A 60,948-nucleotide genomic window follows, 5' to 3' on the forward strand; every position below is an offset into this window, starting at 1 on the left:
CTGAAATGCGGTGTTACTTTTATGACAGATGTAATGGGACAAACATCTTCCAAAAAGGTCTCGTCAGACCACAGAGTATTTTCCCAAAGGTCATTTTTCTGGCAAAATTGAGGCGAGCCTTAATGTTTTTTTCAGCAGTGGCTTTGGTCTTGGAACGCTGTCATGTATGCCGTTTTTGCCCTGTGTCTTTCTTATGGTGGAGTCATGAACACTGACCTTAACTGAGGCAAGTGAAGCCTGCACTTATTTGGATGTTGTTGTGGGGTCTTTTGTGACCTCTTGGATGAGTAGTTGCTGCACTCTTGGGGTAATTTTGGTTGGCCGGCACTCCTGGGAAGGTTCACCACTGTTCCATGTTTTCACCATTTGTGGATAATGGCTCTCACTGTGGTTCGCTAGAGTCCCAAAGCTTTAGGAATAGCTTTATAAGCTTTTGCAGATTGATAGATCTCAGTTAAATTATGTTTTAATGGGAGGGGTGGGGGGCAAATCACTTTTTCACACAGTGCTATGTAGGTTTTTCTCCCTTAATAAGTTTCATTTAAAACCTGCATTTTGTGTTCAGTTGTGTTGTCATTGATTATTATAATTAAATTAATATAGTAGCCCTATATATTGCATATTTATTGTATTAGTATATAACAGGAAGGGGGCGCACACTGTTTCACACCAAAGCCTCACGCAAGGAGCGCAGACATACCTTATGATGGTGGATCCCAAGATGCAAAGGCCAAGGAACTCACCGGGCCTGCATTGGATTAAGGCATTGAGAAGAGCGGCTGTAAGAGCGGTTCCTGTTCCGGTCTGTGAAGATGATGAAAGAATGGGACGCCAACAGCTCTTGATTGGCAACATCACAATTTCATCCAGCGGGTGAAAGACTCCTGCAGAAAAAAGGCGCAGGGGTGCAACGTTCAGTCGGGATTGGAGCACTCGGAGAGCACGGCCCCGACCCTAAACGGGAGAGCAGGATTAGGGTGGAGCAGAACAGGTGCAGAGGTGAAAAAGGACTTAAGATGCCAGAAGGCCAACCCGGCCCCCGACGAGCAAGCTAACAAAACCCTGGAGGATGTAAGCTTGTTCAGAGGTTCGGCTACTTTGCTGAAATTGCGAATAAAGAAACGGTAGAAGTTGGCAAAACCAAGGAACCTCTCCAAAAGCTTCCTAAATGTAGGAGTGGGCCAGTCAACCACTGCCTGGATCTTCTCCACAATAAACCCCAGGAAAGACGGAAGAAGGCCGAAAAGAACATTTTTGAGGTTTGACAAACAACCTAAGATGAACATAACTCAAGGTAAGAATTGCATTTGATAAGGTAAAAAATAGAAGAAGGAAATATAGGAATGAAGTACAACAGTGCACAATAGAGCCCAAAATGCACTGTGGGAAAGGGGAAAATACTACGCAACAAAGACAAAATAAGTACCTGAATGTCAGGCGAGCTACTGGATGAGCAAGTTGAATGACAAGGAAGCAAACAAAGACTAAAGCGCAATAATGAACTAACGGGGATGCAAAGATGTCTTGGGAGATGAGGTGGCTTGAAGTGTGGCCAGAAGCGTCCAAACAAAGGAACAGTCCAATGCCTTCCTGCCGCAGCTGCGGTGACTAAAAGGAGGTGCTGATGGAAGGCAGCTGCGCTCATCCAGTAACTCCGCCCGACTCAGGAGAACCAGCGTCTGGGAGGCACACAACAGACGAAGCAGTGGGAAGAACAAACAAGAAAAACAAGACATCCACTAATAATACTAGAAATAACAAACGGCCAACAGATGTCACAGCGGAGCGTGACATAAAAAAACAGCCATGCTGTGAATTTGTTATTGAGAGTGAACTGAAACCATATTTCATTCTTTCGTGCAAAATGTATAAATCCAATGTAAAAACGGATTAAAAAAGAGAGACACTGCACATGAGTGTATACAAGTTTTACATTATACTTTTAAAAGGGCAATTGGTTATCCATGAATAATGATTCATTGGTAAAATGTGATCAAATCATCTTATTTCATTTTGAGCGGAGACTGAAGCTCCAGTCCTCATGTCCAACGAGGCCATCGCGTTACTCAGATGATGGCGAGTCACCAGTCAACCTTTGACCTCAACCATACCCTCCAACAACTCCTGTGGTAGGTTTGTGTCAATCTTACTGATCGACACCGACAAGAGTCTCTTTTTCGTTCCCTGACTTGACTATATCCCTTGACTTGACTTGAACAATCATTTTTTTTATTAGGTCATCGGGCCCTAGGTTGTATGAGGTTGTATGGTGCAATGTTCTAACTAGTTTCATTCTAAAAGTTCACAATAAGTACTTAAACCTGTGTCTGTTGGTTATTGCTATTACTACTCTCAGCTCCTATGAACCAAGGTGGAGACGTCTACATACCTTGAAGTGGGTTACACACAGGACAGATGGCTTGATTTAACAATTGCAAAGAATAAGGGTTATTCTCCCAAAGTGGGGTGATTATTTACCTGCTGTATGCCGAGTGGAAGAAAAAAAATGGCCCTTCAATTTGGAGCCGGCTTTCAAGGTTCGTAATGGCATCAAAGGTTTCGAAGTGGGCTTGTTCCGCTGATGAGTCACTTCGACCTACAGATCCATCCAGAGCTTCAAGTTAATCCCATTTCCTTTTGTTATTCTCGTTGCACGTATTATACAATATGATGATTATCTATCATCATTTGTGACTATACAAGAGAAGAAAATTACAAAAATGAGATTTCTTTTTTTTTTTAAGTCGCCGTTTTGTGCTACCGTGGATCCACACGGTAAATTGGAACCATTTTCAATTCAGGTCAATTGTCAGGCAACTGGGAACCATCTGATATCTGTGGACCTCTGGCTCATACAGAACGGCGTCACAATAAATGAAATCTAACAGCGTCCGCGGCCCCTCACCTGTTTTTGCACATTAATATTGAAGATCACATTATTAGAGCTGACAAGATGGTGCTTTTCTCAACTGATGTATTCAATTAGTGGTTGCAGCTCAAGCTTAGAAGGATAATTGTCTTAATATTAATTACCAGGCATTTCAGCTCGTCTTCTTTTGAAGAGAGGAACCACAAGTGCCCAATAATTTCTGTGCATCTTGACTAAAATTTCTGAACGATGAAAATGATTTAATTAAGACTAATATGATGGTGCACTCAAAGAATGGCTGTAAGAGTTATCCTGGAGGCAATGTTTTTTTTTCCCTCAAATGTCCTTACTATTACCTATATTGTCTGCCTCAGACACCCCAAACACCAGTCTTCAACTAAAAACAGCCTCCGCACGGCTGCACATCTTATTGCCTAAGCACCAAATCATTCGGGCGATAATTCCGTTACTAAACCGAGCTTAACATGTAAGGGCGTTAATTCTGCCTCAAAACACACAGTACTTGCTGCATGGAAACGTGACTTCACTATTCATTACTTCCGCGGCAGGCTAAATCGCTGTGTGACATCGCTGAGGATAGGCTGACACATGTTTTTGTATTCCAGTACAAAACTGATCATGTGATCTTATTACAAAGGTTAGAAAACTGGGCGGGAATCTCTGGTACTACTCTAAACTGGTTCAAGTCCTATCTGGAGGACAGGAAATACTTTGTTGGAATTGGTAATTCTGTCTCAGACCAAATGGCTATGACCTGTGGGGCTCCCCAGGGGTCAATCCTGGGACCCCTATTGTTCAATCTGCACATGCTTCCTCTAGGCCAGCGAATACGCAGCTGCAACGTGTCCTACCGCAACTACGCAGACGACACTCAGATCTCCGTGTCACTGATGTCAGGTGAACATGGTCCTGCAGATTTACTTTGCGACGCCATTTACTGCGGTAGTTATTATTTTTTAAATGTATGAACATAAATCGTCACTAACCATACTTCGTATATGTACTATATTGGGGGGTTATTTCATTAGTAACTCTTATTAAAAGACTTCGCTAGCATGCGGGTGTTTTAACGTCTTCATTCACCAAGACTGATCTCCGTGAAAACGTACCCAATGCACGTAGCCCATGCGCAGATGCGCCACAGGTGTAAACGTCATATCTGGTTACATATACTGTAATATACATGAATAAATACAAATTCAATAAACCATTTAAAACAAAACATAAAATACCGTGATAGAGAATTCTGATTTTGTTTTTCAGTTTTTAATTTTCTAAAAGGAAAAATATCATCCATCCAACCATATCTTGATAGCAAATGTTTTGTCTGTATTTTTTCGGTGCACCTTAAAATCATTTAAGGAACCAAGAAAAGTGTCACGCGCTACGGTGACACCTGTCGCCTGTTTTAGTTTTGTGCTGCTTTCCATTATGTTGTATATTATTGCTGACCTCTCCTCTGTTTACTTGCTCAGACTGTGACACCTCCTGAGCTGGGCGGAGCTACCGGATCCCTGCAGCTGTGTTCAATCAGCTACCTTTTTAGTCTCCTCACCTGCAGCCTGCCAGTGCTGGATTATTCTCAATGGTTGTGCTTCCAGACCATGTGCTTTTCTCCTGCTACCACTTACCTTATCCTCCTGTTGCAGTTCATCTGGCTACTCCAACCAGCTCTGTCGTCCTGCTGCACCAGACCTCCGTCCAGCTCATGTGGTAGTTCCAGTACCTTTTTGTTCAGTGCTGTCCTTGTTTTTGCCCACGGTGCCCTCTTAGTTTTTTGCACCGTCGCCCTGAGTTCCTGTTTTGTGCCTCCTTTGCTTGCACATTAAATATATTTTGAACTTTTGGACTTGTACCTGTGTCTGCATCTCGGGATCCAAGTTACACGGCTCCCTGAGCCTGACAGAATAATCCAGCCATATTATGGATCCCGCAGAACAGGAGCGTCTCCAGTTTGCCCTGAAGACACAAGGCCAAGTGCTCAGTCGCCATGAGCAGACACTGGAGGACCTCTCAACGATCATAAGGGACATGCACGCCCGCTTGACAGAGCCGTCGTTGGCAGCAGCACCAGACGCTCCTTCCTCGCTGTCCTCAGGCTCACCGGCCCTCCCGTCCTCCAACCACTCCCCACGGGAGCCCAGTCTGCCACACCCTGCTAGGTATGCAGGGGACTTTGGGGGGTGCAGACTTTTCCTGCAGCACTGCCTTCTGGTTTTTAATCAGCAGCCCCAGACTTTTTCCTCAGACCCTGCCAAGGTGGCGTATATTGTGAGCTTGCTGTCAGGACGAGCCGCCAAGTGGGCCATGGTAGTTTGTGAGAGCAAACCAGAACTTCTCACCAGTCTACCTAATTTTATGGAGAAGATCAGGAGTGTATTCGACCACCCGATGAGGGAGCGGGAGGCTGGCCTACGCCTCCTGTCTTTGCGCCAGGGCTCTGGTTCAGTGGCAGAACACTCCATATCTTTCCGATCCTGGCCATGGAAAGCGGCTGGGATGAGAAAGCCCTGCGCTGTGTGTTCTTGGCCAGCCTCAGCTCCCGTATGCAGGACGAACTGGCCGCACGCGATGAGACCCGCACGCTCGAGGAGCTCATCTCCCTCTCCATAAGACTGGACAGCCGCATGCGAGAGCGCGCCCGGCAGCGGGGGGGGGGCTTCCACCTCCCGTGACGGCGCCATCACCACCACACCGCCAGGAGATGCTTCCGCTTCTGCCACCTTACTCCCCGCCTTCGTCTGGACCCTCGACGGACCTCACGGAGGAGGTGGTGCCTATGCAGCTGGGAGCCAACCGACTGTCGGCCGCAGAGAGGAGGCGTCGCATGCTGTTGCGGCTGTGCCTGTACTGTGGCGCAGCGGACCACTCCATCTCCCGCTGTCCCAACCGTCCTCGTCGATCTTCTCCAGCCAGGAGCACCACTTCAGACGGTCAGACGGCACACCCCCTCCCGGCCGTCAAGTCTACCGTGGGACGTCTACAAATTGAGGGTATGTTGTCCTGGGGAGAGGGAGGTGGTCATCACATTTGTGCCCTTATAGACTCGGGTGCGGATGAAAACTTTATTGACAGCGAGCTAGTGGAACAATGTAATATCCCTGTTGAACCTGTGGATAAGTGTAAAAATGTTCGTTCTCTTGATGGACGCCTCCTCGCTAACATTACGCATCAGACACGCACTACTTCCCTCTCTCTCTCCGGTAATCACCACGAACCTATTTCTTTTTTTGTTATGCCTTCTCGTTCGGCCCCCGTCGTGTTAGGTCTTCCCTGGCTTCAACACCACAGCCCAGTTATTAACTGGTCCACACTTAAGATCACTAGTTGGAGCACATTTTGTCATTATCATTGCCTGCGTCCGCCTCTCCCCCCGTCACTCTCACTAAGCCTTCCACACACGTTCCTCCCGACCTCTCACTCGTTCCCGAGGTATATCACTCCCTTAGTGAGGTGTTCTGTAAAGACCGCGCTATGACACTCCCCCCCCACCGCCCTTATGATTGCGCTATCGATCTTTTACCGGGTGCGCCGCTGCCCTCTGCACGGCTGTACAACATTTCCCAGCCCGAGCAGAGGTCCCTAGAGGAATACATTTCCTCCTCTCTGGCCGCGGGGCACATTAGACCTTCTTCCTCCCCTTTGGCGGCGGGTTTTTTCTTTGTTAAGAAAAAAGATGGCACCTTGCGGCCATGTATTGACTTTCGCGCACTCAATATGATCACCGTTCGAAATAAATATCCCCTCCCGCTCCTCGACGCGGCATTCACTTCTCTGCATGAAGCAGTTATTTTCACCAAATTGGACCTTCGCAGCGCATATCACCTTATTAGAGTGCGTGAAGGAGATGAATGGAAAACGGCTTTCAGTACACCTCTTGGCCATTTCGAGTATTGCGTCATGCCCTCTGGCCTCACCAATGCTCCAGCTATATTTCAGTGCCTTATTAATGACGTCCTGCGGGACATGTTAGGTAGGTTTGTTTTTGTTTACTTGGACGACATACTAATTTTTTCACCTTCGTTACAGCGCCACCGTTTGCACGTTCAGCTCGTCCTTCAGAGGTTATTAGAGAATCGTTTATTTATTAAAGCTCAAAAATGTTCCTTCCACGCGTCTTCGGTACCCTTTTTAGGCTTTATTGTGGAGAAGGGGCAGATCAGACCAGACCCTGCTAAGGTCCAAGCAGTGGTCGAATGGCCCACTCCTATATCTAGAAAGCTTTTGCAGAGGTTCCTTGGGTTTGCTAACTTTTACCGGCGCTTTATTCGGAATTTTAGTAAAGTTGCCGAACCTCTGAACAAGCTAACATCTCCTAAAGTACCTTTATCCTGGACACCCGAGGCCGACCTAGCCTTTCGGCGCCTTAAGAATTTTTTTTCTTCCGCTCCGGTCCTTACCCATCCTAACCCCTCTCCCCCTTTGGTTGTCGAGGTTGATGCGTCCGACACAGGAGTCGGGGCCGTACTCTCCCAGTGCTCCAGTTCCGACCAGAAGCTGCACCCCTGCGCCTTTTTCTCCAGGCGTCTGTCGCCCGCTGAGCGTAACTATGATGTTGGCAACAGGGAGTTGTTGGCGGTAGTCCTGGCCCTTCAGGAGTGGAGGCACTGGTTGGAAGGAGCAGCTCATCCATTCACAATCTATACAGACCACAGGAACCTGTCATACATCCGCTCCGCCCAATGCCTCAACCCTCGTCAGGCACGGTGGTCGTTGTTCCTAACTAGGTTCAATTTCACTCTCACCTATCGTCCTGGGTCGCGCAACGGGAAGCCGGACGCGCTGTCCCGGATGTTCGCCCCTACTGTGGAGGACTCCTGCCCAGAGACCATCCTTCCCCAGGCCCAGATCCTCGGTGCTATCCAATGGCAAGTGGAGAGGCGTGTGATGGAGGCTGGAAAAGATACACCCCCACCCACAGGATGCCCCGCTGGGCGACTATTTGTTCCTCGTGCCCTCCGCTCTGAGGTATTAATGTGGGCCCACAGCTCCAAGCTCGCCTGTCACCCTGGGGCTAGGCGGACGGCCTTTCTCATTTCGCAACGTTTCTGGTGGCCTACTCTTCACGCAGATTCCAAGAGCTTTGTGGCGGCCTGTTCCATTTGTGCCAGAAGCAAGTCCTCCCACCGGGCTCCGGCTGGTTTCCTGCGGCCACTTCCCATTCCGTCCCGCCCTTGGTCACACATTTCCCTGGACTTTGTTACTGGACTCCCCGCCTCCAGAGGCTTTACAGCCGTTCTTTCCATCCTAGACAGGTTCTCCAAATTTGCTCACTTCGTTCCTCTCCGCAAACTCCCTTCTGCCCTCCAGACCGCCAAGCTGTTAGTCCAACATGTGGTCCGCCCCCATGGCATTCCCAGTGACGTGGTATCCGACAGGGGTCCGCAATTTTCCTCTGCCACCTGGAAGGCATTCTGTAAGGCTCTGGGGGCCACGGCCAGTCTCTCTTCAGGGTACCACCCCCAATCCAACGGGCAAACGGAACGAGTCAATCAAGACCTGGAGGCCTCCCTTCGGTGTGTTTGTCACCAAGACCCCACCTCGTGGTCCCTCTTCCTCCCGTGGGTGGAATATGCACATAACACGCTGGTGTGTTCCTCCACTGGAATGTCCCCTTATCATGTGGTCTACGGTTTCCAGCCTCCAGTTTTTCCCTCCCAGGAACCCGAGTGCACGGTTCCTTCAGTCGCCGCCCATCTACGCCGCGTCCACCGCGTTTGGCGCAACACTCAGGCCGCCCTAACCCGCACCGCTTGCCGCAATCAGAAGCTGGCCAATCGCCATCGGACTGCCGCCCCGGACTACAAGCCAGGGCAGAAGGTGTGGTTGTCCTCCCGGGACCTGCCTCTACCAGTGGAATCAAGGAAACTCATGCCCAGATTCGTTGGCCCATATGAGGTGGAACGGATGAACCCTGTTTCGGCCCGGCTAAAGATCCCTCCCTCCCTCAAGTCCCACCCGGTTTACCATGTGTCTCGGCTTAAGCCAGTCACACCCTGTGAGCTCTGCCCTCCACCAGCGCCTCCTCCTCCTCCGCGGGTGATCGAGGGTCACCCCGCGTTTACCGCCAAGGCTATCCTGGACGTCAGGAGGCGGGGCAGGGGTGTTCAGTACCTCATTGACTGGGAGGGTTACAGTCCTGAGGACCGCTCATGGGTCTCTCGGGCTCTCATTCTCGACCCATCCCTTATCACTGAGTTTTACCATAAGTTTCCAGATAAACCAGGTAATCCGCCAGGCGGCGTTCGTTAAATTGGGAGGGGGGAATACTGTCACGCACTACGGTGACACCTGTCGCCTGTTTTAGTTTTGTGCTGCTTTCCATTATGTTGTATATTATTGCTGACCTCTCCTCTGTTTACTTGCTCAGACTGTGACACCTCCTGAGCTGGGCGGAGCTACCGGATCCCTGCAGCTGTGTTCAATCAGCTACCTTTTTAGTCTCCTCACCTGCAGCCTGCCAGTGCTGGATTATTCTCAATGGTTGTGCTTCCAGACCATGTGCTTTTCTCCTGCTACCACTTACCTTATCCTCCTGTTGCAGTTCATCTGGCTACTCCAACCAGCTCTGTCGTCCTGCTGCACCAGACCTCCGTCCAGCTCATGTGGTAGTTCCAGTACCTTTTTGTTCAGTGCTGTCCTTGTTTTTGCCCACGGTGCCCTCTTAGTTTTTTGCACCGTCGCCCTGAGTTCCTGTTTTGTGCCTCCTTTGCTTGCACATTAAATATATTTTGAACTTTTGGACTTGTACCTGTGTCTGCATCTCGGGATCCAAGTTACACGGCTCCCTGAGCCTGACAAAAAGAGGGCTTGTCATTAAAAAAAAAAAGATTATGTTGTAATTTCTCCAATCTTAACGTTTCTTGGGAGTGGGGGGGTAATGTAATTGCACACGTGTACTAGAAATTGGCTCCCCTAACATGGGACTGCCGAAAAATAGGCCGACCGGATATAGACACATTGTGCACATGCATAGAACCGATCGCGTTTCAGAAGTCCACCGTTGTTGTTGTTGTGGTTTCACATGTTGTTGTTCTTCTGGTCACGAGACGGCGACGTCATCGTTTTCAGAATGAAGCGTTTTCGTTTCTACACGAAAGCAAGCTGGCGTTTTCAGACTTTCACACTCTGGAAGCCGTTTTCACAATACCGTTTCAGGGCACCCAGAATGCCGTTTCCGTGTGGATGAGAGGCTGAATCGACAAAATACTTTGCTGTTTTGACCTGAAAACGTTCCCGTGTGGATAGCCCCTTGTGCGTGGATTTGTGGCCAGGGTGCAGGACTAAACTGCTTTACATAATTAGTAGAGCAGGTTTCCCCAATTAGTTTGCACAGGGGACCATACTTTGCCAAGCATGCTAAGCCTTGGGCTGAACGTCCGCTTTTGAAATAAATTTGACTAGTAAGCCCTTAATGAATGTGATGTTGCTTAAAAGGAGGAGTAGTCGCTCAAGATTGGATTGTGTCAATAATTCTCCTAGACCACCTTGGTTTTAGCATTATTTATGTGACTCAAGTGGCACTCGCTCACAATACCGCTATTGTAAATAGCTCATCTGAGAGTCCTCAGTGGAAACGGTGAGTTTGTTATCTATTTCATCTCTTATCAACAACAACACAGTCCTCACAACAGATGAAAACATCACATCATCAATATCACATAGACATTCAAAGGCATGACGTAAGATGCAGCGTGCAAAGTGTGCTGCATAAGAGTCTACTTATTAGTGATATTTACCTCTGCAATCCTCCCAGTCCACTCTTCTTCTGCATGCCTTGCCACTCCCCAAGGTACCACAGAAAAACTCAATGACACCCGGTGGCGTCGTTCTGCATTAATGCCTGGCTTTTTCTACTGGGCAACAGTTACGCAAACTTAATTGCACATTTTGAGTGCATTACGGTAATTAGCCAGGCATATGTGCCTCGTGGGTCACACTTGGCCCACGGGCCGCCCATTGGGGTTTACTAAGTAGCAGGATGGGAAATAATAAAACAGACAGCTTCAGTTGGAGAGGTGGGGGTCACACCAATTACACCACTGATGAAAATATTAAAATGAATATGAGAAGTATGATTGAAGTCTTGTATTATATAACAGTTGAATGAAAGATAATGCAATAAGAAATGATTTTGCTCAACCATGACGACACTGAAGTGTGTAAGTGTGCTGCTGAGCTTTTGTAAGATTTGTTCTTTGCTAAAAAAATAAAAATAAATGATAAAGTATGTATGATGCTGTTAGATTTGTATTGTATGTACTTTATTGATCCCACAGCGGGGAAATTTACTAATATAAATTAGTCTATTTTACTCTTATCGCTCCTCATAGAAAGCCTTCTTAACACACACTCACACTTAGATTTGACTCTGGAAAAATCCTGGGACAAAGGGCAAACGCACAAAAGGTGCATTGTTCTTGTCACTACGCAACACGTACCGGAAATGCGATCGTTTCTACGCATGTGCACAATGCATCTATATCTGGTCAGCCTATTTTTCAGCAGTTACGTGTCAGGCAAGCCAATTTGTAGTACGCATGTGTAATGTACGACGTACGTCATCCGTCAATCTATTTCACGGCCGTTACAGAACGTAAACGTCAGAAAACACGATGTCTAGTATGCATGTGCAGTATATGCCGCCTACCGCCGCAGGAATAGTGCGAGAGACAGATATAACGCCGAGCGTTTTGTGAGGTTTGAGTTTTTGAGAAGGCATTTTTGTGATGCAAATGTTTTAATCTTTTGAACGCACATTGCTTTTAGAAGCCAGACTCTTTACTTTACTGTCGCCAGCAACTAAGTGGAACTACGCTCTTCATCACATAAATATGACCAGAACTGGACTTAGGAGACCATGGGGGGGTAAGTCCCTGTTATTGGACTACAATGCTGATGGGGATGTCATACAACTTCATGTAAAAAAAAAAAACAAACTGTCCCTTTTAAGATTTGCCGTAACCTGGCATTTACTCACGTTACTGGGGTCGTGAGGGAAGTCCTTCCCTGCAGCCAAGTCCCCGGTTGTATACTGCTGCTGAAAAGCCAACATAATATCTGAATGCTTCGACTGACATGTCTCCTAGTCGACACGCCCCTGATATTGTTTTGTTAGTTCTTGTTGTTTTTGTTAGTGCGTAACGGAAGGCAACAGACGTCTTTCTTCTTCTATAGTTTGGTGTGACACGTGGTTCCGTCTGCATGTCTCTTCACAGGGCCACACGTAGGTGTGCCTAGTGTATTACATCGTTTTCACTCAGTGATCCGTTCCCGTCTGGATGCAACTATTTAGGAATCCGGCACAGTGTGGACACGAAAAGAAATCAAATTTCAGGAACGTTCCCATTTGGACAGGACTTGAGAGTTAAGTTGAGCAGTGGTAGACAACGAGCTAAAACCCCAAGCTGTCAACTCCAAGGCATCTCTTAAGACGGAGTGAGGTTTACCGACGTACTTTTCGCACAGCCACACCAGCCTGCATCCATTACACTTTCCTAATCAAATAACTTGTCGTGACACCAACACGTTATTTTTAAAAAAGCATTTACAATACAACACCTTGGAGAATGGTGACCAACATTTTGCAATGCATTGTTTCTCCTGCTATTTAAATTTTGACGACCATGTTGACATTGTCAGTCACTACACTAATGCAGTAGGCGTGTTATTAAGTTAAGTGCAGGTCTAGACCTCTGACTGAACAAAAAACAGTTGTAGTCTCTTTAATAAAGCAACTTACCTAACAGAAAATGCACCCTGAAAAAAACGTACTGCAGTGAGACAGCGCTGTCACAAAAGCAAAAAATATTTATGTCAAAGTGAAAGTTAAAATGTTGAAATGTATCTTTTCACAAAAAGCTGGTTTTCTGTCTTGTCTTCTGGTGAAAGACAGGAGTCTCATCTTTCTTTTGGTAGGTTCCATGTTTCTATAGCCATTATTCTGGGTACCTTGAAAGTCAGTCAAAATCATCTAAAATGGCCGGTACTGAAGTGGTCGTCTTTTGAGTTAATGAGCAACCTGTATGTAAAATAAAATTAAAAAAAAAAAAACCTCCAAAGAGTCAGCGCCTCACTAGCCATGAACCTCACCACACGTCATTGCGCTGCAGGTATAGCTGTGGTTTTATAGGCAGCTAAGATCTTACACAGTTATTATGCACCAAGCTTGTCCAACTCAGAGATAACTTAAAATGACTCATTTAAAGTTGCAGGGTTCGCATCAAAGTAAACATGCTAGCATGTGACAGGCATAAAAGGCCCATTACAGCTGCAATGTTGTCCCAACGGTGGAGTGTTGCTATTTCAAGACAAGTGTGGGTGTTTTTTGTTTTGTTTTTTTGTTCAAAGAACATTTCCATCACAGGTTTTCTTAAGTTGTTGGCAAGGACATGTGCACTAATTGCAGGCAGAGAGGGAATCACTTAATGCCTTGAAGCTGAGAAATTGATGAAGTTTGCATCATGTCAGCCGACATACCGAAAACAAAGGAAACAAGGTAAAACAACAACCTGGTTTTAGAGTCTTTAGATTGCATTTAAATGTATCACCCAATTATGTTCTGTCAGCACACATTTTCTCCTCAGAATGATGCAAGGAATAAGCGAGGAATACTTTTTTGCTACTAGGATTCTTTTAACGCCTTAAATCTGGCGAGTTTTATTACACTGATTGATGGCTCGTACAAGCACGCAAACACAATTGCATATATGCATGAAGACAAACCACAGTGGCGGGAACATTGCCTGTCAAGGTGTAGCCAGTGTATTTACGGCTGTGCGATCTATTGCATGACTGAGAAAAATGGGTGTTTGACTTAAACTGTGCCCTTAAGAAGTTGCATGCCACATGCAGCCTAAAGAATAACTGAGCCTGTGTCAAAACAGAAGCTATTGACAATGTGGAATGATTCGGGTATGAGAAAGAACAGCGTGATGCCAAAAATCCACACCTTGGGCGGCGTCCTCTACTGGATCCAGAAGGAAGTGGGTGGAGGAGGCTCGGCAAGCTGTTGCATGCCAGACACAGGGAAATGGTCCCAAGCATCTTGTTTTGCATTGTCTTTTGTGGCCATTGTTGGTTGAATGTCATGTAACAGCTTCCAGCGCTCCGTGGGGAGAGGAGGGGGAACAGGGAGCTGTTGGAACCGAGTGCTATGACAGATACTCCCATGTTCTCATGTGGACCATTTCAGCTTCTATCAGGTGCTGATAAGGGCTGGCTAAGAGGAAACTATTGTCTGCAAATTCTCAATTAAAATGTGTATAGTGCTCTCTGGTGGCTAACCGTGCGAACTGCAGTAACAGATCTCTTCTGGTCTTTTTATTAAATAATACTGTAGTGTCCATCATGACAATGAAACAATTGAGACACACTGCAGTCTGTGAAGCCCCCTTAGTTCCAAATGCATCTTACTTATTTTCGTCACGCTGTTCCCTCAATAGCACTTTATTATTTATTTATTCATTTGTATTATTCATCTGTATTAATGTCTCTTCTGTTGTTGTTGCTTAATTTATTGGTATTTATGTTTCATATGTTCTTAATCTTTTTCTTGTGTTTGTCTTTCTTTTCTTGGGAGTGTGTCTGTTTCTTTTAATTGACAAAATATAATTTAACAAGAAAATAAAAATTTAAAAATCACAGCAAAAATAGAAAAATCTGCAGTCATTTTACAAGAATAAAGATAAAATTTTAAGAAAAAAGTTGTCATCTAAAGAGAAAAAGTCGTAATTTTAATAGGATAACCTCACATTATGAGGAAAATGTCATTTTAGTAGCACAGAGTTGAAATATTAAAGAAAAATGTGATTTTAAAGTTGTAAAATGAGAAACAAAAAAAATATTTCTAACTTTTGGAAAATTAGGTTGGGGGAAAAGTTCTTATTACAAGAAAAAAGTAAAAATATTATGTGAACAAAGAAAATTTATTAGAAAAATGCTGAAATAGTTAGATGTTTAAAAAAAAACAGCCATAATTTTACAAGAATAAAACAAAAACATTAGGAGAAAAAAAACATTTTTCGACAATAAATTTGTAATGTTATTAGGAAAAATGTAATTTTAGGTGCATAGTGTTGAAACATAAAAAAAAGTATTTATGATTATTTTTTAAAGTCTTAATATGAGAAACAAAGTTGTAAATAGGTTTGAGGGGAAAAGCTATATTATTGGAATAAAGTCAGAATATTATGAGAATGAAGTCATAACATTACGAGTAGGGAATAATATTGGTGGGCCGATATTAGCGGCCCGATATTGGCATAAAAATGTAATATCGGTTGATATCAGTATCTTGTTTTTCCGTATAATGAAAACCGATCATAAAAAACTGCTGTGTACATCAGCCTATGGGCTCCCGTACTTGCCGTCATCGAGGCATCCAGTGGCGCCAATACGTGGAAATACTTCGTCACGTCCTGTGTTACTCCTCGCAGTCGGAACTGGGATTGATCGTGGGTGTGCCGCAGATAGCGCCGACGTTAGCTAACTCCTTAGCTCGTTGCGGCGCCGCCACCGTCTGGTTGCCTTTGTTGTCAGTCGACATTTTTACCCATGTCGAAGGTCACCAAATGTGGAGGTGCGATTCACGACGAGACAGGAGTCGAGGTAGGTGGCACCAATCAGTTTACTCTCCACGCAATCAATAACAAGCAAAATATTGTGGGTCACCACAATGTGTTAATTCCGTGACAGGAAATATGTGACGTGGGCCGCACGCTGGTTATCGGCAACAAAGCCAATATCGGACATTCCTAATAATTTTCGGTGGAAAAAGCTTGGACAACCCAATTTAGTGAGTACTATTGCTACCTGTACTACTATCCTACATTCTCTTAACTCATGCTTGATAATGACGGTGAAAGAGAGAGCCGTCGTCCCCTCCTTTCCTAATGCTCTGAAGACTGAAGTATGACTTCTCCAGCGTTTACACGCTTGTCTTGCTGCAGTCTTTGCTGGCGACGAGCGTATGATTTGTAAATAAGATAGTTTAGGTGCGGTGGGTCAAACTGTAATTTGACACTCGCTTCCTGCAGAATGGCCGCAGCCACATCGATTTCCCAGTAAAGTTTAGAACACATTATTACATTGTGAAACTTGTCAGGCGGAGCCTACAAACCGATAAAGGTGATTTATGTTGAAATCCATCCAGCTGCAGTGAAATCTAACTGTACAAAAGAGCACAATAATGAAAGATTCATTGTCATAATAGGGCATTCCAAGGTCCCTGCTGCCTTGTAATTCATGGCAACAGTGTCCATGAGCCTGAGGATTTCTGGCCATTTAAAGATCACATGGTGTCAGAACTGTGGCTTTGGATTGATTGAACAATGTCTCAAGTCGGCTAATGTTTTCTTTAAGTGTCTTTAATGAAGCCGTTAGAAGCGTTTGCGCTCTTCTTTTTTCACAGACTTGTGATGATAACTGCTGCAATGAGCTAATAAGCACAGAATGAGGGATGGTTTGGAATACAACATATGAACTCTGGGACCACCGCCACGAGACTTTCACGTTTGTCATTCACTTCCCTATCTCACCTTGCAGTGCAGCGGCATTTATTTAAGTCCACTCAATTATCGAGAAAGTACTTGCAAGAGTGCAAGAGGACATATTTTACTATCAAATCAATAACTGTCCCTGGAGAGATAGAGCGCCATCCTTTACTTTCAGTGCTTTTTTTTCATCTGTGCTATTATTGCAAAAAAAAAAAAAAAAGTGATCCAATGACTGACCTCTACACTGTACTTTTTAACCGCTGAGATTAAAAATAGCTTTTGGCAGTAACTGCCATTGTCTGAGACTTCATGCTATGAATCGCAATAGGAGTTTCTTCATTGGCCGTGAGAGCTGCATCGGCCTCTGTCATCGGTGCCACTACACGACAAGATGACATTGGTCCTTCAAGGTTTTTGCTCACCGTTCTAACCTGTCATGATTCTGTTTGTTTCGCTGTGCTGCTAGTCTCTTTTTTTCCCCTGCTCTACACGTTGTTTTTTTTGCAGTTCCAGCCACCCGCTGCTACCTGCTGCACACATGTATCGTGTTCCCAATCAGGCCTTTAAATAAGCCCCGTCTTCACTGCGCTCTTTTTTACCCGTGCCAATCCACGTTCCTGGTCTTTGTATTTTTGCTAGACTTTGGCCTTTTGCTCTTTTGCTCCCAGTTTTGTGCAGTAGATTGTTTGTTTTTTTTTTACTCTCTTAATTTTTGCATTTTCTAGACTGTTTTGTAACACATTTTTGTATTTTTAAATCCTCAATTATTATACTGCTGAGCCACTTTTTCCGAAATTGGACTGGCACATATTCATATACAATCATCCCTCGCGACATCGCGTCCTCACATATGCTTATATAAGCAAACTGTCTTGCAACTGTCTTGACCCAAATTAAGCATTTTCATAAAAATGGCTACATTAACAAAAATACAAATATAAGGCATTTATAAGATGTTATACAGAATGTAATATCTGTGACGTGTGCACCTTGAAAGGAAAACTGCACTTTTTAAAAAATGTTGCCCATCATCCTTATATGAGACATGCACACGTCTTTCTCTTTTCTGTGCGTTGTAAAGATATAAAAACGGCTAACTAGAGGCAGCAAAGAATGCACATTATGGGACGCAACCATTCCGCCTAAAAAGCCAAAAATCCACCACAGCTCTTGCACCATTTTACATTTGCATAATAACCAAGGTGTCCTCATGTGGTTCAAACAGGCTGGAGCCTATCCCAGCTGACTTCGGGCGACAGGCGGGGTACACCCTGGACTGGTCGCCAGCCAATCGCAGGGCACATATAGACAAACAACCATTCACACACACATTCATACCTATGGACAATTTAGAGTCACCAATTAACCTCACCTGCATGTTTTTGGAATGTGGGAGGAAGCCGGAGTACCCGGAGAAAACCAACACGCACACGGGGAGAACATGCAAACTCCACACAGAAATGCCCAAGGGAGAATCGAACCCAGGTCTTCGATCTCCAAGCTGTTACTGTGTTGGCCAACGTGCTAACCACTAGACCACCGTGCGGCCCCCCCACATCACTATTTCTCAAAAAAAAAAAAGAAAACTTGCAAACACAGTCATAATAATCCCTCACCCAAAAAATGTAACATCTTCCCCCAAGAAAAAAAAAAAAGCCAATTGGCCAAGAGATTTTCCATTCCCAAGAAGGAACCACTGCATAAGCTGCTGGTTTGAGTGACGCATATCACTTACGAATACCAAGGGATTATGATCCATGTTCCCACGTGTTCGCTTCCTTGCTTACATTGATAGACATGTCGATTTGTGATGATAATCTCTCATCGTATCGCAAATCCACTTCATGTGAGCTGTATGGAAGGCCACTGTGCACTGACGACAAACAGAAATCCATTTTTCCTCCCTCGTCCCTGTGGCACTCCCCTAGAGCAGGGGTCGGCAACCTTTGGCATCGAGAGCCATTTTGACTCCTCTTCCCGTACAGACAAATGGTCTGGAGCTGCAAAACATGACACATATTATAAACTTTTCAAAGTTTGAATCATTTTAAAATGTTACCTGTTACAACAACAGAAGTGCAGAGTGCATGTGTAGGCTTACTTTGAAATAAATGAAACATTGAACCGTGTAGGCTTGTTTGAGTTGTTCCCATATTTGTGTAAAATTAAAAGGAAATGTTTAACATTAACATAAAACGTTGAAAACGTTGACCTCACTCGACTCATCACAATTCAATATGTTTGCACTGAATCAATGTCATCAATTTGCCAACTGGTGATTTTTGTTGCCATTCTTATTGGTACTGTCCTTGACTGTCTTCGCAGGGAGGGGCATTTCTTTCATTTTCGGAATAATTTCACGTTTGTTTTTTTCATTGGGAGAATAGATGCTGTGTTTTTTTGTTTTTTTTTTAACAACTCTTTCATGTATTCTCCATCTGTGAACGGCTTCCCCCCTCTTTATTAGCTCTCCAATGCAGCAAGTCAGCTACAACGCTGGCAGCGGTAGTTCAGTGTGGAGCCGATCCACTTCTTGAAAGTATGTTTGCTCTGCTCAACCTTCCGTGTCGCTCCCTTACGCAAATCTGCAGTTGGGTACTTTTCAGAAAAAGCTGAGTGCCTGTTTTGAAAATGTGTTTCAACGTTACATTTTCAGTTGATTGCTCATTTCTCGCCACATACAAGGCACACGGGTGGGTAAGCCAGCGCCATTGGCAGTAAAGACAAAGGAATATGTCCATTCAGAATTAAACTATTTTGCTTTTTAGGGACAAATTCATAGTTATGGATCGCTTACCGCGGGGGTTGCACATTCTCAAGATGTCTTTTTCATGTGTCATTATCAGAATGGCCCTCCTCCCCCTTCCCTTGCTCACCCAATCAGCAGTCAGAACGCAGTGCAGATGCATTCACGGACTTTCGTTGAGTCAGATATTTCATACTCTTTTTGAAAAGGCACATTTCCTCCCCTTCCGTGTCAAAAAAAAAATCACAGAGCCGCAACAAGGCAATCGTCAGTGTGGCACATACAGTATCTATCATAATGAGAATGGACTGGAAGTCATTCACCAGATTCATTCAAAAACATCACAACTCAAATCAACATTTGTGTGTGTTTGCATGTGCAGCAGCACACGTAAACAAAGTTCCTCAGCTTGTTTTGTAACTGGTCAAGTCACACACTAACCTCCCCATCAGACAGACAGAATTCCATCCATCCATCCATTTTCTATGCCGCTTTTCCTCATTAGGGTCGTGTGAACATTTGTGCAAAAAGGCACTGCTGAATCACTGTTCTGTGTTCAGTATCAATTGTTTTTGCAAAGCCCTGATCCCTGCCACGAGTACAGAGTCACCACCAGCTGGAATGCCATTAAATGTTGAAAAAGCCCAAAATGTCAAGCTCTTTCTTTCAGAACCAGGTGCGAGGAAATGATGAAGCGACAACAATGGAACAGGCTTACCTGCATCTAACCTGCAATTAGTACCGACCGTCTGAAGGATAATTGCAGGTTAACAAAGTCGACAACCCCGCTGTTGCCTGTTAAAGCTTGACTGCATAATAGAGCCTGCAGGCGGTATGCATTGATTTGCTCCGGCTAGATGTTGAACCATTTGAAATCCCTGCAGGCCTTTTTTTTTGTCAACCTTTTTTTGAGCAACACATGTGAGCATTTCAACCGCCAAAACAATCAGTCGGCAAGGCCTGTTTTGACACAAATTGACTATATGAACAAATGTAATGGAAAACATGAATTACACAGCAGGTTCTATATAACTGCTTCAGCTTGATGAGATACAGTATGTTGTACAAATGTTATGCTTCCAACTCGGTTGGTGTAATGCCCAGGTATGCCCTTGCTTTTGTACATATATTTGTGCAGATATGTTTCATATGGCTAACTGTCGAGCTCGTGCAATTACTGTATTGAGACTGCAGTGACATCTGCTGGGCATTTGTAGAATGAATGAATTGTTGCATGAAATCATACAGTGAAAAACAAGAAACTCTAAGTTGGGTCAACATGATATAAAAAAGAGTTGACGCTAACTGCAATAAGTAATTTTATAGCCATAGTACAGCGCGGTGTGTGTGGATGAATCAGTGTTTGTGTAAAGGACAAAGAGGTGGTCTGGCATCGGAAGGTAAACGTTTCCAAGTTCCGAGATCCACAGGAGATGGGGAATCAGATGGGCTGCAACATTATGCCTTGTGCAAACGTCCACCCAAGGTGTCCTTGAGGTCAAACAAGGCCGGATGGATGCTGCTGAGAGCTGTATGACTTCCATTTTAAAATGCTAATACAGCTGTGTGTCATTGCGCGCGCTGTATGTGAGCAAAGTGGCAGAAAACCAGCGCACATGCTCAGCAAATATTGTCCTTGATTAAGGTTAATACAATTTCTGATCCCTTACCGGTGTGAAATGTTTCACCAATGAGAATAAATCATAATTGTCTGTATAAATTAGTTAAAAGGTCACAAGAAAGGTTTAAGACGGAAGCACAGAATGTGACTTTAATCATGTTAACTGGTAGGAAAGGTTGTGAGGAACGCAACTTGTGAATCTCTCAAACAAGCGGAGTCAAAACCAAGCTCGCTCGGGAAAGAAATCGTCACGATCAATGTGCAAATGAATATTTATTTTTGCCTTTTTATATATTTCTCAGACGGCAAGTGAGAGCACACTCTCTACCCCATTTTTCCCATCAGTGTCATCAAAACATGGTCATGGAGCCCAGGTAGGAAACATGAAATGAAGGATTTACAGAGATAATGTCTTCCCATGGAAACACAGAATGCACACCTTAAAATGTACCGGGTTTGACAACAAAGTGACATCAAGGAATACAACCAAATCTTTCTATTTACATTGAGAAGCTGTCAAAAGTGAATTAAGGGCGCTTGTTTTTTTTTTCTTTACAATTAATTGTTAATTCAATAGCAAAATTGACACAAGCTATAGTTCTATTTATTTGTATTTTTTCCAGTTCACATGTGTCTTAGTTCATTTGGTATAGGATGGAGTTTCCCCGGTTGGCAGGTGACCCAAATGCAAGTTGCCCATAACTGCAGAGGAAGGGTGAAGCGCTGACATCATGTTCTATACCTGTCCAAGGTCATCTAAGGAAGCTGAAGAAGGAGCACTTCTTACTAGAATATACAGTATATATTTTATCTTAGCAAACAATGATATAAGACTTCTATGTGGAAACATCTTGAATTGTGAAATTTCCAAAATAACAAGCATATATACGTCTATCGACAGTTTAAGTATCACATAAAAACAGCACAACCTGCTTGACGGCCAGCAATAGAAAGTCAACACTTCCCCAATTTGAGTCCATTTAAGTGCCAAATAAAATTACAGTATTTACACCCACTTTTATTGTGCAAACATACTTCGCTCCTTTTCTTTTGTCATGAAAACCGGGACAATGAAAGCAGTTGACAAGCTATACAGCACAAGTAGCATGTTCAGTGTGCAATGATGAGCTGATGTAAACAAAAATAACCTGCGGGCTCCCTTGTTTCCTCTTGTAAAAACGTCCAGAATATAACTCTTGTACGCTATAAAATACATTTCTGTACCAAAAAACTGTCAATTTATTGGAAATGATTTTCAGTTGTCACCTGCTTTCATCCACTTGCTTTGGGATTATTACATAGACACAAGTGACAGGTTGGCTCTTACAAGCAGACCTTTGGGTGGGGGCCCAAGTAACTTGCAGAAAGTAAAAGAACATATGGAATTTGAAGTTCACTTCAGGATGATACAGCATGCGGTTGCATTCACTCTTGAGGCTCCAGTCCCTCCAGGTGGTCAGGGATGGGGAGGCCCGAAAGGATTGTCAGGCATTTGTTCCACACGTTGAACACAGGGCACACAGGCTGGGCAAAGGAGACGTGGAAGGTGTGCAGGTGCTGGGAGCCCACAGCATCATAGAAGGTCAGGGAGCCGGCGTCGTAGTCCAAGAGGATGCCAACTCGGCGCAGGTGGGGTGAAGGCTCGATGGCCAGCTCCTTGCTGTTGTGGCGAGCCACCCAGGAGTTATTGCATCGGCAGAGCACCCAGGAGGCCGAGTTCTTGCCTATCCACTCGTGCTTAGGGGCTGATTTGTATGCAATTCCCACAGCGTACCTACAGGTGGGGCGAGGGATAGGGTTTGTCCTCTGGAGACTAGAGATTGTTGTTTAAAGGTGTACTGTGTTGTCAAAACAACTGAAAAACACTATAATAACACACTAATATATATATAAACACTATATATATATACATATATATACTTTTCCAATTTGATGTAAGTAAAGCAGCTGGTGGACACTAAAGGCATAATTCATGTATATTTTAGTCAAAAAGTATCATGATCACAGACGCTGTATTTGCTGTGGTCCCCCTTAACAGTTTGGATTGTAAATTAATTAATCATTCATTTGTTCCAAAAGATCCAACAAAACCAGAAATGTACAAAAAGCATTTCCCATAGGAAATAATACATTTTATAGATAATCATTGGAGTTTTACGTGCCGAAACAAGGCAAAATAATTATAAATGACGGCTCTATTGAATCTTATTGTTGATGCGTACTTCCTGTACATCCTGGCGAGTTCGAATTCAATCATGTTTTTCACCTTCTTTATCAAATTGCTGGCACTCGCAACTTTCTTTGGGCCCATGGCGGGTTATTTAGTCGTCGCACTCAATAAAAAAAAAAATGCACGGACGATGAGTCAGCAACGCATGGGGTGCTTTGTTTTGTGCTCGATTTTGAGGTATGAGCAAACAGGGCAAACGGACCAGGTTGTTAAATGCAATATAAATTTGAGACAGTGTACTGAATCCGAGGCAAAATGTTAGCAAAAATTATCTACAAAAAATTAATCATATGAAAACCAGGACTTATGAAAACTGAGGTTTGACTGTACTTGCAAGTGTCCTGACTGAACACATTCATGTCCGATTTCAACAATGTCCTTTTGAAGAAATGTAATGTTGCAACATGTGCATTTTTGTCTTGAAAGAAAACTGCACTTTTTTTTTAAATCATCCACAATTCGTATGTGAGACATGAACACATATGCCTCTCTTTTCTGCTTGTTTTAAAGATATAAAACACAAAAAAGTGACAGCTCAGTAGTGCACGTAATGGGATGCACCTATGCCGTCCACAAAGTCCGCTATTAAAACACCTCCACAAACCTCCAACAAGGTTTTATGGTTTTACATACATGCTGTGACCATGTAGTAGCAGGTACATTCATGACAACATGCAATACTTGGAGTATTTTGCCAATTTCGGCCATTCTAAGCATTACCGGAGCTTCCTTGCTCCGTGCATTGACTTCACATAGCAGCGTCATAGAAACGAAGGTCTACACCTAGCGTTAACTTTTTCAAACTCGGAAATAACAACACAGCGGCAGTAGTGGCATCTTCAATATGTAGCCTTACCATTTGATCGTATCTGTGAGCTCGATGCTGACGATCTGGTGAAGCTATTCGCTAGCTGGCTAGTAGCTAGCCAGTGTGGTTTGACTAAGTATTAATACGCCAGTAATAATAATAATAATAATAATAATAGTAAGTATGTTGCTGTAGCTTGGTTGATACGTCACATTATATGTGGATAATGGGCACATAAGGATTGTGGATGATGGGCAACATTCCCCCCCAAAGAAGGGGAGCTTACCTTTTAAAAACATCATCATCACATGCGGCCAAAAGAACTCACCATGTGCTACCCCCAATCAGTGCCTCCCAGTAGTGCCTCCCGCTGTCAATGTAGACATTCCCCACCACACCGTAGCTGCTCTGGCTAGAGAAGCGCTCCTGACTATGGCCTTTTTTAGACGTGCTCTCGTCCCGTTCCACCGTCAAGTTGTCGTGGGAGATTTTTAACTTCTTGTGAGCAGATTTGGGGTCCAGCTTGAAGGGCTGGCCTGGCAGAGGGAGAAGTGCAAATGGAGAAAACAAATTAACGCCAAAGCCGCGGCACATTGAGATTTATAGCAGGCAAGATCCCTCACATTGCACCTCATTCATTTCCAGTTAATTTAATTTCATGTTTGCCGAGGGCAAGAGAAATAAATCCATCTATAGCTAAGTGGAGAAAATGGAAATAATGAATCCAATATGTCGTGTGTATCGGGTTTCAGGAAAGGTCAAGCCTGTGTGTTAATGTGCGTTATCCTTACAGTCGGTGACTTACTGTTGGTCTTCAGTGTTCCGGGTTCACTGCTTCGACTTCCAGCTTGGTTGATTGCCTTGACAACAAAGATGTACTTGGTGCCACTCTGCAAGCCGTGCACCGTGTAGTGGTTCTGCTTGATGTTGGGCACAATCATCCAGCTCTCTAAGGAATTGCACAGACCTGCGAGGATGGATTGTTGAAATGTTTAAACAAATGACTGTACAGATACACGCAAACAGGTTAACTTTGTTTTTCATACGGCACGTGTGATTCGGTGTGCCTCGGTTTTGTAAGTATTGCACTTAACAGACTGGTCCGTTTGCCCTGTACTGGATCGTTCTGCAAATTCAAGTGCCTAAATAAAGCACCCTACTATTGAATTTGATCTCACCAGGACGTACAAGAAGTCCGCATCAACAATGACTTCCATCCATTTCACATTGTCTTTTGCATGCAAAAATTATTCGCCACAAAATGTATTTTTTTGTTAATATTTTTGGCTGTTTGATATGTTGATCGTGTCAACTGGTGTTTTGACTAATTAATTGGATTCATTTGCTTAAAATGAATTGCAGTTTTTCCTGTGGGAAATGACGAAAACTCATTTCATAACAAACAAAGCCAAATGATTACTAGAGTTGTGCAATCACCCGTCAATGTGCAACCATTTGAAGTTTAATTAGCAGGAATTCATCGTTATAGATGTCCAACTAGTGAATACCAGCGGTATAGAAAATGGACGGATGGATGTCCATTTTGTGCACATGATGGAATTATGTAATTTGCATGAATATTTGCACTTAGAAATCAAGGCAAATGGCCACCTACAGTACATGTTCGCCCTTCCAGATATTCTTCTCAAACAGGACTTACTAGCAATGTTGGACTGTCCAGTGAAGATGGCATACTGGAGCTCGTAGGACACCACAGTGAATTCATCATCAGATGTCCAGTGGACTGAGATGGTGTCGTAGGATGCTGTGCACAGCTCTTCCCTAATGCACGGAGCAGACGGAGCTGCAGAAATGAGAGAAATACAAGTTGTGTTGGAATTGGTGACCAGCCAAAATAATACCCTTGTCGAAAGGAGTATGGTCAAATTAATTGGTTTGAAGACAGTTTTTGATAGTTGAGGGGAAGAATGCGGGAGAAAAATCCAGAATTTCAGGAATATAGCTCCGAGAAATTGACTTTTGAACCTTCTGAATTGACAGCTTAATGCTGAATAAAGCGTTGCAATTTGGATTTGAGTTTCTCCCTGTGCAAAATTGAGGTTTACCAGTGAGATAATCGAGATTCTCCAGCAGTTTCTTCTCTCTGGAGAAGTCCAGGGCAAAGTTGTCAAATGTGTCTGTCAGGTGTATCTCAGGAATCAGCACTTGGGTTGATGCAGTTGCCATGGAAACCCTAAGACAAAGTAAACCAAATCCTGGCTATAAGTCAGAAATACAGTCAGTTCCAGGGTTAGTACTTCTATTCCTACGTAATCCAACCTAATTAAAATATGCAGATCAGATGCTTTCTTTGAAAAGCCGTTGTGTTTCTCCTGAGGAGGCTGCCTGTTTGCCGTAGGTGTTAGCACCGAAATCAATTGAAGAGCTTAAGTGAAGCTTAAGCAGACAAGTGGAAAAGATTAGGTTAAATAGTAAACCTAATCCCTGCACGGGGAAATCAAGTACACACGTGCTTTCAGATTGACTCTCATTGTCTCGCCTTGCGCTCTCCTCAGTCCTCAGCATTAACCGTGTTTAACTGGGTCAGTCCGACGTGTGCTGTGAATGTGCCCGCTGCCTGACCTATCGTTGATGCTCTTGGCGGTCTGCAGGAAGCGGGCGTGGTCGTTCTCTTTCAGAGTCTGGTCTGCTTGTGTGATAAGTGCAGAGGACCTTTCGATGCACTGCTGGCAGTTGGAGATTTGTTGGGCCAGCTTGCGCAGCCTTTGCGCCTGCAGAGGGGGCGGAATTACAACCATATCAGTTGAGGCAGGGTTACATGCTGTGAGGTTTGTTTCAGACTTAAGACTGGCAGGTTGGCACATAAAAGGAAGCTGACAAAGCTGCTGTGTCACGTACAGCGGCCGCCTAGAGGGCATTCGTGTTCCAACATACTGCCCCCCCTTCCTTGTTGAGTGCCTAAACTATGCTCTATGTAACTCCCGCTCATGCACAATTCATCTTATTCGGTCCAAACGTCAATTTTCTATGCATTTTAACTCATCATTGTGAAAAATAGACAGTTTTTTTTTCCCCTAAACTAGGTTTCCAAAATTTACAACTCTTTAATATTTCAACTTCATGCTACTAAAATGACATTTTTCCTCATACTATTACTTTATTCATGTGAAATTTTGGGTTTTTTTCCCTGCTAGTTTACAACTCTTCTCTTCATATTTTGACTTTTGATTGATTTTCCCATTTTTGCTGCTTGTTGTTTCCTTGTTAAATTACATTTTTAGACTGTGCTGCGGGCCAATAAAATCCCAGCCTCGGGCCGCAAATGGCCCCCGGGCCGCACTTTGGACACCCCTGGCCTAATGGCTCTGCATTCAGTGTATTATGCATCCTGATTTCTTTCAACTTCCAATTTGCTTTTCTTGACGAGAAGCTTTGATTATCACGGTGCAAAGAAAAGCCATTTTATCTGTTCCAGAAGAGTCTGGTTCTCTGGCATCAAAATGTGGCCTTTAGATTCAGAGCACCCGCCCACCCCCTGCAGTTCCACTCCCTGTCACTATGTGCAGAGATTTTAAGAGACAGATTGGGGTCACGCTGTTTGTCAGCAATTTGGCATGAACATTGTAATCTCAGTCCAAATCTGGTGCACTTTGCTAAGTCCTTCCATCACCGTAGACTATTTTAAGCCCTATTGATCCTGCCTGCTGCTGTATATAAATGATTTAAGTCAAAGTTGTTACTTTATGATCCTAAACACTGGAAGCCTGCATGAAAAGTTTACAGTACAAGAAAAGTCACTCTCCTGAATGCAGTGGGGCCTACTTTGTCCGGACACCGTTCCATAAATAAACTGCCAAGAGGCAGGAAGTGAAGAAAGTATTGCATTTGACCAAAAACAGGAAGAGATAGCGGTGTAACGGCAGTGTCTTATTGATCGATAGATGCATGGAGGTCTCCTCACCTTCCCCTCCTTGATCTTGTTTCCAATGATCTGTCTCCTCTGCTGAATGATGTCGATCAGGACGTCACACTCATCCATTAGCTTGCCCTCCTGGCGGGACGCATTCACCTGTGAGGCAATTGACATAGAAACAGACTTCTGGGTGGATTAATGCTTCACTGACAGGGCTGATATAGTGATGATGTTCAGATTTGTCTTTCCCTTGACTGGAATCTGTTCCAAAGCAGCCGGAATATTTCAATATTATTCAACATTACAAATACTGCATCCCCCATTTTAGCCCCCATAAACGCCATAGAGAGGAATGCAGTTGCTCTGCCACCCGGTTGGTATGCCGAGTGCATACGGCAGTGTGTCTCGCTCGGACAAGTGGTTAATAACTGCCGGAAAAGCCCAGTGGAGCATCGGACAGAATGTAACATGTAACATGGGATCGTGATCAAGTGACTCATTTAAACACAGAAAAAACACACTCGCACAAAAGCCTGCAGGGCCTTTCAGCCATTTTTAAATGCAGATGGACTGAGCTTTGTGAGAAATAAGAACGTCAGCGCGGTGTATTTCCTGGTCGACCCCGTGTGTCACTTCCCACCCACACCAAAGCACACTCCCAAAACACAACGGATTTCTCATGGACTCTCCTCAAGCTATTTCGGGAGTGTGTGAACAATAATGCACTTGGAGGAGACAGAGAAGTAGGACAAGTGTTTTTCGCCCCTTGTTTTGCACATCATTTATTCATGGCTGTTTTTCTTTGTCAAATTCTCGCATCATCAGAAACTGACTGCGGCTTATCACACATAAGCACACATGCACACACATTATGGCATCTTGATGAAGCACAATACTGGTACTTGCGCCTTGCATTTTCTAAAGGCCACATCAGGCAAAGATGCCGCTCTCCATTAACTCCAAAGAGTCTTGCCCCTTAGGCGTTGCTTTATTTAAAGGCATCTTAGCGGGCCAGTGTAATGTCAGTGTGCAGGCCGACAATAGAGTTGCCTTGAAACAAAATGCTTTTCTACAGCGGTGCACCACTGTCCGTTTCTATGCAGAAATTGCAATTGCAAATCCCTCAGTGAGCGAGGGGGTGAAAGGGATGGTTTGGATTTTTTGACTTTGAGGTTTTTGAAGTTGTATGACATCCCCATCAGCAGTGTAGTCCATCAACAGCGACTTACCCACCACTTGGTGCCCTAAGCAAGGAGTTTGGCTTCTCAAAACAATTTGCATTCAAAAGAGTAATACATTTGCATCACGAAAATGCCTCGTGGAACACACACGTAAACAAGATATTGTTTTGAGATGCCAAACTCCTCACCTGTGCAACCCCCGCGACTACCTGGAACCACGTTCTTCATCACCGAAATCTGACCAGAACTGGTCTTAGGGGACCAAGTGGGGGGTAAGTGAGTTGCTGATAGGGATGTCATACAACTTTATGTCAAAAAATCCAAACTATCCCTTTAAGGCGGTGGTTCCCACACCCTGCTTTATTTGAAATAGTATTGTGAACCTGTCAGATTTATTTATCTGGACAAACCACTGTATGAGTTGCTGACACCAGCATTATTGAAGCACGAATAAAGACACTAACACACCTGCCAAGAAACTTTTAGTATTGTCACTCTTGAACCCAAACTCCCCCTCCTCACCCCCCAGCAGTGGAGCCTGCTCCAATTATTACAGTTAGCAGTTAGCTACTAACGAAACAATGCAGGTGACAGCTTTTTTGATTGCCTCTAACTTTTAGCCAAATTATAAAGGTTGGTAAACAATTAATGGGTGCTCAAGCAGCAAATATGCCCCCTGATGGCATAAGCATGACATCAAAACTGTGATCGAAAGCTTAGCAAATGAATAGCAAATGTCAACTCCTGTTTATTTTCCTGCAGAAAAAGTCCAATATTTTGAAACCGGTTGGTGTGTGCACTGACTAAAAAGGTCACCTTCTCAAGCACCACATTTTATTCTTTGAATGACTATGAATCCACTGAGCATTGATGCGTAACTCGACATTTACATAACTAATCCTTCCGTACTACGGTTGAGTAAGTATATGTGGCAGGTAGAAGAAACGCGGGTCTTCTGTGACCTCGGGGCACCACTCACCTCCACGTGTTGACAAGTCTGAATCAGTTTCCCCATTAGCGACTCCAGCTCGTTGTTCCTCTTGATAAGATTGCTCAGATTAGAATCCAAGGCTTGCTGGAAAAATACAAGATAATGAGCGTGTGAGCTGGAATGAGAATCCACAAAACAACAAAAAATAAATAAGAATGAAACCTTAAATCAAAGCACAAGAAATGCAAGAGATTCCTTTTCATTTCCTGGCTCTCACAAGCCAAGGAAGTTTTGAGGCCACCTTTGGCACCTCTACACCTGACAGGCTCTATGAAATGAGTGCACGATAAGTATTCCCAAACCTCAGCACGAGGGCGATACCCCTCATCCCTGCACTGCCTCCTCATCCTGTCCCGTCCGAGCCTCAGACACAGTCCTACACTAGCAGAGAATGTGAGCGGGACAGCCACTCCACTGAGCACTAAGCCCTGCGCAAACCCGTCCAAGCGGCAAATTGGGCATCAAAAGCTTTTTTTCTCCTTCCTATGAGAGCAAGCAGCGCTTGCGGCTAACAAACCGGTGAACAGGTGACAGCACATCAGCGCTGTCCTCTGCCCTTCCTTTTTCCCGTTACTTTGCCAACTGCTCTCTTGTTTTAATACCCTCTCTCCTCTTGTCCTCAGACGGGGCACACTTTGTCCCTTTTACTTCCACGACCGTCGCCTAATTGCCAAACCATGCATGCTTAAGCCGATCTAATGCCGCATCTCCACTGTCCCTGTCAAAGCAGTTTCCCCCCGAAAAATTAATCTGAGCTGAGCATTTCTTGCTCAAATATGCTACTTTTGGGAGAATGCGCTTTCCCTTACATTCCTTGTGTTTTGATACAGTATTGCCTCTGCGTAGATGCGTCTTAATCTCAAAGAGTAAACGTCGATTGAGATGGGATTTGTGTAGTGTTTGTGTTGGTGTGTGGTCATGTGTGTTCCTCATCATGCCATCAGGAGCTTAGAGGATGGCCTTAATACGATGCCGCCACATACTGTAAATGTAAAAGCAGTACAAAGATGTTGCAGTCGTGTGATGTGGTTGCATACTGCCTTGTCATTGTGCCTTCCCTGTGTGTGTGTGTGTGTGTGTGTTCATGTGCAGATGATTAAATCACATCCTCACATGTACCGCATGTTTTCATATTAATCCTCTGGGGCTGAACTGCTCGCCCACCTGTCAGTCATCTTGTTTATCTATAGTATACTTTCCACATGAATCGGAAGTACAGTAATGCTCTGACCTCTGGCAAATCACGCTTCCTTTCTCTTCTCATGCTTGTATTCATGTGCTTGTATTGACTTCAGTTCCACCATTTGAATAGAAACAATGCATACCATAGCAAACAGCCGGAACCGTGTACAGCAGGAGACATTGCAGGGGGTGATTTTGTGCAAATGAATGATGATTTATGAATTATTACTAGCTTTTCCTCTTGGGGCTGAAGCGCTCACCAACCTGCCAGTTATGTTGCTTGTTTTTCTACAGTTTATGCCATTCATTCATGTCTGTGTCTTTGCACAATCACAAATACAAATTAAAACAATTCATTTCATGGAAAATAATAATGACTTAATTACTGTAAAATTGCATTAAAATTTCATAAATAAAAATAAGTAAATAAACCGGTGGTCGGCTGGCAACCAGTCCACGGTGTACCCTGCCTCTCGCCCAAAGTCAGCTGGGATAGGCTCCAGCATGCCCGCGCGACCATAGTGAGGACAAGCGACATAGAAAACAGATGGATGGATGAATAATTACATAAACTCAAAATGCATTCAGCACGGAAGCAGGTGAACTGAACTTCCTTTTTTAAAAAGATGCTTTGCGTAATGATCAACCAAACGGTCCTGTCAACACTAAGAGCAGCCGATAAAAGCTAAGGGATTACTGAATAAACGCTATAAAGCTAATGTTGACGGGCTTGTGAGGTAACATCTTTTGTGCTGGGGGTACTTTTAAAGTATATTTCCAAGCACCCGTGGGTAATTTTATCTCTGAAAAAGGATGAGTGTTCCCATAATAACCTCCATGGTTCTTATCAGACTCTCCGCACTGAAAAACGAAACCATTCCAGTTATCTGGTATCCCTATTGTGTGTGTGCGTGTGTGTGTGAGACAGAACGAGAGACAAATGTGAGGAAATCTCAAATTCACAGACCATCAGAACAAAAAGTGAAAGGCGTGAAATGGCTCACACAAAACGGAAGGGGGAAAAATCAGAGCGAGAGGCCAGGCAATGGAGAGTACATGTTTAAGTTTTAACTGCAAGTTCAATCTTAACAGCAAACAGTGTTTAACCTACAAAGAAGCAGAGCAGACAGCGCAATTATTCATTCAACACGTCAGCCCTGCACAAACAATTCTTGTGTGCTCAAACTGGTAAGTTTGTCAGAAATGGTAAGTAACAGAAATGGTAAGTAACACTTCTGATGGTAATAAAATTGGTCAGTGACCACACAACTGAACACAAAATGCAGTTTTTAAACAGAACTTTTTATTATTAAAAGGGAGAAAAAAATACAAAGCTACATGTCTCTGTGTGAAAAAGTGATTGCCCCCTGAAACTAATAAGTGGTTGGGCCCCCCTTAGCAGCAACAACTGCAATCAAGCGTTTGTGATAACTTGCAATGAGTCTCTTACAGCGCTGGGGAGGAATTTTGGCCCGCTCATCTTTGCAGAATTGTTGTCATTCAGCCACACTGGAGGGTTTTCCAGCATGAAGCGCCTTTTTAAGGTCATGCCACAGCATCTCAATAGGATTCAGGTCAGGACTTGGACTAGGCCACTCCAAAGTCTTCATTTTGTTTTTCTTCATCCATTCAGAGGTGGACTTGCTGGTGTGTTTTGGATCATTGTCCTGCTGCAGAACCCAAGTTGCTTTCAGCTTGAGGTCACCAACAGGTGGCCGGACATTCTCCTTCAGCAGAATTCATGCTTCCATTTATCACAGCAAGTCTTCCATGTCCAGAAGCAGCAAAACAGCCCCAGACCATCACACTACCACCACCAGATTTTACTGCTGGTATGATGTTCTTTCTCTGAAATTTGGTGTTACTTTTACACCAGATGTAATGGGACACGCACCTTCCTAAAAGTTCAACTTTTGTCTCGTCAGACCACAGAGTATTTTCCCAAAAGTCTTGGGGATCATCAAAATGTTTTCTGGCAAAATTGAGGCAAGCCTTAATGTTCTTTTTGTTCAGCAGTGGTTTTGGTCCTGGAACGTTTTTGCCCAGTGTCTTTCTTATGGTGGAGTCATGAACACTGACCTTAACTGAGGCAAGTGAGGCCTGTTCTTTGGATGTTGTTGTGGGGTCTTTTGTGACCTCTTGGATGAATCGTCGCTGCGCTGATGGGGTAATTTTGGTTGGCCGGCCACTCCTGGGAAGGTTCACCACTGTTCCATGTTTTCACCATTTGTGGATAACTGTGGTTAGCTGGAGTCCCAAAGCTTTAGAAATGGATTTTTAACCTTTTCCACACTGAGAGATCTCAGTTACCCTTTTAGTTATTTGTTCCTGAATTTCTTTAGATATTGGCATGATGTCTAGCTTTTGAGGATCTTTTGGTCTACTTGACTTTGTCAGGCAGGTCCTATTTAAGCGATTTCTTGATTGAGAACAGGTGTGGCAGTAATCTAGCCTGGGTGTGGCTGGAGAAGTTGAACTCGGGTGTGACAAACCACAGGTAAGTTATGTTTTCACTTTTTTCACACAGGGCCATGTAGGTTTGGAAGTTTTTTTCCCTTAATAATAAAAAGGTTCATTTAAAAACTGCATTTTGTGTTATCTTTGGCTAATATTTGCATTTGTTTGATGATCTGAAACATGAAAGTGTGACAAACATGCAAAAAAAATAAGAAATCAGAAAGGCGGCAAACACTTTTTCTGCCACTGTACCTGTGTATGCATGTGTTTGGGCTTGTGCGTGTGCATAATAACACAAACATATTTTCACAATCCAATCATACAGTGTAGTTTCTCTTGCAGCCATGATAGCAACACACAAGTATAGCCGCGCCCCATTAGGCCCGCCTAAACCCAGCAGGTAATTGGTGCTCATTAACCTGCAACCTTGCTGAAAATTGCCATGTCTTTTCATTAATTATGGGGCCCCCTTCCCACACACACCCACATTCACTCTATTATTCTATGCACACCCCCGGCACACCAGCATGGCTTTGTGATTGTGCTAATTGTCGAATAATTCTGGCAATATAATGACTCATTATGAAATGATACACTATAACCTGATAATTGAGTTAAGAATTGTTCTTCTGCTGAGAGTGATTCAATTACTGGTGAAGTATATTTATGTCTTCAGCGTGTTCATCAGCGATTGGAACAAGAAATTGCAATTCTCCGAAAATTTGCGGGTGAATGCTGAGAAATAGTAAATGCCACAAATGCCAAAAAAATAAATCTAATGGAGGACAATGACCGTGTTAAATGCCGTATATGACGAGTCTTCCCTCTCGGGGGTTGGGAGCAGTATAGGAATGACATCAAAGGAATGTGATTAGTAAGCGCCATGAGGCAATGCATGACCACACTGCACATAATTGCTCTTCTGTCTATGCGCTTGCCTGTGATCTTCTTCCAGAAAAAGTCCGATCAGGAATGTAATTTGGGCTGAGGTAGTAGTAGCTCACAAATGCTGCAACAAACATACACATTATGAAACTGTGATCTGGCAAGCTTGTGCGCCAATATCAGAACCAATACTGATATGAACCGATCTCATTTTTATGCCAAAATCAGCCAGTAATAATACTATAATAATAAAAATGCTATTTTCAGACTATTGTCAGCTTATGGATGTGTAGTGGCAGTTGTGATGGAGTAAAATGTGTGTAAAAGGCATCATACTGCTTGTCTGCGGGCTCATTCCAGCAAAAATACGATGCAGGAAAATAATTGATGATACACTCACCCTGAGTTTTTCAAAACGCTCACTGAGCGCTGCCACCTGATGGTCTCTGTGCCTTCCCACCAGTTTGCACAGGGAGCAGATGAGCTGGTCGTCAGTCACACAGTACATGTTGACTTTTTCCTCCTCATGCTCCAAGCATTGGAGCCCTCGGAGGTGGGATCCCGGCAGAGGCTCAATGAGCCGATGCCCAGTAAATGGCTTCTTGTTGGGGTGAGTGGCCCTCAGGCACTCCTCGCAGTATGACACTTCGCACGTCACGCATGTCTTGACCGCTTCCTGTGGTGGATCCTGCTCGCAGAACTGGCACTGGACCGGCGCTGGAGGGGTGCCTGGGTTGGACATGGCAGCGCTGACGGGCACCAAGGCCAATCGGTCGTTGTCTTCCTCGCCGGGAGAGTTTGGTCCGCTTTGGGGCGCCGGGAGGGGCAGCGGGAGAGGTAGCCCAGCTGAAGACGAGGCCCGCTGAACTCTGTCAATTATGTTCTGCAAGGTCACGTTTCTCTTGAGTCCTTCAAGTCCACGCTCAGGGCTCAGGGAAATGACATATCTACATGTGGGGCACTGGAAGGCGCCGATGCTTTGAACCGATTCGTTGGTGGAGCAGTGCGAGATGAGGATGCGGTGAGCACAGCCGAAACACAGGCTGTGGGCGCAAGGGAGAAGCAGCGGGTCCTCAAAGAGCTCCAAGCAGATTGGGCAGGTCAACTCTGATTCCAGAGTGTCCATCCTGCTCAGGGGAGGCCAGGCGGGACAAGGCACAGTGTCAGCAAAATCCAGGGCACCCGCTCAGGTATCTGCGGACCAGAAAAAGAAGACGTTTGAAATGTCTGAGAACTGCTGCAAAAGTAATGACATGTCTCATAAAACATGAACATAGATGGACATCTTCATGGGCTGGAGGAAACTTGGACTTTATCTGATTGCTCAAGCCTGCCTGGTGCCTGGTGGTCTCTGGGGGGCAGCAGAATCAAGCTTAGCTTGAGCTACTTTTCAAAAAGCATACTTTACTGGTAGACAAGGTCGCTACACTGATACAAATCAGTGGAGTCTGAGCCCTTAATTCTACACTGAAATGTTAGGTTAGGTTCACAGGTAGCAATGATCATTAACTGTAAGGTGAGCTTGAAGAATGGGTGCTAATGCCAGTGCTTAACAGCCCACTTTCAAACCATCTTTATTATTGTGTTTTGCTTGACTCGTTTGCAGTGAAGCACTCATGTGCACTGACACAAAAGGCATGGTTGCGTCATCAGCAGCTATTCTGGGGGGCCAGATGTGCTTCAGAGTGCGACTGCATTGTGGACGTATTGTGGCACAAGAGACGACAGCATAACCAACACAACAAAGCACATGACATTAAAAGCTGGACAGAAGGCGTGTAAGGGGGGAACAGATTGCTTATCTAGGCTGGCTTCTGTGTAAGAGCAGCTCGGCAGTACCACAATTTATCACTAGGGCGCGACATAAACCTCAGAATCATGGCTGAAAGAAAGACAATTTAAAAGGCATTTTCAAATCTTTCCCCTGCAGCTTTGTATCCCTTTGTGTCCTCTTATCCGCACCTCTTATCACATCGCCTTTGTGGTTAAAAAGTCGAGCATGATTTTACTTGAATTGACCCAAATTGGAAAACCAGAATTAGTCTTATTGAAAAGAAACACACAGTGAAAAGAGTAGCGCGCTCACCATTTGGTGAGCGGCTGTGGCAGAGCTGAGAAGTAGGTCATCCCCGCTGACCTGGTGCACATACTGTAATCAGTGTGTTTGTATGTGTGTGTCACTCGGGACAGAGCAAACACGCAAATATGGTAAACAGGCCCTGAGGGCGCGCACCAGCTTTCAGGCCCAAGATGTAGTGTACATCGGCCGCTACATTGTCACATCTACACACACATCTTTGTTTAGCTTCTAAGTTAAAAGTGTTTGACATCAAACTTAACATTGTGCCTAATTAAATTATTACCAAGGTATCGGTTTTAATCACAATGGAAATGTATTTTTTTAGAGTCCGTAGTTGCCATAATTATAGGGCATTTATCATAAAAATCTAATTATGTCCAGTTTTAAGGGAAATTATTCATGAGTAATATATTACATGTGAAATAAATTATTTTGAGTGCAGAATAAGAAATTGAATTTTTCAAAAACCTATTCACGACTGGGATCAAACCAGCGCTCACTGCCTTAAAAGGCAGCAGCTGTACCATTACAGGTGACTGACAAGGGAGTGAGTGAATTCTACCATTTTATTCTCTTATTCTGCTGTGTGATGTCAATCATTGTGCCAACGAGCACAGTGTCACTCGTTTTTTTTTTCTCTCCTGCCTCGGGCTGTCGCGGTGTTCCATACGTCACGCCGGCAACGGGGTGCAAAATGGGGCCCCCCTATGGATCGTGGGCAGCCCTGCTGATAACCCTTCCTAAGACAGTGCATGACAAACTGTTTTCTAAAAAATACATTTCAGGTAAAATGTCAATTTAAGACAAGGAAACGGCTGAACAACAAATATTGCAACTTGGTGAACATTCTCATTCATCCAGGTCGTTGTATTCTCAAGGCAGTCAGTCGATCGCAACAGGACTGTTCAGGGGGTCTTCGAAGACGTTTTGCCTCTCATCCGAGCAGGCTTCATTAGTTCATGCTCAAAGACTAGGTGGGACACACACCAGTCAGACTCGATAGGACAGCTCGAGTGTGACAGCCTGATGCAAGATCCAATCTATTTGTCCTCTAAAGGAGAAGGCAAGTCCAGATAGCAATGGCTGGCTCGTTGGTGGTGTCAAATGCCGATCATTAGGATACAATATGTCATTTAATGATGTAATGATGTCATGGACCCACCTGATCATCATTACATCTGAATGGGATGCTAATGAAGGTGATATCACCCAAACGACTAGCGTTGGCGGCTAGAGGCCCCACTCCATTGCATGATAGATGTGACATGGGTGATGTAGGTGACGTAGACACAAATGCAGTTGACAATGGCAGCCGAAGCAACGAGCTAGTGGTTAGCGTTGCTGAGCTATGAGGCACGATACCGGAGCCTGGCACCGGAAGCAGTTCAGAGTCGGGTGACTCAGAACCCGACCCTGATTCTTCTGACGAGTGGCTGCCGTCGGGATCGGTCAGCAGCAGGGATTCATCCCCGCATCCAGCAGACCCCACCGTCACGCTGCTTGAATTTGCTTCTCTGCAGAAAAAGCTAGTTTTCTCTGTTTATTGATCAAAATCAGGTGTTTTTGCTGAAAAACTACCCTATGTTCCACCGCCAATATCTAAAGACCCCAAAAACGCTAGAAGCAAACTTTTTGTTCTGATGAAAGAAGAGAGTCTAAAGTTTCTTTAGATAGTTTCAATGTTTATGTAGTCCTAAAACTCAATATTCTGTGGGTCTTGAAAAAAATGCCCCAAATCTCTGGCATTATGGAGCTCACATGGCTGGTAGTCAATGGGTTAATGACTTTTAACTGAATTGTACAATAATTTTCACAAAACTGTCATGTAAGTCACTGGATTTTGGTGGAGATTCTTTCCTTTTTTCTTTTTTTTGCATTAGTCTTCATGACACCATGAAGGCTAATGCAAGCGCTGCGCATCTCTGACAATTAACAATTTGGTGCTGTTCCAAACTATGATTACTATTTCTATTTAGTCTTACTTTGTAAGTCTTAATTAATATCTCATGCACACAAGGGACATATGAATGAGACACAAGCATCTCCGACAATCCGCGGCAAAAGCAATGGATAGGTCACAACTGGCAAATGAACCTTGTCAAAGTCATGCTGTCTGGGCCAAAGTCGCAAGGACATTTCCTCTGTAAGAGTCGGACATTATTATTTTTGCCCTCTGCACCCTTCCATCTGCACCAAAGTAGGAAGCATGTACTAAATCTAGCAGAGCAGACATGCTACCTAATGCGGGCCGCAGTACCAGAGTGCATCTAGTGATGCCTGATACGTATCTCAACCTACTTCCGATTCCACTTCCTCTTCCTCTTTTCAAGGCTATGTCTGATAATTCAACAAGTGAGTGTCACACTTTACACAAACACACACACATGAACACACATTGCCTTTGTGTGATTCCAGACACCATGTTGAGCCATAATCCGCTTCCACCCACGCTGGACTGGAACCAATCATCGCCTTTGTCTGTCACAGGATTTGCCAGTACCAGTTCAGAATATGATGACGTGATGTGTGTGTGTGTGTGTGTGTGTGTGTGTGTGTGTGTTACTAATGTGACCCAGATTAAATATGACAATGTTTGTAAAATTAGATGTGACGTGAGCAAAAACAAGTCCGATGTTGACGATGTCGATGGGAGACAGAAAGAGATGCTGATGCTGACGTGCATCATCACTGAGTTCACATCCTTCAGCTTTAATAGAGACAAACAAACTACCAAGCGATAACAAATGAACTGTATCCAAGAACTGACCTTTACAAAATGAATGTTGAGTTTTGATTCCGTTTTGAAGAGAAGTGTTAACTACAATTTAGCCCCTTGTGTAGAGAGGTTTATTTTAGAAGATTGGTAATGTGTTCCCAAGGTTCAGACTGATGAGCGTGATGCCCCCCACAGTGACGTCTCCTGATTTGGGTTTGGCCAGACGTTGTGGCTTGGTTGTCATGGTTACAGTCAGAGCTATTTAGGAAGGAGGGAGCCTTCAATTATGCTTCAAAATGCAGAGAAGTGAAAGCGTGTCTACTTACAGTCAGCAAAAATATAAACAAGATAGTCATGGTATCTCTGTGCATTAAAAATGCCATCAAATAAATGCACCTATGTTCGTTGTCCGTAACATAGGCCTGGCCCTACCATAACCCCACGGCATCATGGGCTACACCATCCACAACAACATTTTATTGATGGTATTTTGACTGCACTAAGATGTTGTATAATAATAATAATAATAATAATTGAGAGCCACTGGTCTGGTAAAGTTGCAAACCCTACTGTGGCTGTAAAGTCCAGTCCTTGAGAGGCAGTGTATGCTACAGTTGCTACAGGTAAACGTGCTGGCCTGGGTGTTGCTGGGTGCTGAATGTAGTCTCTGCTGTCTCCTGAGCCGCTGTGCTTCCCATCTGGTCTCTCTCCTCATTTCTGCTGCTTCATGCCGCCTGAGAACCGCCCTGTAGGTCTGCAGCCATTGGCCAACTTGCTATAGAGAACATTCTTTGGAATGCGGCTGTCGTCCGTGTGGCAGACACGGCCCAGCCAGCGCAGTTGTCTCTGCGTTAGCATGGCAAACATGCTCGATATCCTTGCCTGGGCCAAGACCTTGTTGGTGACGCGATCTTGCCAGGTGATGCCCAGGAGTTGTCTGAGGCAAGGGAGGTGGAAGGCATTGAGCCTGCATACTTGGCAGGAATAGAGGGTCCATGTGTGGCTTCCATAGAGAAGAGTACTCAGCACACACGCTTGGTACACTTTCATCTTCGTGTTAGTGTTGCCCCAAAGTCTCTTTGCAAAACGAGCCATAGCTTTTGTTGCTGTCCCAATGCGTGCGTTCAGTTCGGCATCCAGAGAGAGGTTGCTGGAGATGTTTGAGCCCAGGTAGGTGAAGTTGTGAACGACCTCAAGGTTGTGGGCTAATGATGAGACCAAACTCTGTACAGGCGTCGGGGAAGCAGGTGAGAAGCTGGTGTAGTGATTCTTCAGTGTGGGCAGTTAGGCAGCTAGTGCATCGTCGTCTGCAAAAAGCAACTCCCTGATGAGGACGTTGAGTACCTTTTGTCTTCGCTCGAAGGCGTGCCAGGTGGAAGAGGCTGCTGTCGCTCCATTGTTGTGTCTTTCATCCACGACCTTCACCTCATGTTGCAGCATGATAATGCATGGCCCCATGTAGTAAGGATCTGTACACCATTCCTGAAAGCTGAAGCATACTCACTGAGCATGTCACCCATTGAGCATGCCCACATACGGACTGGTTTTTGGGGTGACCTTTTATTGTGGCCAGCCTAAGATGCTGTCCGATCAGCATCTTGATATACCAATTTACAATTATTTAATTATGTGTTCACTAACTGATTTGCGAACAATATTTGAGAGAGAGGCCTTTTGGGAACACATTGTAAAAGCTGTTGCTTCTCTTTAGCTTGCCTTCCTGGTTCTTTGGACCATGGGGCTATTGGAGAAGTAGTCAATGATCACACAATTTAGATGGTTTTCAAATTGTATTAAAACAATCAAGAGAAATATATTTGGTTACAGTGATGGACTCTAACATCAGCGCAGGAGTTTGATGAAGAGCCCAGATTTAAAGTACACATTGTCTTTATAGTAGTTGCCGCACCCCTCTGGAAGGTGAAACTTTAGTTTGTGTAGAAGTGAAAGTTAAGCATGTGTGAGTGCGAGCAATGCATCTGTACCAGTATTTTTCCATCAATCATATATAAGTGTCGTGCAACTCTGACTCTGCTGTGTGTGTGTGTGTGTGTTTGTGCGTGTGCACGTGTAATAAAAAAAATCATACTACCTCAAACATGATTAGGAATGTACATACATTTTCCCAAGACATACAGCACTTTTGCAAAAAAATGTCCAGTGACCAATCGCTTATGCTTAGCACATGACTGTAAAAGTGCACAAGGTCACAATGTTTTATGGTTCCGTGACATTTGAACATCACATAAAAATATTCTTAAAAATAAACAATTGATATCAACAAACCATGTGAAAACGATTGTGCAGGAAAAGGCATGACAAAACAACCTCGGCTATATTTATCTCGGACATTTTACACGCCAGCTCCAGGGTCTGTCTGACAGCTGGGATGCTTTTCCCCATTCCTGGCTCGTTTGACAATGGCACCAAAACATGCGTGGGAAACAGGAAACAGCAACAACAAAACTGCCGTGACATATCAACCAGCGACATGTCTCACATTTGGCTTCTCTGTATAAACCCTGTTAAATTTCACATCATAGCTGAGACGTGGACATGTTCAGTCTCGGGGTGAGGCGGTGGGCGTCATGGCCCAGCTGTCTCGCACATGCCTCAGTACACACGAAAACACATGCAAACTCAAAGATGTTTGCGATGCATCACGGCAACATGCTTTATCGTATACAGAGACACACGCTTTAAAGGTGTTTAATCAACATACGCAGACTTCCTTTTAATCATCCCTCAAGAAATGTCTCCTATCATTAAGTGCTTTGGCCTTCAAGCACCAAAAAAACCCAGTTGCTCAGTAAAAGTGGGTCACACTAAAGCGAGTCTCACACGCAACCCAGCGTCCCGAACAGGGCATCCAAAAAACAACGAATGCTTGCAACTCAGTAAAAGCAAAGTAAAACATATTTACTGCAGCTGCTCTAACGAGATTAAGAACAACTGCAGAAGTATCTCGTAGTCCAGGACACAGATGGCCCCGCAGCATTCATTGGTTGCTTCCCAAGTACCACAGCTCTGTCATTATCATTCCAGTACCGCTGGCACTCACTGCTCCCGCCCTTCATTCCAACTAAAAAACCCCAAATCCAACAGACATGATATGGAAAAGCATTGCAACATGTCTACTATTGAATTCTTTCAATAATCAAGAGGTGAACTTGACCCATTCATCCGCCCTGTATCTTCATTCTTCATCATACCAAGACATTTTGGAGAATTTTATGCTTCCAATGTTGTGGGAACAATTTAGGGATGCCCTTTTCTGTTTCGAAGTACATAAAGGCATGATTGGGTGAGTTTGGTGGGAAGAACTAAAGAGCCCCGACCTTGACCCCATCAAACACTTTTGGGATGCACTCGAACAGAGACTGAGCCAACATCAGTGACCTCTGGCCTCCTCAAACTCTTTCAGACAGTCTTCCCAGAGGAGTGGAAGCTGTTGCAGCTGCAAAGGTGATACCAACCCCTTATTTCCCTCTACGTTTGCTTCCTGTAGGTGGTTGCAGGTGTTGCAATACCTTGTCTATATACCGTATTTTCAGTCAAAAAATGCGTCATGAAGAGGAAAAACAACATATGTTGCACTGGACTATCAGTCACATTTATTTAGAAGTGTGTTTCACACAACTGAAGTCTAGACTTTTAATCTGACAACAGGCGGCATAGGTTGTCCGGTATGTTGATGTAGCACATTACAGTTATTCAGCGACACAATAGCATAGAGAACATACCTGGGAGGCAGAATATACTAGTCAGCAAGTGCAACAAGCAAGTTACCGGTAAGGAAGTTCACCAAACTCCCGATCTCATTCCACATCACTGAATTGCAGAAGCAGCATATACAGCAGTTGTCACAACTCTGGGGTGCCCTCTCGCGGCTGGTGACTGTAACTTTCCCGCCTCTGTTCACGTCAGGCAGTAAGAATTCACATTTAAAAACATGTTCAATTATATATATTTTGATGTATAAGTCACACCTGACTATAAGTCGCAAGACCAGCCAAACTATGAGAAAAAGTGTGGCTTATAGTCCGGAAAATACGGCCTTCAGGATTTTTCTAGAGTCTTACAGGAGTAACGTACAGCAGAGCAAACTCCTGGTGAGACAGGCAACTCCTGTAGAAGAAAACAGCAAAGTCTCCTCCTCCTCTTACCTTCCACATGGTTAAAATCCCATCATCCACAAACAATGTGAAAAAAGACAGGAAGAGTTAGATAAGCCGAAGGTAAGCTATCTTTGACTCTTTCCTGTGGTGCAGTGGAGGGGGCCAAAAACAGTCGCCGGTAGCCAAACGAGAGTCAGCGAGGATGTGGCCACGGCTCCACAGTTGTGTCATCACCTCTCATGACATGCTTCCTCCCTTGCCTGTGTGAGCTTGTGCATCCTGACCCTACACAGAGAAAGAGAAAGAGAGAGAGAGAGAGAGAGAGAGAGAGAGAGAGAGAGCAGGCACAAAGTAGTGCACTGCCTCCATCCCTCCCCATCCTCCTCCCCCTCCCACCCTGCTTTCCTATTCAAATCTGCCAGTGGGCTGCCCTGCCTCTAACTAGGCCAATAGCTTGACCACTCAGGGTGGAGTCCAAGAAGGCTCTACAAGTTCTCGTCAAATGTGTCAGAAGGAAAGCATGTCGTGGGAATCTTTGTGTCTGCATGCCCTTGCGCGTATGTGCTCTCACGCATCCCCACATGTGCATGCGTATGTCTTCGAGTGTGCATTCAAGCAGTCAAACGCCACCTGGAAGTTGTGAGGTTTGACACATCCTCAATAATGACTTCACGCTGTACAATGTAGCGTTTGCATCAGCCATGCTAGAAGTGCAGTTGTTTTTGCAACAGTCCCCTGAAAGGGAAGCCCAACGGAAGGAAGCTTAGATTAATCTCCAAGATACAACTGAGCCATGTAAGCGCCCACACAAATGCCATCGTAACTGCGAACACCAATCCTGTATGTGCGTCTGACTCACTGAACCAATGAGCTTGCTGGGCTTTGTTGAAAAACGCAGCATAAAGCAGAGCCAACGTAACATTTTTGCAGAATCCTCAAATGTGTGCAACAGTGTGCAAATGAGGGGTCTGATCAGTTCCAGACAAAATGTACCACAGGATCGCAGACCACCGCCAGATTCCTTCTGGATAGTGTGATTTTAGGAACCCTATAAGTGCTAATTCCAGCGTTCTCTCCATGGGTTTGCACCTATAATCTCTGTTTGTGTACTTGGCGTGCACGGTCCTGCATTATGCCATGACATGTTAGCTGTGGTGACAACTTTTGGAAAAGGCCCAATTGGAATGTGGCTGCTCCTTAAGAATGAAAGGCAAAACCTGTTGGGGAGAATAGACCTCTGCCAAGGCTAAACAATCCCAATTTAACACACCTCCCGCCATGAATCCATCCATCCATTTTCTCAACCACTTATCCTGTTCACGGTTAGAGGTCACCTGGAGATTATCACAGAGAGGCGGGAGTGCACCAGATGTAGAAAGATCAACTATGTGAACCATTACACTACCAATAGCTCTATAAAATATATGTGGAAAACAACTACATCTGATCAACGCTTTCATCCGGATTACTATTATTTTTATTAGTTCCTGTTAAAGTAAATAATGTCGCTTCCATTAATTGATGTGGTTTTGTCACGCCAAACAATGCAGTCTTTCCTGTTAGTCCCCTAAACTGGAAAAGCTGACCTCCACTTTAAGTCGAGTAAGTAAGGTCTCCCTTTTAAGCAACCAGGAATGAGTGGAATGTGGAGTCTCGCTGTGTGAGACCAATAACAGGGACGAACTGTGACGGGGTTATGACCCGAAATCTAGGATTGGCAGGATGCATACCTCACTTTACGCACAGTTTACACTTGAATGAAATGGTGGCGAGCAGAAACTGCAACAAAAAGTCAAAGCAAATGAACATCGTGAGGCATCCGGATGACCTACAAATGTGACATCTTGGACATTATGCATCGTTACCGCATGACTCATGGAAACATTCTGCGTGTTTGTGTGTTGTCTTGTCTTGTGTGCATGTGTGTGCGTGCGTGTTTGACCTTTTAAAGAACATCATGGTAGTTTATCCTGAGGCCGTACCTGTCAGCTCTCCCATTTTCCCTGGTAAGCGCCCATATTTTGCCCTTCTTTCCTCAGCGCCCTCCCGTATAAAAAAGTTGCATACTCTCTGGTACTGCTTCCGGACCACTCATCAAATATGGGTGTGCTGGTGGCAATTCTGGTGGAAAGACCAGAATTTTCTCCTATTTTCCGGAATATGGTCCATATTCCACATGACTTACTGTCTGAATGACTTTCTGTAAGCTCAGTTTAGACACTCAGCGAGAGAGGAAGTAAGAATAGAATCCAGAAAGAAAAAAAGGAATATCTATCAGGTAAATCTGAAACTCTGAAGGCTTCTCTGCAACACGAGCGCCGTGCAGCACTGGCTCAGTCTGCAAGCAACTTCCAGAGCGCGATCAAGGTGGCCTTGACTGAGGCACCAGTCCTTCCATTTCCAACACTGTGACACAGCGCCTTCACTCTGACATCTCTCTCTTTCTCTCGCTCATCATTTTTGAAAAGGTATTCTAATTACATTTTGTGGCTCCAAACTCATATCTGTCATTTGGTGCCTGGAAAGGCGGAGGCTTTGCGTGAGGCAGCTGCACATGGAAAATTGCCATACGCACCTTGTTTAGATAAGTCGCTCTGCTTTTAAGAAAACTGGATCTACCCCCCCCCCCCCCCCCCCCCCCCCCCATGGCGATATGGCGTGCCAAATGGGGGCATCAATAAGTTATAGGAGAAAGTCCGGCTCTTCGACCTCACTTTCTCTTGCTTCAGCAGTACAGTGCACATAATGCAGTGTAGTGATAATGTTCCGGGGCCTACCTGGCATTAGGGAACAAAATCCAAAAAAGATTTATGAGCTCACTTTTGCCCATGACAAGGAGAGTGCCTCCAAAAAGTGAGGGTTCCCTTGTATAAAAGCTATGTTTTCACTTTGCCCATTGAAAGAATCGCAGATGATGACAAGCTGGAGTTGAAAAGGAAACGGAACTGTGACATTAATCAATATATGTGAATCTTTTATGATGGGAGAGAGGTGTCAAGGTACGGTGTGCTGACAGCAGGACAGCCATGAATTATAAATTGAATGAATGATGGTCTCGGTTGGTTCATTAACAGTTTAAATCTTTAATCATATATCACGTTAGTAATCCTACATCATCAATTGAGCAAGTTTAGCCTAATCTGGATCCCATTGATTAACTCGTGCGTGTCCGTCTTGTTTGTTTTTCCTCTTCAAAAACAGACAACACACACATACGCACTCACATCAGACGTTCAACACATGTTGCTAAACTGAAACATCCGTGAGCAAAAATGGAATATTTGCAGAAGCTATTCTTGTCATGTCAGGAGTTACAAACCAAAATGTGCTGAAATAATCATTTCATGTGGCTCCAGACTTCATTGCCGGAACAGCAAGCTTTTATTGTAGGTTTGAACTATCTCACAACAGGCACAATAATCGCTAACACTCGCTGCTGTTGCAGCCGTAATCCACGCCAAGCTAAAACTCAACTCTGAACTCCCGATGTCATTTCCTGTCCACGCCACTGGAACGCATTTACAACGACACACACAAGTATGTGTCTTACTTACGTCTTGAATAACTTATTTTCTGTTATGATGTCTACTTTATTGGGTAATGCAAGTGCAAAGGTGACTATAGGGGTGTTACTTCATTAATAGAGGGCTCTAATAATGTTTTAAAAAAAACGATTTAGAATGTCGAAAAAAGGTTTTCTATGATCTAACTATAAAAATATTCCACTCATAAATAAGGAATCGTACTTCGTGGAAATTAACTTATCACTATCGGGTCTGGAACCAATTAAGCGCGCTAAACGAGGGATTGTTGTATTTGAGATGCACACCGCACAAAGAAGCAGACCACACGCAGGCAGGCATGCAAGGAAAGGTGTCAGCGAGGGGGTACACAGTCACTCGCCTTGCTCGAGGACACCTGAGACCCTCTGGTGACACCCTTACTGAATGTAAATTCTGATTTTTTTATTGACAATGCTTTGAGATTTTAAAGGACATTACCGGCCCTTAAAAGTCTCCATGTTAAACAAGACATAAGTTTTCCTGAAATCCAATACTTGGGGGTGTCGTCATGATTACAATAATACACACATTTGTCGAACTGGACTCCCACGGCTCTCGCAAGCTGATAAATTCTGCACAAAGACACATCGATCATCCTCCACTCATAGACGAGACACCGACTCTGAGCTTTTGCTAATCAAAGAGCCAATTAACGGGCGGCTATATATGAGTCGGCCTCACAGCAGAGCTAATCAATACCATTCTAAGCTACATTGATGCATTGACGTTGATTTATCTTTCGTTTGCACTACGGTCTGTTTTATTGCATTGCATCAGGCAAGTATGACCTTTGAAGATTTGTCTGCCCTTTCAGCATGAAGCATGATAATCAGGCTGGAGAATTTAAGAGCTAACATCTCATATATTTGAGAAATCATACTTTCCATAGGAGCTGAGACATTTGTAATCTCTGGAAAGGCTTGCTAGAATACCTTACATATTTGTCCCCACTGCAAGCCAAACAAAGATCCATCTCTATTCTACTCTCGATTTGTTTCCACAAAGCAAAATGGTTCCATTCAGTTTAGAATGATACATATTTTATGTATCAAAATATCTGACTCGCAGGATTCCATTTTTCAGCATCATTGTGATGACGTACCGATAGCTCGAGTATGGTGTGGCTCACTTTTGTACAGTGCCGGCTAGAAATGCTCGATATTGGCTTTCTTACTGATATCTGATATACCGATATTCTCCGATATTGTACCAATATATATTGGTACATATAGCCAGGGCGTCAAACTGCTTTTCACCGAGGGCCACGTTGCAGTTATGGTTACTGTCAAGGGAAAATCTGCTGCTGGCTCCAAAATACTCCAAAATGTAGATGAGAGAAAGTTCTTTGAGAAAAATGACAGGTACAGTTTAATCAAACTTGTATGCAAGGAGACAAATTAATAAAGCCTGAAAAGATGGTTTCTTTCTGCAAAGAAATTGTCTCACTGTTCATCCTAAAATATGAATATAGGAAACAACATACAGTGGTCTGAAAAAGTGTTTGCACACTTCCTGATTTCTTACTTTTTTTGCATGTTTGTCACACTTAAATGTTTCAAATCATCAAACTCATTTATATTTATATTATATTCATAATTTATATTAGTCATGACAACACAACTGAACACAAAATGCAGTTTTTAAAAGAAAGTTTTTATCACTAAGAGAGGAAAAAAAATCCAAACCTACGTGACCCTGTGTGGAAAAAGTGATCGCTCCCTAAACCTAATAACTGGTTGGGTCAAATGGCCGGACATTCTCCTTCAGGATCTTTTGGTAGAGAGCAGAATTCATGGTTCCATTTATCATAGCAGGTCTTCCAGGTCCTGAAGCAGCAAAACAGCCCCAGACCATCACACTACCACCATCATATTTCACTGTTGGTAGGATGTTCTTTTTCTGAAATGCGATGTTACTTTTACACCAGATGTAATGGGACACACGCCTTCCAAAAAGTTCAACTTTTGTCTCGTCAGACCACAGACTATTTTCCCAAAGGTCTTGGGGATCATCAAGATTTTCTGGCAAAACTGAGACAAGCCTTAATGTTCTTTTTGTTCAGCAGTGGTTTTGGTCTTGGAACTCCATTTTTGCCCAGTGTCTTTCTTATGGTGGAGTCATGAACACTGACCTAAACTGAGGCAAGTGAGGCCTGCAGTTTTTTTTAACATTGATGTGGGGTCTTTTGTGACCTCTTGGATGAGTTGTTGCTGGGCTCTTGGGGTAATTTTGGTTGGCTGCCCACTCCTGGGAAAGTTCACCACTGTTCCATTTGTAGATAATGACTCTCACCGTGGTTCGCTGGAGTCCCAAAGCGGGGCAATCACGTTTTAATACAGGGCCATGTAGGTTTGGATTTTTTTTTCTCCCTTAACAATAAGAAGTTTCATTTATAAACTGCATTTTGTGTTGAGTTGTGTTGTCATTGACTGATATTTAAATTTGTTTGATCATCTGAAACATTTAAGTGTGACAAACATGCAAAAATTTAAGAAATCGGGAAGGGAGCAAACACTTTTTCACACCACTGTATGTAAGGGGAGGGGTGATCTCATCCTCCTGTGAGGGACAGAGACAATGAAGGGTAGACTCACATGCCTAGACACCCAAGGCTATTTGAGTCAGGTGATAAGCATGTATAGAACTTGTTTTTGAGACAAGAGGCTTTTAATCATTAATAACAATAAAACATTATAATATAACAAATAAAAAAATTTTGTGTCTTTTTGACATGCATTATTTCCAGACAAGCCACATAAAAAGATATAGCTGGCAGAATCTGGCCCCCGGGCCTTGAGTTTAGCATGTTTTCCTACCATCAACAAGTAAGACAGGTTAGTGTTTAACAAATTCAAAAATAAGAATCCAATTAACCGATGCTGGTAACTACACAATTTGGAAAACTGCACATGTGGCACAAATATAAGAACAAAGCAAAGGGAAAAGTATGAAACACTGGACTCTGCCAATCGCTGCTTATTATTTTACTGTATGAGCACTTCGTAGAAATCTGAGTGATTTTTCCTGTATAAGTAAAAGCAGTACAAAAGGAAGACTCCTTACTTACTTTACAGTCATTGTAACTTGCATATTTACAATCCAAAAGTGAAACTAGGAAATAATTCCAGACCACGGACATACTGAGCGAGCAAATCCATCACTTGCGTCATTATCAGCAGAATAAAACAGCACCAGCATGTTCGGTTATCTCATTGTTATGCTAATATCGCCTGATAATATTGGCTGGACATCCCAAGTGCCACCCCAAACTGAACTAACGTTCATGTTTTTTTTAACTGTGGGATGAAGTTGGAGTACCCAGAGACAATCCATGCCACGACACACAAGTAGGTTTTAAATTAGCATCTTGTTGCTGAGGCAGCAGTGCAAACCACTCTGCAGCATCGCCATCTCCATCGAACAAAAGTAATACCTTGTTGTTGCACATTGTTGACACTCATAATCACCATACTGTTCTGGGTGCTTGATTAGTTCACAGATGATCTCAGCGCTGCGTGCCTTTGGTTCTCTCAGCCTTCGTCTTGGTGATTAGTACAATGTTGGGTCACTCGTAGAACCAATCAGCTCATTGACGTACTTCAATGCCCACAGGCCAGATAAATGGTGGATGTAAAGGTTCTGTTTTGACTTAAACTCACCCGATCCTTTCCCTCTATTCAAACTCATTGCGAGGTGGCAAAGAGCCAGAGTTCTGTTCTAAAAAGACCTGAAATTTGAATGCCAAGTACTTGAATCCCCAGCAGAGAGTGAGAGTCTTAGGGGGGAACTTTGGCGAGGAATGAAAGCGATTGGACCCACTGGCAGTTGCTGCTGCCAAGGCCGCTAAGCATGAAAACCCTGCTGGGCACCAAATATGGCAAAATGTGTGTTTTTAAGCAAACAACACTAAATTGGCATTTTGAAAAGCCAATAAATGCAGAAGGGTTTTCATCACATTGGAGAAATACGTTTCTTGGAGTGCATTATGCATATTCCCTGGAAACAAGCTGTGTTCCATGCACAAATTTCAGTGCTGACGAAGGAAAATAACTGATGAAGGAAAATAACTGACTGTCATTTAAAAGTTTAAAGGTTCAAAGACATCCATTGAATGGTGGGTTTCACTTTATTTGACTCCATTCTCAAGTATAGGTAGTGTGATATGTGGATGTACGTTAATAATTCTCACTCCCTGACACCATAATAGTGGCGCAGGACATCAAGTTGACAGTCTGGGCTTTTTGCTAGACGGCTATCGCTCTCGACTCACATTCTGCCGACCTTGGTTCAAGCCCAAGTTATCACAGCACTGCCTTGGCTATTCAGTGGCCACTAAAATCTCAGCTATAACAATCATGCACGCAAGTATTTGGACAAATTTTCTCATCTAATTAAATGGGACCATTGACAACTACTACTAGTGTACCTGCACACACCAACACCACATACGGCTTTTCAAAGTTCTACATAATTGATAACAGTGTACATACTCTGTTTTTATTATTTATTGACCATGTCAGATGCAATTCTCATCAGATACGTTGCACCATCGGTTGGATTTGACCAACCCATTGTTTTGTGGTGTGGAAGAATAAAATAACTCAACTAACTGGGTTGAAATGTAACAGAAATATAGTAATTTATTTATAAATAAACATTGGTTCTAGACTTGACCGTGATAAGTTAATTTCTGCAAAGTAGAATTCCTAATTTATAATCACAGTGAGAGCCATTATCCACAAATGGCCAAAACATGGAACAGTGGTGAACCTTCCCAGGAGTGGCTGGCCACAACCAAAAATACCCCAAGAGTGCAGCGATGACTCATCCAAGAGGTCACAAAAGACCCCACAACAACATCCAAAGAACTGCAGGCCTCACTTGCCTCGGTTAAGGTCAGTGTTCATGACTCCACCATAAGAAAGACACTGGGCAAAAACGGCCTGCATGGCAGAGTTCCAAGACCAAAACCACTGCTGAACAAAAATAACATTAAGGCTCATCTCAGTTTTGCCAGAAAACATCTTGATGATCCCCAAGATCTTTGGGAAAATACTCTCTGGTCTGACGAGACAAAAGTTGAACTTTTTGGAAAGTGTGTGTCCCATTACATCTGGCGTAAACGTAACGTCGTATTTCAGAAAAAGAACGTCATACCAACCGTAAAATCTGGTGGTGGTAGTGTGATGGTCTGGGGCTGTTTTGCTGCTTCAGGACCTGGAAAACTTGCTGTGATAAATGGAACCTTGAATTCTGCTCTCTACCAAAAACTCCTGAAGAAGAATGTCCGGCCATCTGTTGGTGACCTCAAGCTGAATGGCTGAAGAACAACAAAAGACATAGGAGTGGCCTAGTCAAAGTCCTGACCTGCATCCCATTAAGATGCTGTGGCATGACCTTAAAAAGGCGCTTCATGCTGGGAAAACCCTCCAATGTGGCTGAATTACAACAATTCTGCAAAGATGAATGGGCCAAAATTCCTCCCCAGCGCTGTAAGAGACTCATTGCAAGTTATCACAAACGCTTGATTGCAGTTGTTGTTGCTAAGGGGGGCCCAACTACTTATTAGGTTTAGCGGGCAATCACTTTTTCACACAGGGCCATGTAGCTTTTTCTCCCTTAATAATATAAAGTTTCATTTAAAAACTGCATTTTGTGTTCCGTTGTGTTGTCATTGACTCATATTGAAATTTGATCATCTGAAACATTTTAGTGTGACAAATAATAAATCAGGAAAGGGGGCAAACACTTTTTTGTATCATCACGTTGTCTTTGAATGTGTCTCCTGAATGCCTTTATATTTGTATTTTAGTTCATTTAACCCATTTCTGCTTGAAAATGCTTAATTTAGGCACAAAAAAAAGTAAAAATGTCCTTAAATATGTACATTTTTTCCCAATATTAGGCTGTATTCAACCATGAAACAACATGATTTTATTAATTAATACAGTTTTCAAAAAATTGATAGAGACAAGCTGCAAAATTCAAAGAGCGAAGTGGTGAGGGATTACTGTATAGCTGTAAAACAAACTAAAGGTGTGAATTTAAATGTCGAGCAACCTTCTGTATTCATTATTTAGAAGTAGCAACTTTGAATTTTGTAGGATTTTTACAACAATGGTGTTTTATTTTGGAAAAGCAATGAGTTATTCAAAAAATGCCTGTGCTCCCTTTTATTTTAGACTTCCCAATTTGAACTCTTAGGACTCTATTGAGCTGTTTGTTTATGTAAAAAAAAATGGAAACAAACAGCCCCTGTAGGTACACTTCACACTTTTTAGCATAGATTGCGAAACAAGAACGCTCCAGCCTGCTTCAGTTTCTATATGAACTATATTTTTATCTCTTAACAGTTCATTTGCATAATATTCAAAGTGAAGACTGTATCTGTTAAGAAGCGTGGCAAAAGTCAATTAACACACTTGCTGCGGATTCCAGTTCAAAAGTGAATACAAAACAGAGAACAATGACAGCCTGGCGCACGTGCGTTCAAATCCAACGCTTGGACCACATGGTGCAGTACAGACCTCTCCATGCCACAGATGCATGACAAGCACGTACATGAAGACTCTCACTCTTTCACTTATAAGGGAATGCTCAAAATAAAGATGACAGAAACAACAAAAGCGACACTTACAAGTACATTCAGGAGCCTCACATGGTCCGGCAACAAAAAAGGGGAGAGGTGCGCCCTTAGTTCTGTCTGAAGAGACAACGCAGTGGAACTGTGGCATTAACGATGGAAAGCGGGAGTTGCAAGGAGAGGAGTCTTACATCCACACACCCAGCGTACGCGCACGTCTAAACAATGAGGACCTTTTCTTGCCTGTCTCCTCTTCCTCCTCCTACGGTTCACAGCTTTGGCTCCCCTCCCTCCTGCCTCCCCTTCAAGCCTTAGGGTTTTGCTTGTCATGTGTTCAGGCTCAGGGAAGCGTAAAGCGGGTGGAGGCAACCATCCCTCCAAGTGCTTTGTCTTGCAGTTTGGAAACTCTTTGCTTCCATTAGGAGGAACGTTGAGCTTTGCTGTCCTTCCTGTGTACTTGGTGTAATATAGAGCATCACTTCCCAACACCTGCATGTTCCACTTCAAAAATAACATAAAATAACGATCAAGATGGCAAGATCATCTACTTCATTTGTCTAAAATGTTGCTGGAACTCCCCAGCACCCTCTTGAACATTAGATTTGTTTGTTCCTGTCCCCTTACAAATAGTTTTTTTTCTCCTGATATGTCCATGGGTGAGATGATGAATCAGTTAATAGAGTCTGTCATTGAGTTGAAATACCACATTACACAAAAATGCTGCAGTACTAATGGGATACGGATACCGTATACTCATTACAACCTCATTCATGCACGTTACAATGCATCTGAAGCTTGCGTTCATTTTTTGTGGCTTATAAAAATGTCCCACTCGGATGTGAAGATCTTCCACAGTTCCTTTAACTCAGTCCACATGTAGTGCTTCTCTTGCCTGTGAATTTTCTTAAAGGGTGTTTGTTTTATTGACTCTCGACTAGAACAAGACGCGTGTTCACATTAGGTCATGGTTGTGCAAACTCACTTTGCTCCATTGAAAGATGTGCTCTGCAAAGTTGTTGTTACCACAGCCGTAGGATTTGTAGGATTCCTTCTTCAAAGGAAATTATTGCCAAAAACATGTCTCGGTTTTTGTAGACAACAGTGCGCCTAACTAACTAGTCAGTTTGTCCGCGTATCATTTTGTCCGTGTATCATTCCGAGTGCTCAATCAAAGCATCCCCACGTTAACTCAGTCTCTGTGAAGAATGAATAGTAGTTCTTTAAGAGTTGTGACACTATAGACCAGGGGTGGGCAAACTTTTGGACTCGCAGGCCACACTGGGTTAAAAAAAATTTGGTGGAAGGGCCGTCTATATATACTGTCGGTGGTCATCAAACAGAATGACATACTTGCTCACGGTGCAAGAAAATGAAAACACAACACGTCCACAGCATGTTAACGCACCACATACATTAACTACTACTACCAAGCGGGTGTTAAACAACAACTAAGCCCTAAACATAACTGTAATGTAACTTAAAACTGTTATTTCCAAATCCCCGCAAGGCATGCTGGGTAGTCCAGCTGCAACAACAATGTGAACTATGAGCAGTCAAACATTGGATATCAAGAGTACGTTAACGACTCCTTGTTTACTTCTCTGAGGACCTCCTCAACATATTTTGCAGTCAAGCAAAAATATGACAAACACGGCGAAATGTTGGGAGAAAGAGTGCCACAAGCTACCCAGCATGCCTTGCGTCGGGAATACAGTATATGTACCTGTATATGAGTATTGTGCGTGGATCTTTATGTGTGTGTGTGTGTGTGTGTGGTTTATTTGTTCATAGAATGCACACAGAACGATGAACAACTCATATCTGTCTCTTTGCTTCCCCCTGATAAGCACTGTGTGCCCTACACTGATGAGGCGTTCAAACGCACTGCTTATTTTTTGCGTGTGAGACAAATCAGACAGACTTCCAGACAGTCTGTGCTTTTTCAAACAGCTAAAATGATGCATAACGCAAACAAACACCTACTACCCATAAACGTAATACAATTCTTCTCAACAAGAGAGGACAAATACGACCTCAGGGTAAAATTAAACTTAAAACACTTTCAGCATATCAGGATGTGGAACCAAATTATCGAACGGATTGCGTAAAGAACTCAAACAGGGCACCAAAATGAGCCATTTCAAGAAACAATACAAGCAGTTGATGTTTCCAAAGAACAAGAAAGAAGAGCCCTGAGCCACTGTGTAAACACAATGCTATGTGTAACCACCCTTGCACTTACTACTAACTCTTCTTCAAGTACTTCTTGAAGTACTTAACCTTTACCCTTTATCAGTTACAACTATGTATTATTATTTATTATGGCTGCTATATAATTTATTTACAGTGATTTTAAACCTTGACTCCTATTGTACCACATTGTTATACTGCCTTATCATTTTCCTATGTATTTTAAAATTGGCAAAGAGTACATTTGGAATACAGGAAGTGAACAAATGTATTGCAAATGATGTGAAAAGGAGCGGCTTTAAAGGAGGATTAAATAAGCTTTGCTTCTTCCTACTCCGTTTTGGACATGTGGACTGTTAATTGTGCTGTGTGATGTGTTCCAGTGTAACTTGTATGCATGTTCAAAATAAATTAAACCATGACTTGTATCATTACCATAAGTCGCAGCTTCCTGTGCTGTCAATGGTTGACTTTTCAGTGACTGTTGATGAGTCATTGGACAAAATAGACATCAGTTATTTTAGCAACACCACTAATTGATTCAGTGTGCAATGTAAGGCCTGGCAAAGAGATGTTGTCCAGATATTTTTTTTTTATTTTATTTGTCTAAAAATTGGACAGAATCAAGATTACGCTATGCAACTGCCTATGGAAGTAATGCGACTTTAAAGACCGGACTTGTTTGTGTTTCAAAACGAAATTTGGAAAAGGCTGGGCTCGTCGAGGCAAAAATGATTTAGTTTGTCCACTTACCGGTATGTTGTGTTTGTTGTGACGCCTGTAAGGTCAAACACAATCCCTTCCAAAGTCATTTGCTCAAGAAACATTTAACATTACGATAATGGCCATTAAAAGTACATTTTGCATCATGTAATGTTTTAACAAATTCGTAATAATTAACTTCTTGAACTTGTAATTCAATAAATTTCCCAAAAAAAACATTAAAACATTATTTTGAAATAAGGATTCGTGTTTTTAAAATAATTTGTATATATAATTTTCATGAAATTATCGATAGTGTTATTTAGAAATAATATTTTAACAGTGGTTAATTAACCAAATGCCATTTTTTGTTTTTTTCTGCTAAAGTTCAGTGGCATATTTCCCACCCTTCCCCTTGACCCTCGGTTTTAAAGGGAAGTGGTACAAGTGGTATTGGCCCGAAGTCTATTTTTCTTTTTCTCTTAATGCCTGTCTCCCTTGTTAAAGCTGGTCTTAATATTGGATTCAATGTGGGGAAAAAAGCCACAAAAGCTAAAAAACATAAGGCAAAATGTGCAGAGTTAATCTTTGATCTTGATGCTTGTTGAACTGCGGTATTGTGAGCAATGCGATATGTTCACTTCCTGGGTTAAGGAACAAATGAGGGTGGTTCTATTTCCCATGTTTTGTGTGACTTCAGATGCATATTTGTATACATTTCAATTGAATTCCAGGAGTTAGGTATTTATAATAACACAGTTCTGTTGCAACCTTGAAGAACGGCGGCTGTAGGTCCAGAGGCCAAGTGAATTTTCTTAAAGAGTATTTGTCTTATTGACTCTGGAGTAGAACAACACTCATGTTCACATTAGGTAGTGCTGGCGCAGGCTTGCTTTGCTCCATGGAAAGATGTACTCAGGAAAGGTGGTATTAATTATCACAGTGGTAACTCAGTTTTTGTGTGGCCCGGTTTTTGTAGGATTCTGTTTTCAATGAAAACTATTATCAAAAATATGTCTTGGTTTGCGTACACAACAGTGCGGCTAACAAACAAGTCTGTTTGCCCACCAGTTTGGGGGCCTTAGGATCTCGTCTCTGTTATTTGCAGACGATGTGGTCCTGATGGCCTTGACTGGGGCGGTTTCTTGCCGAGTGCGAAGCTTCCGGGATGAGACTCAGCACCTCCAAATACGAAGCCATGGTTCTCAGTCGGAAAAGGGTGGATTTCACCATCCGCGTGGGGAATGAGGTCCTGCCCAAGGTGGAGGATTTCAAGTATCTCGGGGTCTTGTTCACGAGTGAGGGAAGGTTGGAGTAATGCGGTCGCTGTACCGGACCCTTGTGGTGAAGAGAGAGCTGAGCCGGAAGGCAAAGCTCTCAATTTACCAGTCGATCTATGTTCCCACCCTCACTTATGGTCATGAGCTTCGGGTCGTGACCAAAAAAACGCCATTGCGGATACAAGCGGCTGAAATGAGTTTCCTCCGTAGGGTGGCTGAACTCACCTAAGAGATATCATGAGGAGCTCAGTCATCCGGTAGGGGCTCAGAGAAGAGCCGCGGCTCCTTCACATCGAGAGGAGCCAGTTGAGGTGGCTCGGGCATTTAGTCCGCACACCTCCCTGGTGAGGTGTTCTGGGCATGCCCAGCCGGGAGAAGGCCTCGGGGCAGACCTAGGACACGCTGGAGGGATTATGTCTCACAGCTGGCCTGGGAACGCCTTGGTGTCCTCCCAGTAGAATTGGAAGAGGTCGGCGGGGGCTGGGAAGTCTGGGCTTCCCTACTGAGACTGCTGACTGAATTTGAGAAATAAGTCGTAGCAAAGTATGACGGTAACATATGTTGCCATAGGATTGTAATGTAAAGGTTCCTAGTTAACCCAGGTTGCGGAGGGAACGATTTAACTGAGACACATAACAGATAGTGAGCCAGACCAGTGTGTGGAATGATGATTGTTTACAATAAAGTTCAAGCGGGAAAGCAACAGCTACCGTGCGCACTTTAACGTTAAAAAGTGATGTTAAATGTTCATTTGTCATTTATGTGTATTTCTCATTGTTTTGTGCACATACAAATATAATTATTCTCTGTAAAATGTGTTTTGTGTTCATTTATTTGGGTGTCTGGAATGAATTAATCGGAACTGTACTATTATTTCCTATGGGAAAAACTGATTACTTTTTCGTACGTTTCGGTTTTTGTCTGACCTTTTAGAACGGATTAATGACGAAAACTGAGATTTTACTGTATTATAAATAACATGAACTGGCCTGCAAACACTCAGTTAAGAAGTTCCAGTGTGCTCAGGGACAATGTTAAATAAGATCAGCATGTCCCAAAGCAGAAGGTGGTAATCATGTTTCCATGTCCAGCTGTTGGCTGTTTACAGTTGAAAAGTGAACCAAACAGGTCAAGGCTGAAACTTTCTTGTTCTTCCTTCTTTGCTGGGTCTCTACAGACAGGAGGTCAGATTGGTACCAGGCGGGAATCACTGACACACATCCGCCGGCTGTCGACCCATTTAGCCCATCTGCACAACAGAAAATGGCAAGTTATTTACATAAAGCATTTCCTTTTAGCGCCAGTGCGCTGAAATTAAAATCAATAACATGTGCTATCAAGGTTTCCAGCTTTCTCTGAAAGTTTCTCAGTGGTACTACAGAATCGGTCTTAGCATTACAAATTATTTTACGATTGTAAAAGATCTGACCTGACAGCATCACATATTTCACGCAGTGCATTAGTCAAACGGAACAATAAATAGCTGCTTCTGTTTACCACTTGAATAAATCAGCAGTATATGGAGGCAAAGCAGAGCGGTCGTAATGGCCTCAGGGATGAACTGTGGCAAGTATATAACAGCAGACGGCCTTGCCAGAAATTCAACTGACTGCGTCGCCTCTAGCCCGTGTAACGGAAACACGGTTGACCTATTTTGCCCCTGTTAGTGCGACGCTGTTCACGGCTTTCCAGTCTGTTGGCGATCCTAATCTAGTTGCACAATATATGGCGATAGTGACATTGACAGTCCCTTTGCCGCAAAGAATATGGATGCTCAATCTTTGTGCTATTTGGAGTGTTATTCCCTTGTCTCCTCTGATGCTGGAATGTCATGAATGGATTCCACTCTCTGTATTACCCAGTACTTCCAGCACTTCATAACCCCAGGCCATGCTAAAAGACTTTGGCGCATGCATGCAGGGAAGGGCAGGCGTGTCATGATGGTGAACTCATACTCGCCAGCTTTTTCTGTCCCAATCCCTCGACTCCTAAACTGCAATTAATGATTCTATACATGACAGGCTTACAGTTGCAAGACCCAGCTGTGAAATGCAAGCGAGGCAGACGACCTGGAAAAGAATGTCTTAATAGGACTGGCTCACAGGGCTTCAAAAGCGCTACAGAGAGGTCAATTTATTCGTGTGTAAGATACTCTTCTCCTGTTACATAGTTTGTATTTGACTTTATTTGATGTTTTATTATAATGCAAATTTGGAGCAGCCGGACCAAAGCAGGAGGGGAGTGTGAGACATGAGGGGGGATAATAATACAGAGAGCAACAACAGCAGAAACAAACAACAGGACTACATCACCACAAATAATTTTACAATAAATCCAAGTACTGTAAATTCCAGTGTATAGGCCGCACCGATATATAAGCCGCATGTGTCCACGTCATAAAATGCCATATTGTGGCGCGCACGAGTCTGTGAGGACCGGGCAGCTCTTTATTTGACAGGAGCCAATCATAAGGTGAAAAAACTCACAACAAGCTTGTCAAATTGCCCGAGGTCGTTACTCAATATAACAGTTGGACTCACGGTGTCATCTTATGAAGAACACTAAACTCAGCACACAGCAACTTAACACTCAAAAGGTATGCCGAATAAATATCTAAACATGTACAGTACCAATATGAGTTCAAAATTAAAAAAAAACAACTCTTTTAAAGTTTTCCCATAATGCATTTTGTTTGAGCAAAGCATTTCATTGGAGGACAAGCAGCATAGAAAATGGTGGATGGCGTTGCAATGCTGTCTCTGTTCACCAGGGGAGCCCAGAGCCCAGAGGGAGGCTGACGTCACTGCAGCGTCCCAATGTATGCGTTGCGCAGACACAATGCATTATGGGAAAACTTTAAAAGAGTTTTTTTTTATTTTGAACTCATATTGGTACATGTTTGTATATTTCTCAGGTATACCATTTTAGTTTTTAGGAGGTGTGTAATGAGTTTAGTGTTAATTGTAAGATGACACCATGAGTCAGGATGTTATATTGTTATCCTGTTATGTATACTGACCTCCTGCCATTTTTTGTGATTGAGTCCACTAATAGCATTCAGTCATTGGCTCCTGCCAAAGAAAGAGCTACCGTTTCCTCAAAGTTTAAGAAAAAAGTAGTGGCTTATACACCGAAATTTACGGTATAGATATAAGTGAAGGGCACATGATCTTTTAGCATCCCATCGGCTTTCAAATCCCTTGATCATGCTGTTTTACGCGGTTACATTAGTTAAGTTGCATGTAATAGACAATGCATTGTGAAATAAAAATTGAAAACCTAGAAAAAAGTTGTACAAATAATATAGATAACTTTTGCTTTCAAAATGTCAACACCTTTTCAGAGTTCCCCACAG

At 43.4% G+C, this 60,948-nt stretch overlaps 1 protein-coding gene across 2 annotated transcripts; it reads right to left on the reverse strand.

Annotated features, from left to right (window-relative positions):
- Positions 1-21,013: 21,013 nt before the first annotated feature.
- On the reverse strand, positions 21,014-53,645 carry LOC129189488 (E3 ubiquitin-protein ligase Midline-1-like). 2 transcript variants are annotated; one of them, XM_054791204.1, is made up of 10 exons: positions 53,476-53,645; positions 34,762-35,555; positions 29,826-29,921; positions 27,714-27,821; positions 26,375-26,523; positions 25,858-25,985; positions 25,452-25,595; positions 24,597-24,758; positions 24,120-24,327; positions 21,014-22,527 (listed from the first exon to the last, which is right to left on the reverse strand). In XM_054791204.1, the coding sequence occupies exons 2-10, from the start codon at positions 35,485-35,487 to the stop codon at positions 22,179-22,181; spliced, it is 2,070 nt and encodes a 689-aa protein (XP_054647179.1). In that variant the 5' UTR covers positions 35,488-35,555; positions 53,476-53,645; the 3' UTR covers positions 21,014-22,178. The 2 variants fall into 2 exon arrangements, with proteins under 2 accessions (XP_054647179.1, XP_054647169.1); XM_054791194.1 differs by lacking the exon at positions 53,476-53,645 and adding an exon at positions 43,324-43,554.
- Between the last annotated feature and the right edge of the window lie 7,303 nt (positions 53,646-60,948).

This window comes from Dunckerocampus dactyliophorus, chromosome 1 (assembly GCF_027744805.1).
Source record: "Dunckerocampus dactyliophorus isolate RoL2022-P2 chromosome 1, RoL_Ddac_1.1, whole genome shotgun sequence".
Lineage (NCBI taxonomy): Eukaryota > Metazoa > Chordata > Actinopteri > Syngnathiformes > Syngnathidae > Dunckerocampus > Dunckerocampus dactyliophorus.

Bases quoted from the DNA above. Each gene is read 5' to 3' on its own strand.
- LOC129189488 (XM_054791204.1), bottom strand. From the start codon at position 35,487: ATGGACACTCTGGAATCAGAGTTGACCTGCCCAATCTGCTTGGAGCTC. The intron at 24,759-25,451 runs GTAAGTCCTGTT...CCATCCTCGCAG, and splicing joins TGGACAGTCCAACATTGCTA to GTCTGTGCAATTCCTTAGAG. The intron at 22,528-24,119 runs GTGAGTTCTTTT...CCCCACCTGTAG, and splicing joins CTGATTGGGGGTAGCACATG to GTACGCTGTGGGAATTGCAT.